General features: G+C 42.7%; 3 protein-coding genes across 3 annotated transcripts; 1 reads left to right on the forward strand and 2 right to left on the reverse strand.

The window, feature by feature from the left end:
- Positions 1–1,476: 1,476 nt before the first annotated feature.
- On the reverse strand, positions 1,477–2,346 carry LOC150025445 (uncharacterized). The gene is made up of 4 exons (XM_090294031.1): positions 2,228–2,346; positions 1,908–2,143; positions 1,664–1,831; positions 1,477–1,585 (listed from the first exon to the last, which is right to left on the reverse strand). Exons 1-4 carry the CDS (start codon positions 2,240–2,242, stop codon positions 1,477–1,479), a joined length of 528 nt encoding a protein of 175 aa, XP_090150157.1. The 5' UTR covers positions 2,243–2,346.
- Positions 2,347–31,328: 28,982 nt separating this feature from the next.
- LOC137817528 (uncharacterized) lies at positions 31,329–32,015 on the reverse strand. Its single transcript, XM_068620813.1, has one exon. It carries the CDS (start codon positions 32,013–32,015, stop codon positions 31,329–31,331), a length of 687 nt encoding a protein of 228 aa, XP_068476914.1.
- A 2,673-nt stretch (positions 32,016–34,688) lies between these two features.
- LOC137817530 (uncharacterized) lies at positions 34,689–36,239 on the forward strand. The gene is made up of 4 exons (XM_068620814.2): positions 34,689–35,195; positions 35,406–35,443; positions 35,912–36,080; positions 36,174–36,239. Exons 1-4 carry the CDS (start codon positions 34,689–34,691, stop codon positions 36,237–36,239), a joined length of 780 nt encoding a protein of 259 aa, XP_068476915.1.
- Positions 36,240–72,089: the final 35,850 nt, after the last annotated feature.

Here is a 72,089-nt window from a genome sequence, read left to right on the forward strand (position 1 = left end):
AGTTACAAGTTGAAGAAAGGCAAGACAAAAAGAGCCTACATAGCTTGGGATGAAAATGAGGTGTCATCATCAAGTGAAGATGAAAAAGCAAACATATGTTTGGTAGCTGAAAATGATGATGAATCTTGCAGCTCAAGTAAGGTATGTTCATGTGCTTCCTTAAATGAACAAAATTATAGTGAATTACTTGAAGCTTTTCAAGAAACACATGATGAAGCTAATAGATTGGTTCTTTCAAACAACCGATTGAAAGATCTTAATAGTTGGCTTGAAAAGAAAGTTAAATCACTTGGAGAGGATCTGAAAAAAGCAAAAAGTGATTTTGAAAAATTGGAAAATCATTTCAAAAATGCCTCTTGCAAGTGTGATACTCTCATTTGCACAAATTGTGAAAATCTTGAGAAAAAGGTTCACTAGTGCAGATATGTAAAACAAATGCGGCTATTTTCAATTTACAAATGCGGTCATAGAACCGCATTTGATCAGCACGCATTCGTAAATCTGGAATTTACAAATGCGGTCCTATGACCGCATTCATAAATCACATTTACAAATGCGGTCATTTTAGGTAACCGCATTTGTATATTATTCTGAATTAGGGAGTGGGTTTGGGGTTTAGGATTTATGAATGCGGTCTTGGTAAATGACCGCATTCATAAATCACTATTTACAAATGCGGTCATTTACCAAGACCACATTTGTAAATGCGAATTCACTATTTACAAATGCGGTCATTTACCAAGACCGCATTTGTAAATGCGAATTCACTATTTACAAATGCGGTCTTGGTAAATGACCGCATTTGTAAATAGTGATTTTTTTTTTAAAATACACTTTGTTTTGTGCAGAAACCATATATTTAAATAACCTGCATAATGATCAAACCCAGCCAGACAAATACAGAAATGTAGTGATCAATTGAAATCATCAAAATGTACATTTACAAGTGATCAAATTACATATAATAAAACCACTATTGTTTACCTATGCTAGAGTTATAAAAATTAATGAAATATGTGGACCAAGAATCTCTAACATATGAAATGCCTTCCTCACTCAATGGTGTTTCTTCTGTGAATAACTGCATTGCAAAGTTGACATAAATTAGTTTCTAGATATATATATATATATATGTTCAAGAATTATAAAAATGATTTAACATATACCTCTTTCCAACCAGTTTTAACACCTAGTCTTATAATGGTAATCATCCATTGCATAATGTAATAGCCACACTCATAGCTTCCTGGTTGTTTATTACACTATAATTCAGTAAAAAGTAATATGTTAGTATATTGATAAACAATGATAATAGAGAAAGAAAAAAATTACAAACCTTTACTCTTATGTAGTTCAAATTATTTGAACTGGATCGACCTTTTAGGATGTTATATCCACGCCATGAACTGGTTAATACAAAAAACCTCGTTAGTAGATGGTTAATTAGTAACATACAAAGTTAAGTTTATACTATACTTACGTATCAATGATATCCTTAAATTTTGTGGGCATCTTCTTGTGTAGGGAACAGAACCACACAGCAGTCTTATCAACCATTGATAAGACAAGTAACTGCCAATGATGCCTATATGATCATTGAAAAGAGTTAGTAAATATTTAAAACATTAAATAATAATAATTGATGACATATAATTAAACTTACTCATTAATATAAGGGCATAAATAAATTTGTTTTCCCTCTTTTTCCAGGATGTTAGTGATGTATGCTTGAGTCTCAGTTGAGTTTGGTCCAACGGGATTAGTATATGCAGGATCTACGAATCCATACATATTTTCTTTCCCCTCAGTGATACAGACTCTATGCAAAAACCTACAAGTTTTTAGTTAAAGCATAATCAATAATGATTTAACATAAAGTAAATTGAATAATAGGTAAAGATACTTACATCATAAAAAATTGAATTATACTTATATTGAGCTCCTGTTTCCCAGATATAAATTCTGATAAATCTGTGTTGTAAATCATCAGTGGCAGTTCAGTGTTGATTTGAAAAAATGTATTATCCCACGGAACTGGAAAAGGATCATTGCCAATCTGACTAGCAATGAGACGTAGGGAAGCCATAGGATCGTCAACTGGAACCTCACGCTTCTTTTTCGGACTTGGTGGCTGAAAAGGTTTCTACAAGATAAACAACATTTGTATTAAATTATATGTAATATAAAAATATAAATAAAAAATAATATAATGAAACGAAATTATTACATGAGGTTCGGGCATAGATCGAATGAGCTCTCTGGGCCAGGCAACGAATGTCTGAAATGCATCGGCCACAGTGGTTACCTCATCTGAAGGTAGTGGAACACGAGCATAAGGAAATCGTACTTTTTCAACTGTTACCTTCGCCACATCAGGGGAGAGAGGAACGTTATGTAAGGTGGTGGCGTTTGTATAGACTTTTCCAAGTGCCACCACCCGAGGAAGTTTGCCGCCCACTACCAGTAGCTCACAATCCTCTGTCTGCCCATTGATATCATCCCCTGATGTTGGAGGAGCCGCACAACTCCCCTTTGTGCTCTTGGGAGTGGGACTAACAAGGGGTTCAATCGGCTCAACACAAACTTGTTGCGATAGAAACTCTTGTCGCATTCGATCATTCTCCTTTTTCATCTCCAGCCACATCAAATCAGTCTCCTTTCTCATCTCCTCCATTATTTCTTCACGTAACTTACTCTTCATTTGAGTTTCCTTCTTGGAGGAGGAGGATGGCTGTCGTTCTGAAACTCCAAAATAAAGTTTAATTTCGACCCCTTGTCTAGCGGCACGAACACGACCAGAGTGTTCAAGTCGTCCAATTGCTTCAACCAGGATATCGTGACGACCTTCAGCAACAAATTTACCGTCGGATTCCAAGGAATCCTGCAAGAGTACACAAAAACCATATTTTCAATCATTAATATAATTAATGCTTTAAAAAAATTGAAAATAACAAAAATAACTTACAATTTTTTCGATTATAACCCCGGATTGCTCAGAACTTGGTGCACCCGACTTCTTAATTCGGGCCCTCTTCCATTTTACATGGCGAAAAAGGTGGTGATGGAGGAGAAGTGACCCCTGTTTCCACATTCTCAGACAACGTTCCCTGTTGAGATTTCTCCTTTTCCACCATCAGTGTTTGCTCAAGTTTTTTATACCCCGAACGAGACATAACGTGCGGGGTAAGATTCTTCAAAGCTATCTCTTGAGCTTTCTTCCGACGATCCTGTCATAATTGAAATAAACAAACTGAAGTAAATAAGATAAACTTATTAATGTTATATAATCAAAAAAGTTACTTCACTTACCATCCAAGACTCATTTTCACGGCTTTCTCTAAAAAGACGCCATGTCTCTTCATCAATATGTTGGTACTTTAAACATGGATTTTCGTCTTTAAGGTCGCAAAAAATGTATCTCGAAGTCAGTCTTGACTTAAAGGTACGAAATTTAAGTGCGATATTGGATAATATCTTTGATCGAAGCGGTTCCACATCAGGAATGTCAAAGTTTGCCTGGAAAATAACATCATCAAATTAAAATTAATTAATCAATATTAAAAAGCATTATATGATAACAATAATAATGTAAAGCTTACCAGAACATCCTCCCATAGCATGTTCCGATCAACCTCTGAAACCTCATCCCATGAATTAATCAAAATGGAGAGCCTCTCACGAGAAACAACTCCAAGATAGCTCATAAACTCATCTGCCTTAGGACCAAAAGCCACTCCAGTGTTGACGTCAATGTCAACATGTGTCTTCTCACCAGCAGCACGTCTCAATGCAAGACGCTTCAATCTAGTAGGTCCTCTATTGCCTCGTCCAGATCGAGGTCTGTTTGGAGTCTGGTCGTCATCCATGTCTCTGTTAAAAAAATTAGGTAACAAACATTAGTTAATGTGAATCGAATTAAAATCATATAAAAATAATACAAAAAATTCTAAATGTTTATTTACATGTTGCATGTGGGTTGAATGTTTATATGTAAATTCCTTCACTGTGGTCTTTACGGGTTGCATGTACATCATCAAGTACATCGTCATCTTTATTAGTTATCATTGGTGTGAATGAACGAGTTTCGCCATATTCAATATCATCTATGGCTTCCCCTTGTTTTTTCCCGTGTAAAACGACATACCAATGTTCTGACGTAGGATCTTTCACATAGAAAACCTGAGATGCTTGTTGAACCATTATAAATGGCTCATCTCGATACCCTATCTTTCGAAAGTCCACTAGTGTGAATCCTGATTCATCAATTTTAACCCCACTTTTATTGTCAACCCATTTACACTTGAAAACTGGAACGAAAAACTTAGTGTAGTCAATCTCCCATATCTCTTCTATAAACCCATAGTATGCCATTGATCCAAGTACTGGATTTGTATCTTTCGAAGTCGAAAACTGTATTGACTCGACTTTAAGAGTAACACCAGAATTTTGAACTGTACTCTTTTCATCCATGGACTTGGTGTAAAATATACAATTATTCACTTCGTACGCTGTACATGAGATGACATCAAACTTCAATCCAGCAGCCAACCAAGTCAAGGTCTCTGATGCCGTTGAATCCTTGAACACCTCATCTTTAAACCAAGGCATGAAAGTTCTATTATGTTCCATCAAGACCCATTTCTCTGCTTGTCTTGGGTTATTTGCCTTCACAATGGCTTTATGAGCTTCTATGTAAGGTACAACTTCATCTGTGTTATTCAATATGTACAAATGTGCTTGCAAGACTTCTGATCGAGATTTGCTTACAATATTCACACCACGTAAACATTTACTTGTAGAACGCCTGTGGTGCCATGAATTAGCTGGAACACCTATTGGATTTGCTTTTGTCATGTACTCTGAACAAAATTCAATACTTTCTTCAGCTATGTACCTTTCAATCATTGAAGCCTCTGGACGATAATGATTTTTCACATAACCTTTCAAAATTTTCATATACCGCTCAACAGGATACATCCATCTTAAGTACACTGGTCCACACAATCTAACCTCTCTTACCAGATGCACCACTAGATGAACCATGATGTCAAAAAAAGACGGAGGAAAAAACATTTCCAATTCACACAAGATAACAACAATTTCATTTTGAAGTTCATCTAGTTTTGAGGGACCAATGACTTTACAACAGATGGAAGAGAAGAATGAGCACAAACGGGTTATGGTGTGTCTAACATTTTTTGGTAAGATCCCACGGATAGCTACCGGCAACAACTGTTGCATCAAGATGTGACAATCATGAGACTTCAACCCAATTAACTTCAAATCTTGCATTGACACTAGGCTCTTCCCATTTGAGGAATGTCCTTGTGGCACTTTCACACCCTTTAGACATTGACAAAAATTAATTTTTTCATCTTTTGACATTGTGTAACAGGCTGGGGGCAAATATGTATGCTTACCCATTTCTATGGGTGCCAACTCGCCGCGTATGTTCATCTCAATCAAATCTAAACGAGCATTTAGACCATCCTTCGTCTTCCCGTTAATGTTAAGAAGTGTACCAATTAAGCTATCACACACATTCTTCTCAACATGCATTACATCTATACAATGTCTGACTTCTAACCTCGACCAGTACGGAAGATCAAAGAAGATTGATTTCTTCTTCCAAATATTTGTCACAGATGACTTTTTTTTGGACTTACCGAAGGTGTGGTCTATGTTATTTACCTTTTCGTAAACCTCAACACCGGTTAATGGAGTTGGTGGACAACTACCCTCTTGGTGTCCATTAAAGGCTTTTTTCAACCTCCGGTAAGGATGATGACTTTTAAGAAACCTCCGATGCCGAAGATATACTGTTTTCCTTCCATGTTTCAATTGTTGAGAAGCAGTGTCTTCTTCGCATATTGGACACGCTTTGTGACCCTTAACACTATAACCTGATAAGTTACCATATGCCGGAAAGTCATTGATGGTGCAAAATAACATGGCATGAAGCTTGAAAGTTTCATTAGCAAATCCGTCAAATACTTCGACACCCTGGTCCCACATTAACTTCAAATCTTCAATTAGGGGACTTAGATAAACATCAATATCATTCCCTGGTTGTTTCAGACCGGATATCATCATAGACAACATCATGTATTTTCGCTTCATGCACAATCCAGGAGGTAAGTTGTAAATAACTAGTAATACAGGCCATGAACTGTGATTTGTACTCATATTACCAAACGGATTCATTCCGTCTGTAGCTAAACCAAGTCGGATATTTCTTGATTCTTTACCAAATTATGGAAAGTCATCATCAAATTTCTTCCATTGAATAGAATCAACTGGATGTCGGTACATGCCATCGCATTTCCTCTCATCTGCATGCCATCTAAGATTCTTAGCATCGTCTGGGTTTGCAAACAAACGCTTCATCCTTGGAATGATGGGAAGATACCACATAACCTTCATTGGGGGTCCATGCTTTTCCATGTCATCAATAGAATCATCATCTTTTTGTTTCAACTTATAACGTGATAAACCACACCTCGGACAACTTTTCAACAATTCAAAATCTTTCCGGTATAATATACAATCATTAGGACATGCATGTATCTTTTTGGACTCCATACCCATTGGACAAAGAATCTTTTTGGCCTCGTAATTACGATTAGGTAGACTATTTCCCTCTGGAAGCATATCCTTCAACAGCTGGAGCAATTCCGTGAAGCTTTTATCAGTCCATCCGTTTATTGCCTTCAAATTCATCAATCTTAACACCGCCGACAACCGTGTGAAGTTAGTTGATCCAGGATACAAAGGAGTTTCTGCATCTTTTGACATACTTTCATATCCATGCGCTTTTGCAAAACACTCAGCTCCCACATCACGAATCATGTCCTCCAATCGATCATCATCTCCATCATCGTGTACTGCTTCATCCATGGTAGAACCCACATATTCCTCAGTTACGGAAACACGTGGTAAATTTAATAATTCACCATGCCATGTCCAAGTTGTATAAGATCGAAGAAACCCATCACACAGCAGGTGTTCCCTCATGATATTCACATCCAATATCCTTCCATTCAAACAGTTAACGCACGGACACCTGATCTTTGCTCCATCATGACCACTAATAATCGCGTTACGCTGCGCAAATTGTATAAATTCCTCTACTCCCCTTTCGTACTCATCACTTATACGAACAACATTAATCCAACTTCGATCCATTATATATTCTGGAATATAGTTAGGATTTTCTAATAATTAGTATTCTATTCAATCTCACACATTTGCCGAGGGTCGAACACCCCCGGACTCAATCCAAACACGATATTTCTATTCTAAAAGTAACAATAACTAACATAACATAAAACTTTTATTAAAATGTAATTAACAACTAACTAAATATATAATATAAATTTAAGAAAATAGAAATTATATAATACAAAAATTCAAAATACACACAAATATATAAATTATTAGTTATTAGTTATAAATTCCAAGTTGTATTAGTTATTAATTAAATATATATTATAATACAGAAAAATAACAATTCAAAATATTAAATATAAATTTAAAATATTAAATATAAATTCAAAATATTAAATATAAATTAAATACAACACCAACCTTTAGGTTGATGGTGATCGGAGTGGCGCAGGCGGTGATCGGAGAGGCACAAAACGAAGACGAGGACGAAGACGAAGACGAAGGCGCAGCGGTGGCAGAAGTTTTCGACTACAGTGGCAGTGGCGGAGCTGAAAAAACCGGCGAACCCAATAGAACAGTAACCACCTATATGACAAAAACGACTTAGGAAACGAAATGACAATGCCAAGGAAGTGAATAATGACAATGACAAAAACGAAAACGAAAACAAACGTTGAAGCGGAAGAGCGGAGAAGCTGAAACTTACAATGCAAAGGGAGAGCTGAAACAGAAGACGAAACGTTGAAACGAAGAGCGGAGAAGACGAAAGTGGAAGTGAAAACTAGTGGCGCGCTTCAATTTTTAGGGTAAAATTGATTTACAAATGCAGTTCTAGGGTAAGACCGCATTTGTAAATCAATTAAAATGATTTACAAATGCGGTCTTTACTATGACCGCATTTGTAAATCATTCTGAATTGATTTACAAATGCGGTCATACTAAAGACCGCATTTGTAATTCAATTCAGAATGATTTACAAATGCGGTCTTTACTATGACCGCATTTGTAAATTATTCGAATTGAATTACAAATGCGGTCTTACCATAGAACCGCATTTGTAAATCAATTTAATTACAAAAATGCCACCGCATTTTTTACAAATGCGTTTAAGCGCAAAGCCGCACTAAATAAGGGGTCGTTGTTTTCATATTTGGTACTAGTGGTTCACTATCTTGTTGAAATTGTGGACAAGCTTTCAAAGGGGAAATCAAACTTTAAGAATGTCTTAGCATCTCAAAGTTGTGTTTTTGGAAAGGCTGGTTTAGGCTTTAATCCACAGAACAAGCAAGATAGGTTTTCAAAAAGTTTTTCAAGATAATTAGAAAAACAACCGATTGTTAAGACGAAACAACCGGTTGTTACATGCTTTTACTGCATGAAGAAAGGACACTCTGTTAGGTTCTGTAAAATTAGAAAATATTCTGTTCCAAGAGGTTTTATGAAATGGATTCCTAAGGGATGTGATGTTTCTAACTGCAAAGAAAAGTCAAACGGACCCAAATTTGTAAAGGGACCAAATCTTGCTACTTGAAATTGTTTATGCAGGAAAAATAAAGAGAAAAAGAAGAACTGAGTCATTTGATCAAGCTGTTGAAGAAAAAGGCAGTCATTGAAGCTGAATCAATACTATGCAAAAGACCTCAACAGTGAAAAGAAGCTTCTTGATCAAAAAGCACATGGCTCATTGAAGAATCAACATAAGGATAAGACTTTCCTTTATTTGTTCTCAATTTCTGTTTCAAAGTTCTTTCTTATGGTTAAACAATTTTTTTTAATCAATGTCATCTGCTTTAAACTGCTTCTGCTCATGGTTAAAATTCAAAATCAAGTTTTTAACTACTGCAGAAAAACAACCGATTTTTTCTTCGAAACAACCGATTGTTTTGAGTCTGATAACACTATGAAGAAATTGCTTTAATTGCTATTTTGAATTTCTATCCGTTGCAGATCAATTTAAAAGAGAGAATCTTGGTCAAAGGATCTGTGTTGAAAGCTGATTATGTTCAGAAAGAAGTTACAACAGTTATAAAGGAATATATTCCAAAATCTTGGAAATTCAAGAGCCTTAATGACTAGTCAAACATCACATGTGAAGACCATGTGATTTTCAGCTTTTTCTGACATTTTCTGTGCAGAGCAGAGTCAAGTCCTCTCTCTCTGAAAACCAGGTACCCTTTAATGAAATTAAATTCATATTGATTCTCTTACTGCTATAAAATCTGCTGCAGATTTCTTCCACAAGAACAACCAATTGCAACATCTCTTGCAAAAATCTGTGAAGTGTGCTCTCCTCTGTTTTCGTCTCTGCTGTTGATCCTGCCTGTTGACCGGAGCGCTGGAGAATGCCTCGTCAAAGGATCGACGTGCGCGCCGCTTCTCACTTCCGTTCCTCCTCTGGATCTATCTCAAGAACCTGCAAAGAAACGATACGGCGCCGCTGCGGCCGATCGCACTCCGACGCTCAAGTCAGTGACGGTATCACCAAATACTAAGAACTGGAACCGTGCAAATCTCTCTCACAAACAGCTCTGTCACTCGCAAGCGTAAAGTGTATGAACTGAACGTGCGTACCTTAGAAAATCTGTTAGGAACTCTTATATACCTGGTGGTTTTCTCTCTCCTGGCAGTTACAGGCTTGGACACGTGGCCTGCATCCAACCGTACACGTGCCATCATCTGGAAGCTCACTGACTTGGCGCTGCTTCTACTCTCATTTTGGCTAAGTTACCTATGCATGGTACTGCCCAGTGCATAGCTAACTCAGGAGTGCGATCTCTACTGAAACTGGCGAGGTAGGGCCTTCATACACCTTCCCTGTGGTCTCGCCGGCCGCCTTCATAATCTGCTTCTCCTTTAACTTCGGCGATGTGCTTGTTCTGGCGATCTCCGACTGCCTGGTCGCCTGAGTCTGCATCTGGCGACTTCGTCCTCAACCTGGCGATCGCCTATCCTGGTAAGCTAGAGATCGGAACACGCCAACTTAACTATCGGCGACTACACGTGCCTCCCGACTTCCTTCCCAACTGTCAACCTGGCGCCTTGTCAACACGCCTACACTGTAACAGGATGCCACGTCATCGCATCCGACCACCAGGGCGGTACACAAGCCCCCCAGTCTTAAGCGAAGACTTGTCTAGCGAAAAGACTGAAAAAAGCCTTCGTTAACACCGGTCTACGTGGCATGGGCGCAGAATTCCAAGCGGTAATACTTTCTGCTGCTCTGACGCTCCACCAAACTCTTCGCGCATCCTTCGACACGTGGCTCTCATCAACGGCCATCTTCATCTGCCGTTAGCGCTTCCCAAAACCGTTCGAAAACCCTTAAACCCCTTACGCTCCTACTGTTCCATCACTTTCTTCACACTTGCATACACTCTCCCTCTCTTCTGCGAAAGCTCTCGACGTTCCTCGACGCTCTAGATCACCAACTCCCCTTAATATTCTCCCGATCATCGAAAGGTAACTACTTTCCTTTATCTGCTGGGTTTTCTTGCATTTTCACCGATTTGCATCATCCTATAACTGTCTGGTGCATACGTTGTGGGCTGTTTTTCCATTTCTCCTTCTGCGTGACTTAGGGCTTTGCCGATTGTCGCAACGAACTCACATTCGTTCGTCTTTCACCTTCCATTCATGATTGACTCAGCCTTCGTAACCCTCCTGATCATTTTTCCTTCCTCCTTCGTTTGCAGTTGCTACCATGACTCGCACGAAGATCACCCCGAACCCCCCTCCGTCAGCGCGAAACCCCCCTTCACAAGCACACGACTTTTCGCAAGTTCGTGGTGCTCCCTCATCGCAGGCTGTGAGGCCCGCGTCTTCTCAAACCACTCTGGCCCAGGCGACTCCACCAAACGCTGGAGGAGCCCCCACCCCACTGCCAGACTTCAAGACGTTATACCCATGGGCTAACTCGACCCTCTTAAAGGAAACGTCGTCGGTGAACACCGCGGGAGCGGTCCTGCGATTGACCAATGGGGACGAGGCCTACCAATCATTCCACAAGGAGCACGATGAGAGAATGATGGTGCTGCCTTGCCCAGCCACCCTGCCAGTGTGTGTAGATGACAAAGTGAGTGCCGACGGGCCCTTCTGCTTCGTCTACACCACTCTTTTCAAGAAAGTTAAACTCAGGTTCCCTCTCACTCGATTTGAGAGGGAACTCTTAACCGAGCTCAATATTGCTGCCGCCCAGCTTCACCCCAACAGCTGGGCGTTCGTCCGAGCTTTTGAGGTAACATGCGCCCACCTGGGGTTGCCTGCGTCAGTGGACGTATTTTTATTTCTGTTTGAGGCCAAACACCCAGGCGATCGCCTGTGGGTCAGTCTGAACGCCATTGCTGGGAGATCCATCTTCACCATCTTCCAGCAATCGTACAAGGACTGGAAGGGGAAGTTCATCCAGGTCCGTGCAAACGACAAAGACCCTTCCCTTCTCGACGGTTTCCCCTTGTACTGGGTGGACAAGGGGAAGAAAGAGTCCAAGAGCTGCTTCAGGAGGCCCAGAAGTCCTGATAGCATGGGAGCTTTGGACAGAGACCTTTGTCTCTTCTGGAAGAGGGTGGCGGATGCCCACATAACATTCTTGACCCCCACCCTGATTTCCTTCGAGTTCTTTGAGGACCAGTTGGAATTCCAAATAGGTTAGGACGCTACACCCTTGTCTTCACATTGCTTCTGATATTGTTTCTGGGCGTCTTGTGCAATACACACAAGACTTTGGTTTTATCTTTTCTGCATATACCTGCTTTGCTGTCTTATTATCTTGTGTACTTACCCCTTTCTCCTTTGAGCTAACATATGCACTTTCATTTCATGCAGACACCATGTTGGGTAAGAACATGCTCGCCGATTTAAAGGCGCTCGCCCGCAGTCATGGGTTGGCGACCGGCTCCCAGACGGTTCCCAACTCAGCGGTCGAGAAGGCCATCATCCAGGGGCGATCACCGCCTAAGGCGCCCGCCCAACGAAAGAAACTGGTCCTTAAGAGGCCAAAGCGGAAGGCCCCCCAAGTTGTCCAAGAGGATGAGGAAGAGGACGACGAGGTCATGGAGGACGGCCTTGTCACAAAAAGGAAGAGGGTGGCACCACCTTCTCCACCTGCCCCACCCCCTCTTCCAGCTTCAACACCACCGTCAACACCTGCCCCTCCTCCCTCATCGCCAACGCCAAGAGCCCCTTCACCACCAGTCCAAGCGGTTCCATTGGCCACTGCGCCACCTGCAACTGAGGCCCAAGAGCCAAACTTCTTAGAGGACCCCCCGAGCGCTTCTACTCCACATATATCAGCAGGAGGGGGCCCTCCTTCCAACACCTCAGCTGCAGGAGTCATTCCAATCGGGGATGAGGTCGCTCACACCTCTCCAATCCTAATCACCGAGTCCCCGATTGCGTCGCCGCGCCAAGAAGCAAACACCGAAAATATTGCTAAGGAAGGCGGCGACGAGAACCCTCAACAAGCCCCCCTGGCGCCTCTCCAAGCTGCAAATCTTTCCCTCGAGGTGACGAGGATGTGGGAACCTCTGACTGCGAAACTCAAAACTATTGCAGAGGATATCCCATCAATCATAACGAGAGCTGTGGAGAGCTCCACCAGGCGGCTACAGGATGACATCTACAACCTCAAGACCGAGAACAGCACAATGAAGGTCGAGGTGGAAAAGGTGTCATTCAGCCTGACGCTCGCGGAAATGGAACATTCTCGAGTAGAGGATGCCCTAAACACCGAGCTCAGGCTTGCGCGCAAGGAAGCTGTCGACCTGCGCCGCAAAGTCCACGAACTTGCCCAAGAAAAGGTCGAACTTGAAAGCAGAATCGTGCCTCTGCATACCAAGGCGAGCAACCTGGAGGCTCAAATTCAAGCCAATGCCGACAAGGTACAGAAGCTGGAGCAGAGGTCGATCGACCGCGAGAAGCTACTTGGGCAAGTAGAGAAAGCAAGAGACGACGCCATGGCCGATCTCTCCGAGGCAAACAAAGAGAAGGTGAAGATGGTTGCCGAGTTGGCCCAGGCTCAAACAGAATCTAAGAAGGTGGCTGACGACCTTCTTCAAGCTCAAGAGACCAACAAACAACTCCAAAAACAGGTCGAAGAGCTGGAGCAGCAGAACATGGAGCTTAAGCAGCAGGTTGAAGGATTTCAAAAGCAAATCGAAGAACTTAAGCTAAGCTCTGCTCAGATTCTGGTTGCTGGGTTTGATGCCGCTCGAGAACAGTTTGCATGCCTCTTCCCTGATCTTGACCTTAGCATGGTGTCCTTAGACAACGAAGTGGTAGATGGGAAAGTCGTTCCCGCCGAAGGCTCAACCAACTCTACCCCATCTGCCTCTTTATGAATTCGCTTGTATTTATCTTGTAAAAACTCTTGCACATGTATTTTGAACAGCCATTTACTTCAATAGCAAAATTTGGATATGTCTTCTGAGTTCTCTTGAGCGCTTTACTTTCTTTGTATGTTAACTCTGCTGCGTTTAACTTAGCGATTTTGCAAACATGACCTTTGGCGTAACTGCTTCGAGCCAATTCAAACTTAAGTAATAATCGCTTTAAACAACTTGTACCCCTGAGGCACTAACCTGATCGTAAGAAAAGTTCCAAGCAATGAACTGTAACTCAATCATTGGTTCAAGCAACGTCCCGCTCGTCCTGCTTTATCAAACAAGTCTTTCAATCTTTTCCCGATCGCCAAGACCTCTTGGCAACACCAACTTTCCTTAGCCTCAGGCTTTGGCAGTCATCTCTTTATCCGAGGCAGAAATGCCCCTTGGGATCTTCCTTTACCTCCCCTGAACCTCAGAGCTAAAGACTGGCTGGCTAGGCGTTCTCTTCGAACCTACCTTAGCCACCTTTCAAGCTTCTTCCACCCTCTTCGCCATACCTGAACTCGTTCAAGACGAGAAGGATTTTATCTTGCCTATACTCGCGCACAGGCGAGAAGGACTTTAAACGGCCTTAACTCGCTCAACGGCGAGAAGGACTTTATCAGGTGCCTCAACTTGCCCAGGGTGTACATCTCCTCCCCCCCTGGATGCACTGAGGACCTTTTCTTTCTCACGCCTGCACTCGCTCGACGGCGAGGAGGTCTTTGATGGGCCTTAGTTCGCACAACGGCGATAAGGACTTTATCCGGTGCCTCAACTTGCCCAGGGCGTACATCTCCTCCCCCCTGGATGCACTGAGGACCTTTCTCGCCTGCGCCCGCTCAACGGCGAGGAGGTCTTTAACTTGCCTCTGCGTTGCCCCGGGAGTTACATCTTCTCGCTCCCGGAAACACGGAGGACTTTTTCTCTTTCTCGCCTGCACTCGCTTAACGGCGAGGAGGTCTTTAACTTGCCTCAAAACGCGCGAGGGCGTTGAGGTCTTCCATCTGGTGCCTCCGATCGCCGAAAAACGATGAGGACTTTAAAACCTTAACTGGCGCCTCAAATCGCCGAAAAACGATGAGGACTTTAAAACCTTAACTGGCGCCTCAAATCGCCGAAAAACGACGAGGACTTTAAAACTTTAGAAAACATGCGACATATCTTTTCGTGCCTTAAATCATGTACGAATGACAAGGTCTTTCTTCGAAACTTTTGGAAATAACACATATGCAATCTGAAAACACCGTATACTTCGAAAACTCTTCTTTCATTGGGTGGCCTCATTAAAAACCCTCCTTAGGGAAAAAAGAGTGCCCCCTTAAAACTGTTTTTACATAGACATTGCAATGTAATATTTGTGTTTGTCTTTACTTACAAAGCTCTTAGCTATAGTACAACTTCAGGTGTGTGGCGTTCCAGGTACGAGGAATCGCCCCCCCCTCCAACGTCTCCAAGCGATAGGCTCCGTTCCCGAGTGCCTCGGTGATTCTGAACGGTCCAGTCCACTTGGGTGATAGCTTGTTCTCCATCTCGTACTGGTGGGCCTTTCTCATCACCAGATTGCCTTCTCTAAACTGCCTTGGCATCACCTTTGAGTTGTACCTTCGCTCGACCCTTCTCTTCACCGCCTCAGCCTTCAGCCTTGCCTCCTCCCTGACTTCATCCAGCAGATCCAGGTTCAGTCTTCGCTCTTCATTCGAGTCTTCCTCCACAAAGTTCTGGAATCTCGGCGAGCTCTCCTGAATCTCGACTGGGATCATGGCATCACACCCATAGACCAAGCTAAACGGGGTCTCATGGGTTCCTGACTGCTCGGTGGTGTGGTATGCCCAAACTATTCGGGGTACCTCCTCAGCCCAACTTCCCTTGGCTTTCTCGAGCCTTCTCTTCAAACCTCTCAGCAATACCCGGTTAGCCGATTCCACCTGGCCATTAGTCTGAGGGTGCTCGACGGATGCAAACACTTGCTGAATTCCGACCCCTTCGCAAAGCTTCTTCAACAGGTGGCTCGCAAACTGAGTCCCATTATCTGATACCAGGCGCTTAGGCACTCCAAACCGGCACACAATATTCTTCCATACGAAGCCTTCGATCTTGTGCGCGGTGATCTGGGCCACTGGTTCTGCTTCAATCCACTTGGTGAAATACTCAATCGCCACCACCAAGTACTTCATCTGCCTGATCGCCAGGGGAAAAGGCCCCAGGATGTCGATTCCCCAAGTATGAAACGGCCAAGGGTTGTAGATCGACTTCAAGTCCTCGGGAGGTGCCTTGTGCCAATCGGCGTGCTGCTGGCATTGTTTGCAGCACTGGGCATACTTCTTGCAATCTTCTCTCATGGATGGCCAGTAGTAGCCTGCACGGAGAGTCCTGGCGGCCAGAGCTCGACCCCCGACATGACTTCCACATATTCCTTCGTGGAGCTCTGCCATAACTCTTGTGCACTTCTCGCCGTGTATACATTCCAGGAGTGGGTGAGTGAATCCAAACCTGTACAGATCGCCATCAATCAATGTATACTTGCTGGAATTTTTCTTTACCTTCCTAGCTTCTGTTGGGTCTAGCGGGAGGAGGCCATCCGCCAGGCACCGCTTGTACTGTGTTATCCACGTGTCTGGCTCATGGGTGGCGCAGACCTGCATCACGTCCACCCTCTCTCCTCGACAAGCTCTAATTCTTGGCGATCTCAGGGTTTCTTGAGTCAAAGACTTATGGCTTCTCGCTGCTCTCTCCGTCGACCTGCTTATCTGAAGGACCAGGTGATCTGCTACAAATGCCCTCGGCGTCTTCAAAGTTTCTTGAATCACTGTCCTCTGCCTACCCCCCTTGCCCGAACTGGCGAACTTAGCAAGCAAGTCAGCTCGGGCATTCTGTTCTCGGGGCACATGCACCACTTCAAAAGAGGCAAAGGAACTCTTCAATTCCTGCACATACGCCAAGTAAGCCGCCATTTGTGGATCTTTGGCCTGGAACTCACCTGTTACTTGCCCTGTGACTAGCAGCGAGTCACTCTTAGCCATCAGCACTCTGGCTCCCATCTCTTTAGCCAGCAGAATCCCGGCGATCAGCGCCTCATACTCTGCTTGATTGTTGCTGGCTTTGAAGGCGAATCTCAACGATTGTTCGATCAGCACGCCGTTGGGTCCTTCCAATATGACTCCAGCACCGCTACCCTGCTGGTTTGACGATCCATCAACCGAGAGTACCCAACGGAAATCATCTCCTTCAACCCGCGTCGCCTCTGAAGAGAGCTCGACTACAAAATCTGCAAAGATTTGCCCTTTGATCGGTCCTCGAGGCTCATATTTAATGTCAAACTCTGACAACTCGACTGCCCACTTCACCATTCTTCCTGCAACGTCAGGTTTCTTCAAGACCTTCTGGATGGGGTCAGTCATCACCAGTATTGTGAAACTGTGGAAATAGTGGCGCAACCTCCTCGCCGAAAACACCACCGCCAAAGCAGCCTTCTCCAGGGCCTGATATCTCGTTTCTGGGCCCTGCAACACTTTGCTCACGAAATAAATAGGCTTCTGAGCCTGATCCTGGTCTTGGGCGAGCACTGCACTCACCGCCCTCTCAGTCACAGCGAAATACAACCTGAGAGGGATTCCCGCCAGTGGCTTGCACAAAACCGGCGTGCTCGCCAAATATTCCTTCAGCTTGACGAAAGCTTCCTCGCACTCTTTCGTCCAAGCGAACTTGTTATTGCGCCGCAGACACTGGAAATAGGGATGTCCCTTCTCTCCGCTCGCTGACACGAAGCGGGATAGGGCCGCCATCCGACCCGTCAGCTGCTGGACTTCTTTCACTGTAGTCGGGCTCCTAATTGCCAAGATGGCGGCACACTTGTCCGGGTTGGCCTCTATCCCCCTTTCAGTCAATAGAAAACCCAAAAATTTTCCAGCCTCCACGCCGAAAATGCATTTCTCCGGGTTGAGCTTCAACTTGAACTTGGCGATCGTCGTGAACAATTCTTCCAAGTCGGCAACGTGCATGCTTTTCTCCTGCGAGGTCACGACCATGTCATCGACGTAAGCTTGCACGTTCCTTCCCAGCATCGGTGCAAGTACTCGATCCATCAGCCTCTGGTACGTGGCCCCCGCGTTCTTCAGCCCGAACGGCATCACCTTATAGCAGTAGCACGACCTCTCCGTCATGAAGGCTGTTTTTTCTTCATCCATGGGATGCATCTTGATCTGATTATAGCCCGAGAAGGCGTCCAGGAAACTCAGCAGCTTGCACCCTGCGGCACTATCAACCAGGGCATCAATGCTTGGTAAAGGATACGAATCCTTTGGGCAAGCCTTATTCAGGTCGGTGAAATCGACGCACATGCGCCATTTCCCGTTGCTCTTCTTCACCAGCACGACATTTGTCAGCCACTCAGGGTACTGGACTTCCCTGATGTGGCCTGCAGCGAGGAGTTTCTGGGTCTCATCCTTGATCGCCTGCCTCCTTTCTTCGTTAAACTTCCTCCTTCTTTGTCGCACCGGTCTCACCATGCTGTCCATCGCCAGATGATGGCACAAGAAGTCGGGATCGATCCCGGGCATGTCCGAAGCAGACCAGGCAAACGCGTCCAGATGCCGTTCAATCACCTTGGCGATCTGGTCCTGGAGATCGACCTCCAGAGATCTTCCGAGCTTGAAAACCTTTCCCCCGATCTCCTTCTCGAGCCACTGCTCGACGGGTTTGGGCCTGGACTCTCTGGCGATCACCGCCTTGGTGATTCCGAGTTCCCTTGCTTCCTCCGGGCGATTCCGCGCCTCTTCCTCCTCCAGGGCAGCATTCCTCTCCCCCAGCTCAACATCTACCATCTCTACGTCCCTTCCAGCGGCCTCCTCCATTATCAGCGGTCTGGGCTTCACACCGGGCGGTGGGGTGGTTGTGACATAGCTCACTGATCTTTTATTTTTCAGGCTATTTTCATAGCACTTTTTCGCTTCCTTCTGATCAGACTTTATCGTGATTACCACCCCTTCCATGGACGGCAGCTTCACCTTCATGTGCCGAGTCGATGGAATTGCGCCTATCCTGTTGAGAGTGGGCCTTCCCAGCAGGATGTTGTATGCTGAAGGGGCGTTTACGATGAGGTACTTGATTTTCTCCGTCCTCGACCCGGCCTCATCGGTAAACGTGGTTCTCAGCTCGATGTACCCCCTGACCTCCACCTGGTCGCCAGCGAACCCATACAAGCACCCTCCATAGGGCCTTAGCTGGTCAAGGGGCAACTCCAACTGCGTGAAAGTCGGCCAGAACATCACGTCTGCCGAACTTCCTTGGTCCACCAGAACTCGGTGGACCTTCCTCCCCGCCGTGATCAACGAAATAACAATGGGATCGTTGTCATGAGGCACAACGTCCCGAAGATCCTGCTTGGTGAACGTAATGTCCACTTCAGGCGAGTGATCTTCAAACATGTCTAATGACATCACCGATCGCGCGTACTTTTTCCTCTGCGACGCGGTGCATCCACCACCTGAGAAACCCCCTGCAATGGTGTGGATCTCCCCATGGATGGGCATCTCGTGTTGCTGGGCTTCTCCCCCTGCCGGCTGGGAACTCGACGCTCCTCCGGTCCTTCTGTCCAGCAGATAGTCGTTTAGGAACCCGCTCTTAACCAGATCGTCGAGCTGGTACCCTAAAGACAAACACGAGTCCAGGTTGTGGCCAAAGCACTGGTGGAACTCGCACCAGACATCCGGCTTCGACCCTAACACCTTGTCACCCACCTTCTCGGGCGCCTTCAACCTAGCAGATATGTTAGGGATAGCGATCAGGTCCGCTAGTCCCATGACAAATTTGTGCTTAGGCGGGCGATTGTATTCCCGGCGTGCTGGTTGTTGGCGTGCTGGCGGTTGGCGCGCTTGGCTTCTTCCCTTGTTTCTCCTATCGTAAGGATAACGAGTCCTTTGATCCTTTCTGGCCGCCGCTGCCGTTTCCAGCACCCTCTGTGGCTGGATCCTGGTCTGGGCGCGTGGCCTGACGGGAGCCACACTACCTCTCTTCTCGGCGACCTCACTCTCGTCAGCGATGTGAGCCACCGCAAGTCGCCTGACTTCAGCAAACGTCGCTGGATGAGCCCTGATCAAGGCTTCGCAGAATGGCCCTGGCTGCACGCCCTTCTTGAAGGCATAAACCAGCATTTCTTCATCCTTGGCCGGCGACCTGACCATCTGCGCTCCGAAGCGATTGAGGTAGTCTCTGAGGGACTCCCCGTGGTACTGCCTTATATCAAACAGGTCATAGGACACCCTGGGCGGTGCCTTGTTCACAATATACTGCTCGACAAAGATTTTCGAGAATTGCTGAAAATTAGTTATGTGGCCATTAGGCAGGCTCACAAACCACTCCATCGCCGTTCCCTGGAGCGTGCTCACGAACATCTTACAATAGACAGCATCCGACCCCCCTGACAGCATCATCTGTGTGTGGAACGTGGTCAGATGAGCCTCTGGATCTTCCACGCCAGTAAAAACAGCTTTAACCGGGACCACGCTCGTGGGAATTGGCGTATCGGTAATCGCCTGAATGAAAGGCATTGGGAAAACACGAGGCGGCGTCGACGGTGCCACCTCTTCAGCGGAAGAACGAACCTGCTGCTCCTGAAGAGCTCAACGTAGCTCTTCAGCTAATTTGCTGAGCTCCTCGTTCCTGGCGCGAGAGGCGACCAGGTCTTCATGTATCCTCGCCTGCTCGACGCGCGAGGCTTCTACAGTGGCCTGCAATGAGCGCATCATTTCTGCCATCTGCGCCATGGTCATGGCGGCGTCGCTTTCAGCTGCGACGGGAGCCATAGGACTGGAACGATTGCTCCTCATCTTTCTCATCAACTTCAGCGAACCACAGAAATACAGCAAATAACACTTCAACCACGAACGAACCAGCGACCGATCGGAGAAGATTCAAGAAACTGCGCAAGAACTTCAAGAACACCGCGAACCTTCGAAGAAAATCGCAGCTTCACCAAAAACCACCGTTTCCCCGCGAACCAAACAACCACTCGAAAGCACTCGAATCCACCGATCGAAAAGCCGAACGAACGGTTTAAAACACAAACTTCACCGAACAAAACTCAGAGAAACCAAGAACGACGGTTGCACCAGCACACAACCCGCGCAGAAAACCTCAAAACCTCCACGAACTCACGCTTTGGATGGGAGCACGTTTTACACGGCCCCACGGTGGGCGCCTGATGATCCTGCCTGTTGACCGGAGCGCTGGAGAATGCCTCGTCAAAGGATCGACGTGCGCGCCGCTTCTCACTTCCGTTCCTCCTCTGGATCTATCTCAAGAACCTGCAAAGAAACGATACGGCGCCGCTGCGGCCGATCGCACTCCGACGCTCAAGTCAGTGACGGTATCACCAAATACTAAGAACTGGAACCGTGCAAATCTCTCTCACAAACAGCTCTGTCACTCGCAAGCGTAAAGTGTATGAACTGAACGTGCGTACCTTAGAAAATCTGTTAGGAACTCTTATATACCTGGTGGTTTTCTCTCTCCTGGCAGTTACAGGCTTGGACACGTGGCCTGCATCCAACCGTAAACGTGCCATCATCTGGAAGCTCACTGACTTGGCGCTGCTTCTACTCTCATTTTGGCTAAGTTACCTATGCATGGTACTGCCCAGTGCATAGCTAACTCAGGAGTGCGATCTCTACTGAAACTGGCGAGGTAGGGCCTTCATACACCTTCCCTGTGGTCTCGCCGGCCGCCTTCATAATCTGCTTCTCCTTTAACTTCGGCGATGTGCTTGTTCTGGCGATCTCCGACTGCCTGGTCGCCTGAGTCTGCATCTGGCGACTTCGTCCTCAACCTGGCGATCGCCTATCCTGGTAAGCTAGAGATCGGAACACGCCAACTTAACTATCGGCGACTACACGTGCCTCCCGACTTCCTTCCCAACTGTCAACCTGGCGCCTTGTCAACACGCCTACACTGTAACAGGATGCCACGTCATCGCATCCGACCACCAGGGCGGTACAGCTGTCATGGAATCAACTCCTTCCACCTCAAAGAGAGTCAAAACCAGGGCTGTAAGGTCTGGAGGAAGGCTAGAAGGCTGGTTTTCTGGAGACAATGATCTCATTGAGAAGTATAGGTATGAAACAAGTATCAAGAAGATAAACAACCCCAAGGTTGTATGCTTTGATTGGCTGAAAAGTCAAAAGCTTGATAATGTGAGAAGGCTGCTCAAGGATCAATCTCTCAAAAAGTTCCTGGAGATGAAGGGAAACATTTATCCAGATTTGGTGAGGGTGTTCTACACAAACTTGAAGTTTGAGGGAAACAATCTAGTTTCTCATGTGAAAGGTGTAGAAATGGAGATAACTCATGAAGTATGGACTGCTGTTGCTGGACTTAAGTTCTCTGGTCTGAGAATCAACAAGGGAAACCTTGGTGTGGTGGAGGTTTTTAACAAAATCCAATTCTACAAAAGTTGCTTGAAGAATAATCATGCTCAAGTTAGTACATGCTCGGTTGGAGGTTTGAAACTTGATGAGAGATTGCTTGGTCTCATTGTAACTTGGATTCTAACTCCAAGGGGGAGTAATCATTATGTGCTAACTGAAGAAGATCCGGTTTATATCTTCTGCATCACCAAGAAAATCAAGATCAATTGGATTCATATAATCAAAGAACACGTGCAAAAAGTCATGAGGTTAGGTGATTATCATTATCCATATGCTGTTTTGATATCTAAATTTCTACTCTATTTTGAAGTTAATCTTGAAGATGAAACTTCTAAGCTGGTCAAGTCAACTCAAGAGTTGAACAATAGATCACTCAGCAAGATGGGTTTTACAAAAGTAGGTGGAAAATGGATAAGCAAGGATGGTGATCATGGTGCCTCATCTAGTGGTGTTGCTAATCTTGAACAAGATGAACCTGCTGATATGGATGTTCAACATGAAGATCCACCTGAAGATTTTCAAGATGATGGACCAAGTGCTGATGATGGACATCAAGGAGAAAGGATGCAAACCATGTCGCCTTTTAAAAGACTCATGGTGAATAGGCTTGATAGCTTTGCTGAAAATCAAAGGAGCCTCCATGATCTCTGTGTTAGTAATTTCCAAAGGATTGACACCAGGTTTGACAACATGGATGCAAGGTTTATGACTCTGGATGAACAGATTGAAGTTGTTCAGAATCAAATCTTTGATCTTCAGTTTGCTGATGAAGAAGAATGAATGAAGAATAACCGATTGTTTCGATAACCAATCGATTGTTTTTGGCTGATATTTCTGGTTTTTTAAAAATTTCCTTCCTTCTTTTGTTGTTGCTTTAATTCTGATGTAATAAAAACAATATCTTGTTTTATCTCTTATCTTTGTCTATTTGTGAAGACAAATAGGGGGAGATATATGCTGTGTTTTGAGTTTCTGGTTTCAGTGATAAAACAGTTTAGGTTATGTAATATGTTTATGATATTAGGTGTTTTGAACTTTAACTGTTTATCTGTATGCTAACAAAATATCAGAAGTTTAATGTTTTGCTCAAAGTTCTATTGCAGGAACTGCTTCAGATTTAATCAGGTACAACACAAACATCAGGGATTTGTCTTCAACAAATAGGGGGAGATTGTTGAACCAAGTGGTGTTCATGTTTTGAAGAATCCAAATACTTTGAAGGATGTTGAAGCCTCTGCTATGCTTGATGTTGCTGTGCTGGTTTAAGCTTTGTTCTGGGGTAGTTTATATGTTGTAATCCATCCTGTGATTAAATCTAAAGCATTAGCATTCTCAATCTTTGTGAAAGTAAAATGTTTTCAAACTAAGTTAAAACAACCGATTGTTTTGTCGAAACAACCGATTGTTTATACTTAGGTGTTTTGAGAAAAAGATTGAAAACTATTTTGAATGGTTGAACTGTTAAAGTACCAAATCAACTGATTGATTCGAGGAAACAACCGATTGTTTGTTTTGGGACCATAACAGAAAAACTATTTTCTTGTTGACTGAGCTTTAAATGTTTTAACTGCTTACGCTCCAGTCATTAAATGTTTTGACCAATCTTTTAATGCAATTTAAGAGTTAGTTAAGATTTGATAACAAACAACATCTTTGAATAAATTCAGAAAAACAGATTTGACAATTAAGAATCTTTGAAAAAGTTTTTTCAAAGAGTTTTTTCAAAGTGCTGAGATTGCTAAGAGTTTGTGATTGATCAAAGTGTTGGAATTTGATTATGCTTGTATTGATTTCAGATTATCTTCTGTAACAAGTGTAATCCTTGTACTCTGTTGAACAATTCGTTTTCTGTGTTTGCTGAGATTGGCTGTGAGTTCTTGAGGTGTTCAAGATCAGCAATCTTAGTTTGAAGTAGTGTTGTTGGTCAGATGACATGTATATAATGGGTTTGTTTAAACTATGTATTTTATAAAAGCCATCAATCTGCATTGGAAGTTAGGAGGCATTAGAAATACCATTTTTAGAATGTAATATGTGAACAAAGAATATAACTTTTATTTCACGGCTACTTTTGATATGAGAATACACTCTTTCTAAATAGTCTTACAATAGACTTTTCAAATTCTACCTTCTCTCTCATAAAACCTATACTATAAATGACATTTAAAATCATAGTATAAATGACATTCAAAACTAGAATTAAAGGCAATAATTATTGGCTATTCAAATATCAAAATAAAACTGAAGAGGGCTTTGAGTTTAATGCTAACAAATTCCCCCCTTAAACTCAAACCTTTAATATTCTTCATTCACCATACTCTTCTGGATTAGAAGCAACTTCAGTTTTCTTCACTGCACCAATCCATGCAAAATTTTGAATTGAATTACTTTTAATTTTCCAAACAAAATCTTCTTCACTTTCACCTTTTGAATTAAAAGGATTTAGGAAAGACTCTGGCTTCAATGAGCTTGGAACATAATGATTAGACCATATATCCTTGGTAGGTAATGCCTCAACACCATTCCATACCACTATTTTCAAGTAAAATTGAAAACTTATAAGGGGCTTCTAATTTGGACAAGAATTCATTCACCTTTTCTTTTTGTGCCAAAAGCAACAAATGGAGTTCTTCTACTTGATTAACTCTACTTTATTTTTCTTTCTCCACTTCTTCAAATTTTGTAAACCCTCTTTCTAGGTTACCAAATTTTGCTTCAACACTCTCCAATTGAGATACCAGGACACTCCTTTCATTCAGACGATTATGCTTTTCATTAGTTAATAAATTGCACAATTCTTCCAAGCTACTTGATTTTGCCCTTGAAACTTCAAATTCACTTTTTTTCATCACAAAGGACTTCATGGACAATGTACTCTTTAAGTTGAGTTTGAACATTCGATTCTTTGTCATCTCCACATTTGCAAGAACATGTCCATTTTTTGTCCTTCAAGTGCAAAATTTGGTCTTTCATGAAAATCGAATAACCTTTCTCCAATAAATGTCCCATACTGAGAATATTATTCTTCAAATCGGGTACATAATAAACGTCCTTCATTATACCTTCTTTTCCGTCCTTTTGGGAAAAACATATTTTCCCCAGCCTTTGATTAGAACTTTTGTTGAGTCTCCAAAGGATTTCGGCGGGTCGAGTCGGCTGTCACGGTCGTTCGAGGGAACCTGACCAGGCATGACTCTTCGTCCATCTCGGTCTCCCACGGAGGGAGTCTGTCTCTCGCCCCTTCGGCGTCCCTGGGTTAGGGGGAGAGGTGTAGGAGCTGCTGACAACGTTGGTCGGCACAGTAAAAGGTCCTACCTCCCCCAGCTTCTTTTTCATCTCTTCGTTCTCCATGTGGAGAACCTGCAACTCCTGCTCGTTCTTCTGAGAAGTCTCCTCGGTCTTTCTCTTCATCTCGACCATCTCTCTACAGAGATAACAACATCGTCTGGTCGGCTTCAATCATTCTCTCCATACTTCTGGTTGAGACCATCTACTTTTTTTCTTTAGCTAGTTTCTCTCGGCCCCACGGTGGGCGCCAATTGTTCCTATTAGGTAGATGGGACCTAGAGAACTATTGAAGTCTTTGTCTTCCTCCTTCGGTCGGGCAGGTTGTTGAGTGCTTGACTGGGATCCTTCTCATCTTCGCGCTTCTCCTTCGACTCTCAGTCTTGGGTGAACACCAAATGGGGGGGGATACCTCCGGAAGGCACTCCGACGCTCAAGTCAGTAAAGCGGGTGATCAGTATTCGGGTAGGTGCACAGTAATAAATGACGTACCTTCGTCATTGGGATGTGTGTTATTTATATTATTTTAATGGGCTTACCTTACTAGGCCTGATTAGCTTACCTTAATGACATATTAGCTTCACTGACCTGGTTGGAGCATTAATGGATGTATGGGTTGGCCGACCAGGCCGACCATGGCGATTTCCCTCGTCTCGGCAAAAATTTTGTGGTCTCGGCCAGGTTTCCCCGATTTCGGTCAGTAAGCCCGAGTCTCGGTCAAGGTGACCGGACCTTTGGTCTCGCCCATACCAGTACACTTGCCCCTTAGGCTCGAGGACGGTTATGTCCAATGAGTCTTTAATGGTAGGGTGTCGGTCATCTTGGGCAGGGAGACCGAGACACGTTATGGTGTCGATCGTTAATGGTAGGGTATCGGTTGGCCTCCCCTGGGCGCATGACTATTGGGCTTCCCGAGGTGTGATGTGACCTTTGGCGGTGTGATGTGACATGACGTGCATTTATGAGGGGTTTTTCGGGGGGAAGCGTTGTGGATCGTTGGATCCAAGAGATCTAACGGTTGAGATTGATCCAATGATTCGAATTCTGAGGCCCTTGGGCCCTATAAATAGAGGTCCCAACAGTGTCGAGACGTTGTGCTTTTAATTTGTGAGTTTGTCTGATAGCCGAGCATTTTCTCGCTCATTGCTCTGAGAACCGAGTGATCTCCCGCCCTCAATCTCGCCTCTCTCTCTTTTTTGTAAGGTTAGTTATGTCGACTCTGTCTCGGCCTACGTCTTCTTCTTCCGGTCACCCCTCTTCTCCCCTTGGTCGCCCCTTTCCTCCCCTTTAACAATCTTCCTCCTCCTCTTCTTCTTCTTCTTCATCATCTACCACCGACTCCTTATCGGTCGGGGTGGCCGAGGCGCCACACAAGGTAGAGGTCGTAATGGGGGACGATCCGGCCAATGCCATTTACCGGTCGGACTCTCCCCCGACGGCCATTCCTCTGGTGGACCTTAGCTGGGTAGACCCTAAGGTAGTTGAGATATCGTCCAACTATAACACCGAGGTTGCTATGATCGAATTCTTGGCCAAGCACCCGGTTTAAAGGCAGGTGGGCATTCTCGCTACTTTAGCGTTTTGCCCTGTGAGCCCACCAAGAGGGTGTGCTTGGGGCGATCGGGCACTGGTCCCCCTTTCTTTTATATGTATACGTGCCTTTTCTCATACCTCCATGTGTCTCTTCCCTTTGATGAGTTCACGATTGGCGTCCTTCGGGTGCTCAATGTGGCTCCCACCCAGATTCATCAAAAAACCTAGGCGTCCCTTCAGGCCTTTCCCTTGTTGTGTGATGTAATGTGCCTGTCGTGTGATGTAACGCCTCTCACTTCGTCCAAAAGGCCTATTGGCACTCGTTCGTCGAGGGGGAGTGTGTTATTTGACTCTTTCGCCGTCTCTTATAAGAGGTTTAAAGAGAGGTTTGTGAGGGTCATTGTTCGGTCGGAGGCGACGACCCTTTTTCTTTTATGAGGCCGGTCGGTCGAGGTTTCTCCTCTACTGGACTCGTAAGCCTTGTGACTTCAAGGTCTGGCTGAGGTCGACAGAGGGCGCCAATGAGCTGGAGGTCCTCTCGCTCTTTGATGCCCTCCCGAGGAAGCTTCCATGCCAGAGGCTGATCCCAAGTCGGCGTGATGGGCGGTCGTAAGGGGTATGGGTCTTTGTTTATACTTTTTCGGTCGGTCGTTTCGTTGTTTCGGTCGGTCTTATAGCGCTTCTAACACTTGTTTATTTTTTGTTTTGTTTTGCAGATATCATGGTGCAAGAACGACCGGCTGCTGTGAGTGCTCTTGACAAGCACAGACAGCGGGCGGCCGAGCAAAAGAGTAGTCGTAGCATCGAAGAGATGCCTGCGCATAAGGGCTCGGCGTCCCGACCCTTCCCAGAAATCTAAAAAAGGCCCAAGAGATGGTGGGAACGTTGCCACCACCACCCGTTCCCCTGGGTCCATGCCGACACCTCCCCCGGCTCGCCCTCGCCCAGGTGGGTGGAGAACGTGGTGGGGCCCCTTGAGGCTGGTGCTAGAGCTTCACCATCGCCCCTTGATCTTCTAGGGGGTGGCCTCCAATTTACGCGAAGAGTTTGTGTGGCCCTCCTTGAGGAGACTCGGGAGTCGATCCGAGGCGTCTCCCCCTCGGACTTGTTGAGGAGCGGTTTGGAGCTGATGTGTCGCTCGATCGTCCTCGTCGAGCACGAGATTCAAGGCCGAGATTTTCGTGCCGAGGATGTGTTTCGATTGGAGCATCAACTGGTCGAGGCCTCTAAGGACCTAAAGCAGTCTTTGGCTACAAACAGTGAGCTCTCGGCCAATATTGCTCAGGAGGGGGCTGAGAGGGAGCTCGCCCAACAACACGCTGCTGAGGCGAGACAGCATTTGGCGGAGGAGAAGGCCGAAGCGCTGAGATCGTCGAGCTGAAGAAGATGGTTGAGGAGAGAGATGAGAAACTCTTGTCTTTGGCCACTGAAATGGTCGACCTTCGAGCTGCAAAGGACGAGGCTGAGGCTGAGCTCGACCAGAACTACGAAGACTCGAAGGAGCTATTGAAGCAATGATTTGACCGAGCCATGTGCCAAACCCACGTGCTTTTTGGGGGGCTGCCGGCCACTAGTGGCTTTGACCTCGATTATTAGGTTTACAAGGGTCGGTCGGTGGTGAGTTCTGAGGTGGCTGCTTTGGCTGCACAAGAGGTTGGGTCGGCCGAGGTTGAGGAGGGAGAATGCATTGAAGTTAATCCAGAATAGGTTAGCCCTTGGCCGGGGTGTGGCCTTCTCTTGTTTTCATATTTTCTCTCTACTCCAAGGCTAGGGTGTGGCCTCCCCTTTTGCAGTTATCAATGTATCGCCCTTGCTTTTTGTATCTAAGATGAATTTTCACAAGTTAAAATGTTGGTCTTTAATTATTTGGGCGGTCGGCCATTAACTATGAATGCTTAATCGAACAGGTAAAATGGGTGGTCGGCCATTAGTTGTGATTGCGTTAATCAAACAAGTTGAATGGTCGGTCGACCATTAATTGTGATTAACGTTAATCAAACAAGTTGGGCGGTCGGCCATTAACTATGATTGTTTAATAGAACAAGTTGAAATGGGCGATCGGCCATTAACTGTGATTGTGTTATTCGAACAAGTTAATATGGGCGGTCGACCATTAACTATGATTGCGTTATTCGAACAAGTTAATATGGGCGGTCAGCCATTAACTGTGATTTTGTTTGTGCCAAGTTACAATGTTAACTAAGGTGTGTATCGATCGGTCTCGGCAGGGTTGTGCCGGTTAGGGCTTCATCCAGACCGAGCCGAGTGTAAGGTGTTCGCAGGGTATGCCAGTTAAGGCTTCCTGTAGACCTAACCTAGTTGATCGGTCTCGGCAAGGTATGCCGGTTAAGGCTTCATCAAGACCAAATCTAGTTGATCGGTCTCGGCAGGGTATGCCGGTTAAGGCTTCACCCAGACCAAACCTAGTTGATCGGTCTCGACAGGGTATGCCGGTTAGGGCTATATCCAGACCAAGCCGAGAGAGGTGTTTGCAGGGTATGCCAGTTAAGGCTTCATCCAGACCAAACCTGGTTGATCGATCTCGGCAGGGTATGCCGGTTAGGGCTTCATCCTGACCGAGCCGAGGGGTTGCGGGAAAACGCCTCATCAAAACTCCCTGGTAGGGTGAGGAAAGAGTGCGTGACTTTATTAAATTCATATGAAATAAAACTTGAGGTGCGTGGCATTCCACGTCCTCGGTACAATTTTGCCCGAAAGCCACTCTAAGTGATAATCTCCCCCCTTTGCGACTTCTCAGACTCGAAAAGGTCCCTCCTAGTTGGACGAGAACTTCCCTTCATTTTTTCTCGCGTTGCTGCGCATTCTCCAAACAAGGTCTCCCTTCTGGAAGCTCTTCGGCCAGACTTTTGTCTTGTATCTCCTTGACACCCGGATCTTACAGGCGACCTCCTGAATCCTGCTTTTGTCACGAAACTTACGTACCAAATCAAGGTTGACCGCTAGGCTTTCCTCGTTTAGGGTGAGGTCGAACATCTGCCTTCGTATGGTGGGTTCGGCCACCTCGACTGGGATCATGGCCTCGACCCCATATGTCAGGTTGTAGGGTGTCTCCTGCGTGGTAGTCTGGGGGGTGCATTTGTACGCCCAGAGTACTTCTATCAGCTCCTCGGTCCATCAGCCTTTTGCCTTGCCTAGGCTTTTTTCAGCTCATTGAGTATGACCTTGTTCGCAGCCTCGGCCTGCCCGTTGGTTTGCGGGTGTTCGACCGAGGCCGTAGCAGACTTGATGCCCAGGTCGTCATAGAAGGATTGCAGGCCTCGATCAATAAACTATCGACCATTATTAGTGATTATTGTGTGGGGGACGCCGAATTGGCAAACAATGCTTCTCCATACGAAATTTTGGACGTTTTTGGCCGAGATGGATGTAAGGGGTACGGCCTCGATCCATTTCGAAAATAGTAAACTCCCACGAGGAGGAACTTGGTCTGCCCTTTTCCTAGCACAAAGGGACCGATGATACTGTGCAGCTCTTCCGGCCTTATGTGATGGATGGTCGGCCGCCCCATCCACTAGGCGATCGATATTTGGGAGGGGATAGGTATCCTTTGGGCATGCGCTGTTGAGGTTTCTATAGTCAACGCACATCCTCCAGCTGTTGTTTGGTTTGGTGACCATGACGACATTGGCCAATCAAATCGTGTATCGGGCCTCCCGTATGAATCCGGCCGATAGAAGCTTCTCGGATTCTCCCTTCGCTGCTAGGTGTTTTTCATCGCCCAGATCCCTCTTCTTCTGGGAGATTGGTCAGGCTTCTTTGAATATCGACAGTGGATGGGTGATGACGTCAGGGCTCACCCCCGCATGTCGATCGGTGTCCATGAGAACATGTCCATATTCTTCTTCGGCCCGGTGTCCATGATCTCGGTTTCGGCAGCGGCCATGGTCGTCCCTACAGCAGTGTTGTGTTATTTGTCTAGGAGGGGTACTCTCCTAAGCTCTTCTCTTGCCTCCAATCTATCCTCGGTCGCCTGGGGATCGAGGTTTACCAACGCGACTGTTGGCTCAACTGACATTGGTCGAGCCCCCCCTGGGTGAGCGGTCCTTTCGGGAGGACTTTCTCTTGGGAGAGGTGTCGTACCTTAAGGGTTCCACCCGGAGGCTTTCGGCGTAGCACTCTCATGCCTCCTTCTGGTCCACATGGATCGTAAGAATGTCCCCCGTCTTCGAAGGGAACTTCATTGCCAGGTGAGGGGTCGATACTATGGCCATCAGCCTGTTGACCGAGGAGGATGTTGTAGGAGGTATTGGCATCGATGACCAGATACCGGATCTTTATAGTCTTGGTGTTCTTCCCCTCGCTGAAGGTGGTGTAGAGCTCAATGTTTCTTCCGGGCGTTGTTGGTGCTCCCTCTCTCGGCGAAGCCGCCAGCTATGGTTTTGATAACTTCTCGGTTACCTCTTTTGTCGGTCCTAGGCTGTCGGTCGTCTCTGTGATCTTGGTCATTTCGACCGTGCTATGCTGACCTTGTTCGCCTAGGGGGTTCCGCTCGGCGGGGTGGGTCTCGGCCGTTCCTGACGAATCGGCGGAGGTGCCCAACCTAGATAAGTTCCTCGATCTTATCCTTCAGAGCCTCACACTCCTCCGTCGAGTGCCCGCTATTTTGATGGTAGCGACACTGCTTCCTTCGGTCGACATTATTTGGGCTGACCACTTTTCTTGGAGGAGGGATCAACTTGGCGTTGAGAGCCTCGTCCAGAATTCTTCCCCTCTCGGCCGTCACGAGTGTGTATCTAGAGAACCGGATTGGTCGGTCCCGGTTGTATCTGCGTCGGTCGTTCCTTTGACTCGGCCGGCCTTGGAGGTCTTTCTCCTCCTTGTTCTTATCTCCACTAGCCTCGGCACGGGCTTGGTTACGGAACTCTCTGATTTCTTCCAGCTGCATGTACTTAGCAACTCTCTTTCTCAGCTCGTCCAGGCTATCGGCCGGTTGCATGCACAGGTTGTCAGCAAAGGGCCCTGGACGTAGGGTTGTCAGCATGTGATGCATGGCAACGTCCGAGCTCAGATTCTGGATGCTCATTGCCACCTTGCTGAACCTGTCAACAAAGGTTCTCAAGGACTCTCCCTTCTCCTGGCGGATGCCCACCAGGGCGATGGATGTCAGGTGGCGCAGCCGGCTGGTGGAGTTGGGTGAGAGCTTGGTGAACCAACTAAGGGTTGCTCCGTACAAAGACGTAGGAAACACTCGGCATAACACTGCGTCATCCGAGGTGTAGAGACACATGTGGGTAGTGAATGCATCAATATGCTCGTCTGGGTCGGTAGACACATCTCACATGAAATATTGAGTGATCACGTTTTTTAACACAGATAAAAGAGTTTTCATTGAGGGACAAAAGCTTTGAATGTTTTCTTGAAAGGTTCTCTCAAAGAATTCAAGTGTGCTTGTTCATTGTGTGCCTTGGTCAAGGGTTGAGGTTCTGTCATTGCTAAACTGCCGAAAAGTGTTGTTGTTTTAGGTTTCTTGCATCTTCTTTTCAAGTGCTTTCTTTCCTTATTGTTTCTTGTGTAAAGGTGGTTGTTGTTCCTGCCGGTCGACTAGATCACCTTCGTACATGTCTACGAGTTGCGTTTCAAGGACTCATTTGCCTTCGTTCCAATCATCACCCTTCGCCGCCTTGAATACCGAAAACAGAGAGACAAATGGGAGCCCTCGCGACCGTTTGCACTCTGACGCTCAAGTCAGTAATGGCAGAAAACATCGTTGCACCTCCGTAACAGAACACCACAAACACTGTACTCAAGGAAGCGCGTAACTGAATTCTCTCTCGTTCTCAGATTACTTGTGTGTAAAGTGTGAAAAAGTACCTTAGTCTATTATCAGCGAGAGCTTATATACCTTTGACTTAAGTGCTTTTGCCACGTGGTTGTCTCTAACTCAAGCATCGCTGCAGGCAGGCCCTCATGTCATCGTAACTTAAGCTAAGGTTGACTCCAGTGAGTGAGGCTGCCCTTTCGAAGTGCAACTGGCGCGGGATGACCACTCAGGCGTCAACTCATACGCCCAACATCAGAGGGATCATCCATACTGAGCGTTCACTGCCCCCTGACGTCCAATGCATGGCAATCGCTGCTGGAACTAGACTCTAACGAGTCGTATTTGTTCCAGTGGTTCTCTAGCGGTGGGGCGTACTGCCGCTTCCCTACACCTTTATGCATGGTCTTGGTGGGTTGGGCTTCTCCATACTGGTAGCTGGGATGTGCTCTTCAAACCACTATTATGACTCAGGTGCCGAGGGCCGAGGACTCCTCGCCTCTCCCCAAGCCGACACCTCCTCGGTCCTCTTACACGTGAGCCTGACGAGGCTCGTTCCAAACCAACTGAACACTCCTCGTGGGCCCCATCTTCGGGGGTCCCATGTTTACTTTCTGGGCTTATTCATTATGTTCTTCAAAGATCCTGAATAAGTTCTTTGTTGTTTGCAAATATCTAAATCTGTGTGTTGGCTGTTTAAAGAGAATAATAAATCTTTAAACTAACTCTTTTCAAGATTCATATTCTCTTCAAGATCACTTGTTAAAGATTCAGAGTTGAAATTTTGGCTCTCGAGCTCGGGTGAACACCGAATGGGGGGGGGGGGGGGGGTACTTGTGGAAGGCACTTCAACGCTCAAGTCAGTAAAGCGGGTGATCAGTATTCGGGTCGGTGCACAGTAATAAATTACGTACCTTTCTCCTTGGGATGTGTGCTATTTATATTATTTTAATGGACTTACCTTATTGGTCCTGATTAGTGGAATGGATCTCACTTATGAGTGTATTACCTAATCCTTAATGACGGATTAACTTCACTGACCTTGGTTTGAGCGTTAATGGCGATTTCCCTTGTCTCGGCAAAGCTTTTGTGGTCTCGGCCAGGTTTCCGCGATCTCGGTTAGCAAGCTTGAGTCTTAGTCAGGGTGATCAGATCTTCGGTGTAGCCCATACCAGTACAGTGGTAGCTAATGAATGTGCACCATTTTGAAGAAGATTTTTCTTATTTTTCAAGATTCACCCTACAATATGGTGCAAAAAGAGCCAAAATAAACTATTTTAATCCCTACAATATGACACAAATATTTTATAAAAAAAACTATATAAAAAATGCAAAATCCAATTTAATTTATTGTAATTGATTGTTAATTTTTTTTTATTCAACTCTTAATAAAAAAAGTATACGACTTTTAAATGTATAATTTTTAAGTATATAAATTACGCCCCTAATAATTTTACTAGAAAAGAAATTACATTTAATAAGTTAAAAAAATATTATAGTTTAATTTTTTTTAATATATTTAAACCTATTATTGTTGTAATTTTAATAAATATAATATAGTTTACAAAATTTAAACATTTTAAACTTACAACAATATTTACAACAACAACATTTTGTTTTCATTTATCTACTTCTAGTTCTAATGTAATAACAATTACAATAATGGTATATACTAAAGATCTTCATTTAATCATTTTGTTTTTCATAAATTAAGTGGCACTATTAGAAATAATTAAATGAAAACTAATTTTATAAAAAATAATTAGTTGTTTTTACAACTGCTCAGGTGTATTTCTTTGGGCTCTAAATATGGAGGAAGATGACTTTTGTGTATGGGATGAAAGTAAAGCTAATTACAATTTTGATGGCTTCCTCAAACAATTGTGGCAGGTTAAAGAATTTACCAATGCTTTGACAACTGCGTGGAGAGTCCTTTTGTATTTTTTTCATCCAGTTCAATATTACCTCATAACTATTAATATGCTCTTTATCATTCTTATGAGTATGATCTTAGTCCCTTTATTGGAACATGATGCATGGTAGAGTCCACCATGTTCCTTTCTCTATCTACAAATATATTCAGACACTTCATAACTACTCAAAAACAACAACTGCTCAGGTGTATTTCTTTGGGCTCTAAATATGGAGGAAGATTACTTTTGTGTATGGGATGAAAGTAAAGCTAATTACAATTTTGATGGCTTCCTCAAACAGTTGTGGCAGGTTAAAGCATTTACCAATGCTTTGACTACTGCATGGAGAGTCCTTTTGGATAAAATGCCAACTCGTATCAGCTTAAGTAGAAGAGGAGTGGTAGGTTTCTTCTCTGAATGTGGGTTATGCCAAACTTCAGAAGAGACTTATCAACACCTATTCCTGGAATTCTTCGTGGCACAGGTGTGGTCTTTATGTCTTAGATGGATGGGAATTTTGAATGCCCAACATAAGGATTTGAAGTCTCACTTTGTTAACTTTCACCTGGTGCATTTCAGAACCAAGCAAATTCTTGTATGGAAAGGTTTGTGGTTGGGAATAGCGAGGGACGTGTGGGAACAAAGAAATATTGTTATCTTTAAGCAAGGGAAACCTAATGCGCAAGAAATCTTCCATCAGGCACAACCCAGATCCAGACTGTGGATGACAAACATGGTATGTGCTTTCAACTTTTCCTTCTTAGATTGGCTCTTAAATCTTGAACTTTGTCGAAAAAGTTACAGGTGATGAACGGAAGTTCTGTCACCTGTTAAGATTCTGTTCAACACAAGGGGAGTGGAGTTTTGTTCTGCCTTTACAATTTAGACTGTGAATAATCTCAATACTAAGGGTTAAGGGTGTATGGTAGTTTTTGTTGCTTTGTAGAGGTTGTATGGTAGCTTTGTTGATGATGTTGTTAGTTGGTAAGTTGGGACTGTTAGGATGGGATGTGGATGGAGAGGTTTTATCCTTGAATCCTCTGGTCTGTGTCTTTGCTTTCTTTACTTCCTTAAACCTACTCCAGAAAATAAAGGGTGCGGTCTTAAGTAAACAACAAAGAGCATCTGTTGGTAGCGTTTCTCTAAGGGGCCTAGTAAATCTTTGTTTCAGTCTTGTGTGGAGCAGACAACATAAACTATGATGGTTTCTATTGTGGGGACCCTGGAGGCGTGCCGATGTTTTTGAGGGGCATTGGTTATTTGGGATGCGTGTCCTACGGATCAATTACTAGGAAGCTAGTGTTATAACTAGTTTTGGAGGAGGTGCTTTTTGGTTTTAGTTGCCTTTTTTAAGCATTGTACTTCTTTGTTCACAAAGTTCTCCCCTTGGTGGATGATCAATCATTAGTGGTCATCTCCTTCTAAGTTGGATCAAATGTTGTTTGTCTATAGGCGTTGGATATTTGGTTTTCTTCATATTATGACTGGAGGGGAGCTCCTAATCTTTGGAAAAGATGTTATCAGTTATAGTGGTTTTGTTGTTTATACAAGGGAGCCAATTTTGGTTGGTGAAGGTGTTGCTCATCCTGTTGCTAAGGCAGACTTTCTTTACGAATTAGAGGTGAATCAAAGTATGTGCAGATTCATCCTCAAGTTCCTTATGCTTTGTCTGCTGGAAGATTCTTATTCTTTGGTTTTGGTAGTCTTCGTGCAGATGAAGGATTTGATGACGAATATATCTAACCAAGGGTACCGTAAAATGTATAGATTAGGATCTTAGAAGCCGTGAGCTTTGTCCAAAACGCCAACTCTTAAGTGTTGGTCTCCCTGTTGGATGTTGCAGATCCAACCTAAGTGTAACCAGGGTAATATTGCTAAGCACACGGTTTTGTGCAGCTTTTTATGCTTGCTGTCAAAAATGCTTTTTGTACAACATTTTTGCATAATTTGGCAGCAACATTGGCAACTTTGTTTCTCTTTCTGCCAGTGTTTTGTAGTTTTTCCTGCCTCTGACTTTTTTTGCGAATGTTGGTTCTTGTATAAGGGTTGAGACATTCCTAAAGTGTCCCTCTTAATTTATTTTATTCTTTGTCGATAAAAAATATATTTGGACACTTCATTTGATGAGTTTAATTAATTTTAAATTATGCTATAACGATTTTTTTTCCTATCCAAATGTTTATATATTTTTAATCACTATCCAGATGTTTTCTTGGTCTTATATTTTTAGCATCTGCAATAGTTTAGTTGATTCGAGTCATGCAGATTATCGCAAACCATGATAAGAAAATGAAGTTATTTTTAAAAATAAACATAATTTATTTTCTTTTATGATTGTTATTGTAGTTTGTAGGTTATATAAATTAAATGACTTTAGGAAATCGTTTTTAGGTTTTATAAGGGTTAGACCACTATGGAAGTGGCCCATATTTATTTATTTTTTCTTGTCGATAAAAAACAACTTTGTTAATAAAGCCAGTTTTCTATGTAAGTAACGCAAGTCCCTCTAGCTGTACATATCACAATGCTTCTTATATTCCTCAAAAGAAATTAAATAAAAATAATGAAAGATAACTTTTTTTTATCAGTACGAAGTAATAAAATTAAATAGACTCACTTTAGTGGTGGTTCAACCCTTATATAGAGTAGTGAGTTCAAAGAGTATCTTTCTATATACATATCAAACCACAATATAACTGGAGGGGAGCTCCTAATCTTTGGCAAAGATGTTATCTTTTGTGGTTTATACTCTAAAAGGGAGCCAATTTTGGTTGGTGTATGTGTTGGTCACCCCGTCCCTAAGGCAAACTTTCTTAACGAATTAGAGGTGAATCGAATTATGTGCAGATTCATCCTCAAGTTCCTTATGCTTTGTCTGTTGGAAGATGCTTATCCATTAGTTTTGGTAGTTTTAGTGCAGATGAAGGATTTGATGACAAATATATTTATCCAAGGGTACCTTAAAATGTATAGATTGGAACCTTGGAAGCAGTGAGCATTATCCAAAACGCCAACTCTTGCCTGTAAGTAGAAGTGTTGGCCTCCATTTTGGATGTTACAGACCCAACCTAAGTGCAACCAGGGTTATATTTCTAAGCACACGGGTTTGTGCAGGTTTTTATCCCTGCTGTCAAAAATATTTTTTGTACATTTTTGTTTTAATAATTTGGCAGCAACATTGGCAACTTTGTTTTTCTTTCTGCCTGTGTTTTGTATTTTTGGCTGCCTCTGGCTTTTTTTTGTGAAAGGTGGTTCTTGTATAAGGGTCGAAACACTCTTAAAGTGTCACTCTTAATTTATTTTATTCTTTATCGATAAAAAAAATATTTGGACACTTCATTTGATGAGTTTTATTAATTTTAAATTATGTTATAAACATTATTTTCCTATCGAGATGTTTATATATTTTTAATCACTATCCAGATGTTTTCTTGGTCTTATATTTTTAGCATCTGCAATAGTTTAGTTGATTCGAGTCATGCAGATTATCGCAAACCATGATAAAAAAATGAAGTTATTTTTTAAAATAAAAATAATTTATTTTCTTTTACGATTGTTATTGTAGTTTGTAGGTTATATAAATTAAATGACTTTAGGAAATCGTTTTTAGGTTTTATAAGGGTTAGACCACTCTGGAAGTGACCCATATTTATTTATTTTTTCTTGTCGATAAAAAAAACTTATGTTAATAAAGCTAGTTTTTTTTTTTTGCAGGTAACACATGTCCCTTTAGCGATATATATCGCAATGCTTCTTTTATTCCTAAAAAGCAATTAAATAAAAAAATATAGAGAGTAGAGAGTAGAGACCTCAAAGACTATCTTTCTATATACATATCAAACCACAATATAACTTGTGTACCGTCCTGTACCCGGGCGTTGACTAAGTCAAGGTCGAAGTCAACTCCAGAGGTCAAAGTCAACGCCAGGGGTCAAAGTCAATACCAGGCGTCGCCTAGGTGAAGAGACGCTAAGTGCCAGCGTCACCAAGAAGAGGCGTCGCCAAGGCAAGGCGTCGCCTAGGTGAAGGCGCCGCCCAACCAGGGCGTCGCCAGATCAAACAGTACTAAAGCAAGGCAATCACAGTGTGGTTCCCCGATACCCACAGGTAGGAAAGACTGTGGAGGGAGATAATACCGCCAAACGCCAGCGAATCGTTGGCAGGGTGTTCCCCGATACCTATAGGAAGGAAAAACCATGGAGGGAGTGACCCCCCCCAGAGCACTCGGCGTTTAGACACCCGGGGACGATACGGCGCTGCTGTAGCAGGCCTCTCCTTAGGCGTAGGCGCCTGGCGTTAAGGATCAAGGAAAGGACCGTTTCGGTGTTAGAGACACCCCGTGGACGATACGGCTTCACTAGGTGAGCCTCTCCATGGGCGTGGGCATTGGCACGTGACCTTTCCCAGGCCTACAAGGCCGCCCAACGAAGTGAAAGAAGCAAGTATAATGCAAGCAAAACAACCAAGGCACAAGAAGGCCAAGGATGAGAATAAAATCGCACAGGCAGAATTCTATGTCGCAAGGACACGAAAGTAATCATAACAAAATTCCAAAGTTGTAGCAAGAGTGCAGATGATTCAAAGAATTACAAATTTGTCAGAGAGGTTAAAACAAGTATAAAGGAATGGGCTGATGATCGAGGGTGGCGGCTCAGTCGTCTATCTCCAAGGGCACGACCTTTCCATCAATAATGTGGTGAGTGGAATCGCAGCTGGAAATGTCAATCCCCGGATTCGTGCAGACTGCTTGAGCCAAAGCTTCTTGGAATCCCTCCTCGAAAGTACCCGCCATCTCCTGGATGAGGGCCTTTTTGTCCTTCTCTAGCTCCTCAATAGCGGCGTCCCCGGAGGCTACCTGCTTCTCCAAAGCCTCCTTTTCCACGCGAAGCCGACTGACCTCGACCTGTAGTTTGTCGTAGTCAGCCTGGAGAAGGCCCATAGCCTTGGCCTGGGTGGCCATTTCCCCCTCCATCCGCTCCATCTCGTCAGCCTGCTCACAGCAACGGTCCTTCAGGTCCTTTTAAACTTCTGCGTCAGCTTCGACCAATTGCTGAAGGCCCGTTAACTGAACTTGGAGGGCGACTTCCCGAGTATAAAAGTCGGCCTGGAGCTCCAATGCCTCTGCCAGTTGTCTCTCCGCTTCTGCTTTGGACTCTTGCGCCTGCTTCAGGGAGGTTTGGTAAGTTTCGTTCTGGCATCCCAGGGTTTTCTTCTCCTCCTCCAGAGCAGTTGCCTTTGTTTCCAAGGCCTGGAGAGTTTGAGTTTGCAGGACAGCATTCCTGGCCTGGGCACGCCATTCAAGGGCCACCGCCAAGAAGGCCCCCAAGTAGAAAGGCATGCCTTCCTTCCTGTCGGTGCCCTCTGGCATAGTCCCGCCACTGAAGCCCCTCATCAGATGCATGATTGGAGGAGGCATGGCGATGAGATCGGGGGCGGCAGCGGCAGCGACGGGAGCAGGGGAAGCAGAGACTTCTACCGGTGGCGGGGCGGAGCAGATTCGGCACCTTCACCCCCTTCCTCTTGGACTGTTGTAGGTGGAAGTGAGGTCGCGCTTGGAGGGTCATCCATGAAGGGATTCCCTTCCTGGGGCGACGCCTCTAGCAGAAGAGGAACCCGCGCAGATTTTCTCCTCTTGAAGGGTGCCACACCTTCAGAGTCCTCATCATCCGATAAAATTTCCAAGACCCGTTTCCCTTTGTCAAGGGGTGTTGGAGCCGGAGATGAGGTTGCGGCTAGGGGAACGGCGGCGATGGGTGGAGGAGAGCTGGGAGCCTGAAGTGCTTCGGGGCTATGTGGAGATGACGGAGATGAGCTTAAGGGAGCTTCGGCAGTGACCGGAGGTGACGGTGACAGAGTTGGTAGGGGGATCGGAGCAGCAGCAGGGACGGAGGAGGCGCTCGCCTTGGCGGCACGAGCCTCCTTCATTGCTTTCGCCAGCATCATTCTTTTAGAGGCGTCCATCACCGATCCTACACCAAAACAGACCAAACAGCAGAAATCAGGGCCGAAGCAACTATGCAAAATTACAAAACGCATAGAGGCGTGAGATGCAAGTAACATGGCACCATGAGAAACAAGGGAGGAAGCAATGGGAACAAACACTCGGTAGCAGGGTGTTCACAGCAAAGGGGACGAGGGAAAAGTCTCCTTACCAAAGTATGTTGTCAGGGCGTGAGCATTGTACTCGCTAGCAACAAGCTTCAAAGTATCAAAAACGATCCCCAGCCCAGCCAAGGCCTTGCTTACTTCCCTGTCGGCAGGAGATAGCTCTTCCAAGGCTTTGGCCCTAAGCAGCTTAGGGCGCTCCGTCCAATAGAGGGGAAAGCCGTCCAAGGCTGTGGGGTCGTGCTTGGCACTGCACACTCTAAAGAATTTCCCCTTCCAGTTTTTGTAAGAGTTTTGGAAGAGGGAGAGGAGGATTCTGCCCGCGATCCCGGAAAAGCTCACCCAGAAGCTTTTCCCCTGCTTTTTCACCTCAAAGAAATGCAGGAAAACGTCTACGGAAGGGAGGATGCCCAGGTGTCTGCAAAGAATTTGAAAACCCCTTACGAATGCCCAGCTGTTGGGGTGGAGCTGGGCGGGGGCAGTATTAATTTCAGTGAGGAGTTCTCTTTCAAAGGGGGTGAGGGGAAGACGCACTCCTACGCGTTTGAACACGGTCTGGTACATGAAGAAGAAGGGTTTCCCCTTTCTAGGTCGGTCGTCCAAACAAACAGGTTCCCCGGGCCTGCCGGGACGGACGGATATGTGGGCATCGTGAGTGCGGCAGAAAGCGTTAAAGTTATACAAATGGGGGTCCCCACGGTGAGCTTCCAGGTCCTAGAAGCTAGTGAGGCTGGTACACTCGTTCAAGAGCTCGTCGGGGGCCCATGGGTAGTAGGCTTTGTAGTAGGACTTGGGGGTCTTTGGGGAGGAATCAGGCTCCGCGTTCGTGCGCGCCATGGTGTAAATAAATAGCTGGAGAAAGAAGAGAGGAAAAAGGTTTTAACAAGTGTAGCCATGACAGGAAGGGGGGTGAACCCCAGGAAACATCACCCACGCGAGAGAACCCAGAAAGAAGGAGAAGGGAATAGTGAAGGAAGGAGAAGCGGAAGAACGCAGTAATGCATGAATGTCAACAGTCCCAGGCAATTCAATAAATCATACAATGCGACGAAAGAGAAGAGTCGTGAGTATTCGAAAATCATACCTTTGCTATCAAAGTGAAGGCGGAAAAAGAGCACAGGAAAGAGAGAACCGCAGTTGCAGAGAAAAGGGGTTTGAAGACGACGAACAGTGCACAGACGCGGAGGGAATGAATGTAACAGTGAGGTGAGCACGGGGTTTTGGGGTAACTTAAACGTTACATTTCGCAACCCAAGAGGCGCTAATTAAGAGCCGTGAGATCGTACCACGTGTCAAAGGATCAATCGCCCCAGGGAAACGCAAGGGTCTCTAGAGGCTGGCCGTGCGATGGGCTACGTGGCGCGCGATTAAGGGTAGCCCCAAAAGGTGTTATTATCACCGTTTCAGAGGATGTCCAATCAGCCATTAAGAGCGCTCCTATGGTTCAGAGAGCGTCACGTCAATAATTCGAGAATTCTTGAGTTAGCAAGGAGCGACACGTCATCAGGGTGGCACGTGGACGGCGTGGGCGAGGCCTTAGTCTTTACGCTGAAGACAAGTCTTCGGCTTAAGACTGGGGGGCTTGTGTACCGTCCCGTACCCGGGCGTTGACTAAGTCAAGGTCGAAGTCAACACCAGAGGTCAAAGTCAACGCCAGGGGTCAAAGTCAACACCAGGCGTCGCCTAGGTGAAGAGACGCTAAGTGCCAGCGTCACCAAGAAGAGGCGTCGCCAAGGCAAGGCGTCGCCTAGGTGAAGGCGCCGCCCAACCAGGGCGTCGCCAGATCAAACAGTACTAAAGCAAGGCAATCACAGTGTGGTTCCCCGATACCCATGGGTAGGAAAGACCATGGAGGGAGCGACGTCGTGGGAAGGCCTCAGGTCCCGATAACCCGGGGCAACGATAAAGAGAAGGAAAAGGTGGCTTCAAGGCCATAGTGATGGCACCAGTGTAGGGCAGCCTGACTCGTGAAGTACCCCTGCCGCCCCAGAGACACCTTTGGGACAGATACGACTCAAGAGGTAGGTCACGCCCAGGGTAGCCGGGTGCAGGGTACGAGAGGAAGGCAGATACGCTCTCAAAAGTAAGTGACTAGATAATTGGGGGCATGAGTTGGCACCCAAAAAGTCACCCCTAGCGCAGTAGCACTCCCAAGCAGGAGGACTCACACGTAGAAACGTCCCCAGATGGGGTCACGGCGTCGTGAGGCCCTCCACGTGTACGACAGCCATGTCAGAATAGAAACACCCTCTAGTCAGGTGCCAGGTAATTAAAGTCATTCAATACAGTTTCCGTTTCGAACATTCAGGTACTATAATGGCTCCCAAGCGTTTCAACGTCTTAAATGCGCTACGTTTTCTAATTAGATACGCTGATTGAGTGCGTTACATTTGCAATTAAAGGCACGTTAAGGCGCTTTAAATGCTTGGGTAGTTTAAATAGCGTTGGGAATGTTGGAAACAGGGTTCGAACTTTTGGCAAATTTACCAGAACTCTCTAGTTGCTTGCTCGTGCTTTGAGATTACGTACAAGGGACTGGGGAAAGATCTTTGCCTGAGGGAGAAAACATACACACAAATACACAGTTCTTTTTACCACCTTCAAAGTGCCATACGCGGTGCTCAGAGACGGAGGTGCACAATTTTGGTGTTTCTTGCTGGCTGACTTGAGCGTCGGAGTGCAAACGGCCGCTAGGGCGCCCTTTTGTCCTCTTTTTGCAGGAATCCACAGGTAACCAGTGGGAAGGAGTCCCTAGCTGACGGTTGAGGTCGCGCACGAAGACGTCCCAGTCAACCGGACGGAACAACTTGTTACTGTCTACACAACACTACCAACTAAATTAGAAATAGAAATATCAAGGTTCAACCACAACTCTTCTACCCTTGTTGTCATTCTTCTCATCATTTTATTCTCTAGTAAACTCAATTTTCAAGATTCAAGGAATACATTACGATTTAACCAATACATTGATGAATGGAAATCAAAATTTTATTCAAATAAAAACTTATTACTCTATTTTATTTTCAAAATATTTTTAAAAAGATAAATCTGAGAAATTAAAACATTTATTAAATTAATGTGATTTTTTAAATATTAATAGGTGAAATATTTAATTTTGAAAAAAAAAATTATTGATGAATCATGGTATAAAATTATATTGGTTGATTGAAAAATAATAATTATGATTATAATAATATTAAATTGATTGAAAATAGATTCTTTCTTATTGTGATTTTAAAATATAAAAATGTGATGCGAATATGGTTATAAACAGTTTGTATTACTATTTTTGATTTAATTTGTTTCTAAAATAAAGGGTAATTGATACGAGTACATTGAAGATTGTATTAATATGGTTATCAACAACAATAATTTTCCATTATATATATGAATAGTTTTTAGAAGAATTTTAATACACAGAAAATAATTGCTCTTTTTTTCTTCTCTTATTGTTTGAGTTTGATATTGGGTGAGATATAGTGATAGAATAAAATAAAGATGGCAATAGCATCAAAAACATGTTTACCACTCCTTGCTTGCATTCTGGTCATCGTTTTATTCTTAGGTAAATTGAGTTTCATTATCGAAGAAACTAAGAAAGTTTGGTTATACTTTTTGTTGTTATAAGTTGCATGCATTAACCATTTTAGATTCAGTTAAAAGTATATGTGTTGTTGCATGCATGTATTAATGATGAATGTATGTGATTATGGTAGATATTGTGTTAGAATAATGTATAATTGGTGTGTGAAGATATAGGTGGAGCAGAATCAATGATGAAGGAGACTGATGTGAAGGATTTAGGTGAATGGATGAGCAGAAAAGATATAGAAGAAAAGGATGTGCATTGTTGTTCTGACAACCGTGTAAGAAGTTGCAACCCAGGAACACAGGACGACAAACATTGTAATTCTCTTTGTCTAAACCATCCATGCGGAAAAGGTGGTCGTTGCAAAGTCTTTGGCCATAAAAATCCAAGACACTTTTGCCATTGTTTCTGCTAAATCCATGCAACATATCAGATCAGATAATGATGAAGATTCTAAATCTCGATATTATATATATATATATCACTTTATTTTCATTTATATAAATCAGTCACAAAATGTATAATTTTCATTAATGTATAATTTATATGAAATGAATTTTCTATATTTAATTATAATTTTACACTCTGAAATTTTTTAAAGGGAATTTTGTGAGAGTGGTAGCTAATGAACGTTCACTATTTTGAAGAAGATCTTTCCTATTTTTCAAGATTCACCCTACAATATGGTGCAAAAAGAACCAAAATAAACTATTTTAGTCCCCATAATATTAGACAAATATTTTATAAAAAAAACTATATAAAAAAGTCAAAATCCGATTTAATTTATTGTAATTGTTTGTTAATTTTTTTTATTCAACTCTTAATATAAAAAAGTATACGACTTTTAAATGCTTAAGTTTTAAGTATATAAATTATGCTCCCAATAATTTTACTAGAAAAAAATCACATTTAATAAGTTAAAAAATTATTATAGTTTATTTTTTTAATATATTTATATCTATTATTGTTTCAATTTTAATAAATATAATATAGTTTACAAAATTTAAACATTTTAAGCTTACAACAACAACATTTACAACAACATTTTGTTTTCATTTATTTACGTCTAGTACTAATGTAATAACACTTATTATAATGGTATACACCAAATTCTAAAATAAAATAAAATAATTTATCCATTTAACGTAATATGAAATTAAATTACATACATCTAATACTCCACTTTTAATTTTATTTATTTTTTATTGATAAAAAATATTCATACCATTGTATTTTTTTCATTCATTTCAATATTACTTCATAACTATTAATATGCTCTTTATCTTTCTTATGAGTATGATCTTATTCCATTTATGGGAACAGGATGCATGATTGAGTCCACCATGTTCCTTTCTCTATGTGCAATCATATTTGATGGAGATCAAGCTCAAGTGGACATGGAGGCCAATCAACAAGATCAAGAAGAGGTAGAGGCGCAAATGGAGGATGCCCATGGAGGTCAAAGCCCACCTCAAAGGCTTACAAGAAGCATGTTCAAAGCTTTAGGAGCTATTTTCTCTTTTTGTAATTTCTTTGGTTGAAGGTGCTTAGAGGGAAACATTAGAAACCTCTATTGTTATATCATCTTTTAGTCTTTAGTTAGGAGCTTTAGGAGGGGGGGTGTGTTAGTAGATAGGTGTAGAAGTAAATAAGGAGGTGCCAAAGTGAGAGAAGGGATCACATCTTCCTCATGTCTTGTTTAGGCGTCCGTTATAGCTTCTTTTAGGAGGGAATTTTGAATTCTCTTAGTTTGATTTTCAGCACCTTTAGGCTATAAATATAGGTGCTCTCCTTGTACATTTCAGATTTGAATTTTAATTAGAGAAACTATACTCAAATTTTGAGAGAGCATTGGAGAGCTTTTGAGCCTTCTTCTCTAGTCTTATCTTGAAGGATCCATGGTTTCCTCAAGTGGCGGCTTGCACACTCATCTAGGAGCATCCATCCTTCTAGTGGCGTGATCATCCAACCATACATCCATCTTCATGAGCTTTCTCCTCTCCTTCCTTTCTTCTCTTTTATTGTTCATGTTTTGAGTTTGTGTTCTTGAGTTTTTGGTTCGGCTTTTCGCTTTTCCAGCAACTTTTCTTCTTCTTCTTTTTGTTTGGTTCGGTACATTTTATTTTCCAGCAATCCTTTTCAGTTCTCTTGCCTTTTATTTCATTTTGTTCGGTTCATTTTGGTTCTTATTCAATTCTATTCGGTGCTTTTGATTTTTACCTCTTTTTGTTGGTTCAATTTGACAATATTAGGAACTTCCATATGAGTTTGGATTTGGTGCTAGTTTTGGTGAGTTCTTGACTTAGAACATTGATCCAATTCTAAGAAAAAGTGCCTAACAATTGTCCAACTCAAGTTGATTCGTAAGAATGTCAAGAATCATTCCAATGTGATTATGGTAGATATTGTGTTGGAATAATGTATAATTGGTGTGTGAAGATATAGGTGGAGCAGAATCAACGATGAAGGAGACTGATGTGAAGGATTTAGGGGAATGGATGAGCATAAAAGATATAGAAGAAAATAATATGTATTGTTGTTCTGACAACCGTGTACGAAGTTGCAACCCAGGAACACAGGACGACAAACATTGTAATTCTCTTTGTCTAAACTATCCCTGTGGAAAAGGTGGTCGTTGCAAAGTCTTTGGCCATAAAAATCGAAGACACTTTTGCCATTGTTTTTGCTAAATCCATCCAACATATCAGATCAGATGATGATGAAGATTCTAAATCTCGATATATATATATATATATATTCACTTTATTTTCACTTATATAAATCAGCCACAAAATATATAATTTTCATTAATGTATAATTTATATGAAATGAATTTTTTATATCAAATTATAATTTTACTCTCTGAAATTTTTGAAAGTGAATTTTGTGAGAGTGCTAATAAACGTTCACTATTTTCAAGAAGATCTTTCCTATTTTTAAAGATTCACCCTACAATATGGTGCAAAAAGAACCAAAATAAACTATTTTAGTCCCCATAATATGAGACAAATATTTAAAAAAAAAACTATATAAAAAAAGTCAAAATCCGATTTAATTTATTGTAATTGATTGTTAAAATTTTTTTATTCAACTCTTAAAAACACAGTATACGACTTTTAAATGTATAAGTTTTAAGTATATAAATAATTCTCCCAATAATTTTATTAGAAAAAGAAATCACATTTAAAAAGTAAAATATTAATAGAGTTTAATTTTTTAATATATTTATACCTATTATTGTTGCAATTTTAATAAATATAATATATTTTATAAAACTTAAACATTTTAAACTTACAACAACAACATTTTGTTTTCATTTATTTACGTCTAGTACTAATGTAATAACACTTATTATAATGGTATACACTAAAGATTTTCGTCTATTGATTTTGATTTTCATAAAACAAGTGGCACTGTTAGAAATAATAAAATAGAAATTAATTTATCGAAAAATAATTAATTGTTATATTGACTAAATTATATATTATTTTAGAAACTAAAAAAAGTTATTGATATCTAAATTTGTATCTAATTATCTACCAGTTATTTAGATTATGAGGTTGGTAGCTAAAACTTTGATAGTTAATTAAATATCAATTTAAAATTTATTTATCAGTAATAGAAACTAATTAAGTCTCTAAAATAGTATCTAATATTGGACATATAACAACTAACTATTTTTTATCTCTAAAATTGATTTTTATTTAATAATTTTCATATAGTGTGTGTCAAATTTATTATACACACATTTATATTTTTTCTACTAATTAAAATCGTATGGACCAAATAAACTTTCTTCACAAATGTAATATGCACAGAATTTAGTCAGAATTTGTATATGTCATATACTATTTTTTGAAATTTTCAAAAATCATGAATATGATTAAAGATTTCTTTAAAAAATTTTGAACTCTCCATGTAAACCAAATTCTAAAATAAAAAAATAATTTATCCATTTAAAGTAATATGAAATTAAATTACATACTTCTAATACTCCACTTTTAATTTTATTTTTTTTTTATTGATAAAAAATATTCATACTTTTGTATTTTTTTCATTCAATTGAATATTACCTTATAACTATTAATATGCTCTTTATCTTTCTTATGAGTATGATCTTAGTCCATTTATGGGAACAGGATGCATGACTGAGTCCACCATGTTCCTTTCTCTATGTGCAATCATATTTGTGTTGAAAATGGATGAAGCTTCTTCTCAGCAAGTCTTAGTGTGTGTGTTTGATGTAGAAAATTGTATTATTTGATATGAAATTAGCGGTGATGTTATTAGTGGTCAGAATAGGTTAGAGTGAGATTAAGGTGACCTTTTGCTTCGTGACCTACTTCATATCCTTAACCAAGGTGGTAAGATCAAACACAAAAAGATTTTCAAAACTCTTTTATCAACTACCTTAAGTTTTCTCAAAATCAGGTTACTGCACAAAATTAGATTTGTTGATTTGTAAAACAATAGATTTATTTCTGAACTGGTTAATGGTTTTCAAAATTCTGTTAGGGCACCAAAGAGTTTGTTGCAGCCCGTTATTTCTGTTAAGATGAGTTGGAAGTGGTTTTAAAATCATCTTGTGTATTTCATAAAATCAATCCATTTATTTTAATTTCAACTTGTTCTTTTTATAACAGCTTTCAACTATTTTTTGAAAAATTGTTATGAATTGGTTTCTATTTAAAGAGAGACACATGTCACATGAAAAAATGAGTGATCACGTTTTTGAACACAGATAAAAGAGTTTTCATAGAGAGACAAAAGCTTTGAATGTTTTCTTGAAAGGTTCTCTCAAAGAATTCAAGTGTGCTTGTTCATTGTGTGCCTTGGTCAAGGGTTGAGGTTCTGTCATTGCTAAACTGCAGAAAAGTATTGTTGTTTTAGGTTTCTTGCATCTTCTTTTCAAGTGCTTTCTTTCCTTATTCTTTCTTGTGTAAAGGTGGTTGTTGTTCCTGCCGGTTGACTAGATCACCTTCGTACGTGTCTACGAGTTGCGTTTCAAGGACTCCTTTGCCTTCGTTCCAATCATCACCCTTCGTCGCCTTGAATACCTAAAACAGAGAGACAAATGGGAGCCCTCGCGATTGTTTGCACTCTGACGCTCAAGTCAGTAATGGCAGAAAACACTGTTGCACCTCCGTAACAGAACACCATAAACACTGTGCTCAAGGAAGCGCGTAACTGAATTCTCTCTCGTTCTCAGATTACTTGTGTGTAAAGTGTGAAAAAGTACCTTAGTCTGTTAGCAGCGAGAGCTTATATGCCTTTGACTTAAGCGCTTTTGCCACGTGGCTGTCTCTAACTCAAGCATCGCTGCAGGCAGGCCCTCATGTCATCGTAACCTGAGCTAAGGTTGACTCCAGTGAGTGAGGCTGCCCTTTCGAAGTGCAACTGGCGTGGGATGACCACTCAGGCGTCAACTCATACGCCCAACATCAGAGGGATCATCCATACTGAGCGTTCACTGCCCCCTCACGTCCCATGCATGGCGATCGCTGCTGGAACGAGACTCTAGCGAGTCGTATCGGTTCCAGTGGTTCTCTAGCCGTGGGGCGTACTGCCGCTTCTCAACACCTTTATGCATGGTCTTGGTGGGCTGGGCTTCTCTATACTGGTAGCTGGGATGTGCTCTTCAAACCACCTTTATGACTCGTCTTTCTCTTCGGGTGCCGAGGGCCGAGGACTCCTCGCCTCTCCCCAAGCCGACACCTTCTCGGTCCTTTTACACGTGAGCCTGATGAGGCTCCTTCCTAACCAACTGAACCCTCCTCGTGGGACCCTCCTTCGGGGGCCCCTTGTTTACTTTCTAGGCTTGTTCATTATGTTCTTCAAAGATCCTGAATAAGTTCTTTGTCGTTTGCAAATATCTAAATCTGTGTGTTGGCTGTTTAAAGAGAGGAATAAATCTTTAAACTAACTCTTTTCAAGATTCATATTCTCTTCAAGATCACTTGTTAAAGATTCAGAGTTGAAATTCTGGCTCTCGATCTCGGGTGAACACCGAATGGGGGGGTACTCGTGGAAGGCACTTCGACGCTCAAGTCAGTAAAGTGGGTGATCGGTATTCGGGTAGGTGCACAGAAATAAATTACTTACCTTTGTCCTTGGGATGTGTGCTATTTATATTATTTTAATGGGCTTACCTTATTGGTCCTGATTAGTGGAATGGATCTCACTTATGAGTGTATTACCTAATCCTTAATGACGGATTAGCTTCACTGACCTTGGTTTGAGCGTTAATGGCGATTTCCCTTGTCTCGGTCAAGCTTTTGTGGTCTCGGCTAGGTTTCCCCGATCTCGGTCAGGGTGATCAAATCTTCGGTGTAGCCCATACCAGTACAGTGGTAGCTAATGAACGTGCACCATTTTGAAGAAGATCTTTCTTATTTTTCAAGATTCACCCTACAATATGGTTCAAAAAGAGCCAAAATAAACTATTTTAATCCCAACAATATGACACAAATATTTTATAACAAAAACTACATAAAAAATGCAAAATCCGATTTAATTTATTGTAATTGATTGTTAATTTTTTTTATTCAACTCTTAATAAAAAAAGTATACGACTTTTAAATGTATAATTTTTAAGTATATAAATTACGCTCCTAATAATTATACTAGAAAAAAAATTACATTTAATAAGTTAAAAAATTATTATAGTTTAATTTTTTTAATATATTTAAACCTATTATTGTTGTAATTTTAATAAATATAATATAGTTTAAAAAATTTAAACATTTTAAACTTACAACAACATTTACAACAACAACATTTTGCTTTCATTTATCTACTTCTAGTTCTAATGTAATAACAATTACTTTAATGGTATATACTACAGATCTTCATTTAATGATTTTGTTTTTCATAAATTAAATGGCACTATTAGAAATAATTAAATAAAAATTAATTTTATAAAAAATAATTAGTTGTTATATTGACTAAATTATATATTATTTTTTAAACTACAACAAATTTTGATATCTAAATTTGTGTCTAATTAGCTACCATTTATTTAGATTTTAAAGTTGGTAGCTAAAACTTTGATAGTTAGTTAAATACCAATTTAAAAATTATTTATCAGTAATAGAAACTAATTAAATCTCTAAAATAGTATCTAATATGGTATATATAACAACTAATTATTTTTTGTCTCTAAAATTTATTTTTATTTAATAACTTTCATATAGTGTGTGTCAAATTTATTATATTTTAATGGCCACAATTAAATAAAGAATTTTTTTTTAGTCTTATTTATGTTTTTTATTTTATACATTTTAATTTTAATAATACAAAAGTAATATTATAATCACAAAAAAGTATAAAATAATTATTTAAATAATACATTAATAAAGTAATGATTCAATACTATATATAATAGGTAATATTATGTTAATACAATAAAATTACAATTATTAATAATAAAATCAAAGTAAGAAAGTGTTAAGATATAAAAAAATATAGAATCATAAAAAAAAGATTATTAAATAGAAACTAATTTTAGAGACAAAAAATAATTAGTTGTTATATTGACTAAATTAGATACTACTTTAGATACTACAAAATTATTGGTATCTAAATTTGTTTTTTATTGATTAATAGTTTCTAAATTTGCATCTAATTAGCTACTAAAGTTTTAGCTGCAATTATTTAGATTTTAAATTTAGTATCTAAAATCTTGGTAGCTAATTCGAATCATTAAACTGAAATTGTATAAGATAAGTACAAGTTCGGTACAATTTGGTATAGCTGAAATTTTACATAGCAAGTAAGAATTCAATTATATAGCATTATACAAATCATTTTGCACATGCACAATTTGAACATAATTATAGTTTTTCTACTAATTAAAATCGTACGCACCAAATACACTTTCTTCACAAATGTCATTTGCACATAATTTACTCATAATTTCTTTAAAATTTTTGAACTCTCCGTGTACACCCAATTATAAAATATAAAAAAAATTATTCATTTATAGTAATATGAAATTAAATTAAATCCTTCTAATAATTCACTTTTAATTTTATTTATTTTTTATTGATAAAAAATATTCATAGTTTTGTATTTTTTTCATCCAATTCAATATTACCTCATAACTATTAATATGCTCTTTATCATTCTTATGAGTATGATCTTAGTCCCTTTAAGGGAACAGGATGTATGGTTGAGTCCACCATGTTCCTTTCTCTATCTACAATGATATTCAAACACTTCATAACTACTAAAAAACAACAACTGCTCAGGTGTATTTCTTTGGGCTCTAAATATGGAGGAAGATGACTTTTGTGTATGGGAAGAAAGTAAAGCTAATTACAATTTTGATGGCTTCCTCAAACAATTGTGGCAGGTTAAAGAATTTACCAATTCTTTGACAACTGCGTGGAGAGTCCTTTTGTATTTTTTTCATCCAGTTCAATATTACCTCATAACTATTAATATGCTCTTTATCATTCTTATGAGTATGATCTTAGTCCCTTTATTAGAACATGATGCATGGTAGAGTCCACCATGTTCCTTTCTCTATCTATAATCATATTCAGACACTTCATAACTACTCAAAAACAACAACTGCTCAGGTGTATTTCTTTGGGCTCTAAATATGGATGAAGATGACTTTTGTGTATGGGATGAAAGTAAAGCTAATTACAATTTTGATGGCTTCCTCAAACAGTTGTGGCAGGTTAAAGCATTTACCAATGCTTTGACTACTGCATGGAGAGTCCTTTTCGATAAAATGCCAACTTGTATCAGCTTAAGTAGAAGAGGAGTGGTAGGTTGCTTCTCTGAATGTGGGTTATGCCAAACTTCAGAAGAGACTTATCAACACCTATTCTTGGAATTCTTCGTGGCACAGGTGTGGTCTTTATGTCTTAGATGGATGGGAATTTTGAATGCCCAACATAAGGATTTGAAGTCTCACTTTGTTAACTTTCACCTGGTGCATTTCAGAACCAAGCAAATTCTGGTATGGAAAGGTTTGTGGTTGGGAATAGCGAGGGACGTGTGGGAACAAAGAAATATTGTTATCTTTAAGCAAGGGAAACCTAATGCGCAAGAAATCTTCCATCAGGCACAACCCAGATCCAGACTGTGGATGACAAACATGGTATGTGCTTTCAACTTTTCCTTCTTAGATTGGCTCTTAAATCTTGAACTTTGTCGAAAAAGTTACAGGTCATGAGCGGAAGTTCTATCACCTGTTAAGATTCTGTTCAACACAAGGGGAGTGGAGTTTTGTTCTGCCTTTACAATTTAGACTGTGAATAATCTCAATACTAAGGGTTAAGGGTGTATGGTAGTTTTTGTTGCTTTGTAGAGGTTGTATGGTAGCTTTGTTGATGATGTTGTTAGTTGGTAAGTTGGGACTGTTAGGATGGGATGTGGATGGAGAGGTTTTATCCTTGAATCCTCTGGTCTGTGTCTTTGCTTTCTTTACTTCCTTAAACCTACACTAGAAAACAAAGGGTGCGGTCTTAAGTAAATGGCAAAGAGCATCTGTTGGTAGGGTTTTCTCTATGGGGCCTAGTAAATCTTTGTTCCGGTCTTGCGTGGAGCAGACAACATAAACTATGATGGTTTCTATTGTGGGGACCCTGGAGGCGTGCCGATGTTTTTGAGGAGGGGCATTGGTTATTTGGGATGCGTGTCCTACGGATCAATTACTAGGAAGCTAGTGTTATAACTAGTTTTGGAGGAGGTGCTTTCTGGTTTTAGTTGCCTTTTTTAAGCATTGTACTTCTTTGTTCACAAAGTTCTCCCCTTGGTGGATGATCAATCATTAGTGGTCATCTCCTTCTAAGTTGGATCAAATGTTGTTTGTCTATAGGCGTTGGATATTTGGTTTTCTTCATATTATGACTAGACGGGAGCTCCTAATCTTTGGAAAATATGTTATCAGTTTTAGTGGTTTTTTTGTTTATACTATACAAGGGAGCCAATTTTGGTTGGTGAAGGTGTTGCTCATCCTGTTGCTAAGGCAGACTTTCTTTACGAATTAGAGGTGAATCAAAGTATGTGCAGATTCATCCTCAAGTTCCTTATGCTTTGTCTGCTGAAAGATTCTTATTCTTTGGTTTTGGTAGTCTTCGTGCAGATGAAGGATTTGATGACGAATATATCTAACCAAGGGTACCGTAAAATGTATAGATTAGGATCTTAGAAGCCGTGAGCTTTGTCCAAAACGCCAACTCTTGCCTGTAAGCATAAGTGTTGGTCTCCCTATTGGATGTTGCAGATCCAACCTAAGTGTAACCAGGGTAATATTGCTAAGCACAGGTTTTGTGCAGCTTTTTATGCTTGCTGTCAAAAATGTTTTTTGTACAACATTTTTGCATAATTTGGCAGCAACATTGGCAACTTTGTTTCTCTTTCTGCCAGTGTTTTGTAGTTTTTTCTGCCTCTGACTTTTTTTGCGAATGTTGGTTCTTGTATAAGGGTTGAGACACTCCTAAAGTGTCCCTCTTAATTTATTTTATTCTTTGTCGATAAAAAAAATATTTGGACACTTCATTTGATGAGTTTAATTAATTTTAAATTATGCTATAACGATTTTGTTTCCTATCCAAATGTTTATATATTTTTAATCACTATCCAGATGTTTTCTTGGTCTTATATTTTTAGCATCTGCAATAGTTTAGTTGATTCGAGTCATGCAGATTATCGCAAACCATGATAAGAAAATGAAGTTATTTTTTAAAATAAACATAATTTATTTTCTTTTATGATTGCTATTGTAGTTTGTAGGTTATATAAATTAAATGACTTTAGGAAATCGTTTTTAGGTTTTATAAGGGTTAGACCACTATGGAAGTGGCCCATATTTATTTATTTTTTCTTGTCGATAAAAAACAACTTTGTTAATAAAGCCAGTTTTCTATGTAAGTAACGCAAGTCCCTCTAGCTGTACATATCACAATGCTTCTTATATTCCTAAAAAGAAATTAAATAAAAATAATGAAAGATAACTTTTTTTTATCAGTACGAAGTAATAAAATTAAATAGACTCACTTTAGTGGTGGTTCAACCCTTATATAGAGTAGTGAGTTCAAAGAGTATCTTTCTATATACATATCAAACCACAATATAACTTGAGGGGAGCTCCTAATCTTTGGCAAAGATGTTATCTTTTGTGGTTTATACTCTAAAAGGGAGCCAATTTTGGTTGGTGTATGTGTTGGTCACCCCGTCCCTAAGGCAAACTTTCTTAACGAATTAGAGGTGAATCAAATTATGTGCAGATTCATCCTCAAGTTCCTTATGCTTTGTCTGTTGGAAGATGCTTATTCATTAGTTTTGGTAGTTTTAGTGCAGATGAAGGATTTGATGACAAATATATTTATCCAAGGGTACCTTAAAATGTATAGATTGGAACCTCGGAAGCAGTGAGTATTATCCAAAACGCCAACTCTTGCCTGTAAGTAGAAGTGTTGGCCTCCATTTTGGATGTTGCAGACCCAACCTAAGTGCAATCAGGGTTATATTGCTAAGCACACGGGTTTGTGCAGGTTTTTATCCCTGCTGTCAAAAATGTTTTTTGTACATTTTTTTTTTAATAATTTGGCAGCAACATTGGCAACTTTGTTTTTCTTTCTGCCTGTGTTTTGTATTTTTGACTGCCTCTGGCTTTTTTTTGTGAAAGGTGGTTCTTGTATAAGGGTTGAGACACTCTTAAAGTGTCACTCTTAATTTATTTTATTCTTTGTTGATAAAAAAAATATTTGGACACTTCATTTGATGAGTTTTATTAATTTTAAATTATGTTATAAACATTTTTTTCCTATCGAGATGTTTAATTATTTTTAATCACTATCCAGATGTTTTCATGGTCTTATATTTTTTAGCATGTGTAATAATTTAGTTAATTCGATTCATACATATTATCTTAAACCATGATAGGAAAATCAAGTTTTTTTTTAAAAAATAATTATAATTTATTTTCTTTCATGATTGTTATTGTAGTTTGTAAGTTATATAGATTAAATGACTTTAGTAACTCGTTTTTAAGATTTATATAAATAATTAACGTTTGAAATTGATCATTTTTGTTAGGTTGAATTAATTGTTAGGCGTTCAGGATGGTGTATAAAGGTTGGACCACTCTGGAAGTGACCCATATTTATTTATTTTTTCTTGTCGATAAAAAAAACTTATGTTAATAAAGCTAGTTTTTTTTGCAGGTAACACATGTCCCTTTAGCGATATATATCGCAATGCTTCTTTTAATTCCTAAAAAGCAATTAAATAAAAAAATATAGAAATATGACTTTTTTTATCAGTAAGAAGTAATAAAATTAAATAGACCCACTTCAGGGGTGGTTCAACCCTTATAGAGAGTAGAGACTTCAAAGACTATCTTTCTATATACATATCAAACCACAATATAACTTGTTACTGTCTACACAACACTACCAACTAAATTAGAAATAGAAATATCAAGGTTCAACCACAACTCTTCTACCCTTGTTGTCATTCTTCTCATCATTTTATTCTCTAATAAACTCAATTTTCAAGATTCAAGGAATACATTATGATTTAACCAATACATTGATGAATGGAAATCAAAATTTTATTCAAATAAAAAATTATTACTCTATTTTATTTTCAAAATATTTTTAAAAAGATAAATCTGAGAAATTAAAACATTTATTAAATTAATGTGATTTTTTAAATATTAATAAGTGAAATATTTAATTTTGAAAAAAAAATTATTGATGAATCATGGTATAAAATTATATTGGTTGATTGAAAAATAATAATTATGATTATAATAATATTAAATTTATTAAAAATAGATTCTTTCTTATTGTGATTTTAAAATATAAAAATGTGATGCGAATATGGTTATAAACAGTTTGTATTACTATTTTTGATTTAATTTGTTTCTAAAATAAAGGGTAATTGATATGAGTACATTGAAGATTGTATTAATATGGTTATCAACAACAATAATTTTCCATTATATATATGAATAGTTTTTAGAAGAATTTTAATACACAGAAAATAATTGCTCTTTTTTTCTTCTCTTATTGTTTGAGTTTGGTATTGGGTGAGATATAGTGATAGAATAAAATAAAGATGGCAATAGCATCAAAAACATGTTTACCACTCCTTGCTTGCATTCTGGTCATCGTTTTATTCTTAGGTAAATTGAGTTTCATTATCGGAGAAACTAAGAAAGTTTGGTTATACTTTTTGTTGTTATAAGTTGCATGCATTAACCATTTTAGATTTAGTTAAAAGTATATGTGTTGTTGCATGCATGTATTAATGATGAATGTATGTGATTATGGTAGATATTGTGTTAGAATAATGTATAATTGGTGTGTGAAGATATAGGTGGAGCAGAATCAACGATGAAGGAGACTGATGTGAAGGATTTAGGTGAATGGATGAGCAGAAAAGATATAAAAGAAAAGGATGTGTATTGTTGTTTTGACAACCGTGTAAGAAGTTGCAACCCAGGAACACAGGATGACAAACATTGTAATTCTCTTTGTCTAAACCATCCACTCAGAAAAGGTGGTCGTTGCAAAGTCTTTGGCCATAAAAATCCAAGACACTTTTGCCATTGTTTCTGTTAAATCCATGCAACATATCAGATCAGATAATGATGAAGATTCTAAATCTCCATATATTATATATATATATATATATATATATATCTCACTTTATTTTCATTTATATAAATCAGTCACAAAATGTATAATTTTCATTAATGTATAATTTATTTGAAATGAATTTTCTATATTAAATTATAATTTTACACTCTGAATTTTTTTAAAGGGAATTTTGTGAGAGTGGTAGCTAATGAACGTTCACTATTTTGAAGAAGATCTTTCCTATTTTTAAAGATTCACCCTACAATATGGTGCAAAAAGAACCAAAATAAACTATTTTAGCCCCCATAATATTAGACAAATATTTTATAAAAAAAAACTATATAAAAAAGTCAAAATCCGATTTAATTTATTGTAATTGATTGTTAATTTTTTTTATTCAACTCTTAATAAAAAAAGTATACGACTTTTAAATGTATAAGTTTTAAGTATATAAATTATGCTCCCAATAATTTTACTAGAAAAAAATCACATTTAATAAGTTAAAAAATTATTATAGTTTATTTTTTTAATATATTTATATCTATTATTGTTTCAATTTTAATAAATATAATATAGTTTACAAAATTTAAACATTTTAAACTTACAACAACAACATTTACAACAACATTTTGTTTTCATTTATTTACATCTAGTTCTAATGTAATAACACTTATTATAATGGTATATACTAAAGATCTTCATCTAATGATTTTGTTTTTCATAAAACAAGTGGCACGGTTAGAAATAATTAAATAGAAATTAATTTATCGAAAAAATAATTAGTTGTTATATTGTCTAAATTATATATTATTTTAGAAACTAAAAAAGTTATTAATATTTAAATTTGTATCTAATTAGCTACCAGTTATTTAGATTATGAGGTTGGTAGTTAAAACTTTTATAGTTACTTAAATATCAATTTAAAAATTATTTATCAGTAATAGAAACTAATTAAATCTCTAAAATAGTATCTAATATGGTACATATAACAACTAACTACTTTTTATCCCTAAAATTTATTTTTATTTAATAATTTTCATATAGTGTATGTCAAATTTATTATACACACAGTTATATTTTTTCTACTTATTAAAATCGTAAGGACCAAATAAACTTTCTTCACAAATGTCATATGCACAAAATTTAGTTAGAATTTGTATCTGTCATATACTATTTTTTGAAATTTTCAAAAATCATGAATATGATTAAAGATTTGTTTAAAAAAATTTGAACTCTCCATGTACACCAAATTCTAAAATAAAATAAAATAATTTATCCATTTAACGTAATATGAAATTAAATTACATACATCTAATACTCCACTTTTAATTTTATTTATTTTTTATTGATAAAAGATATTCATACCTTTGTATTTTTTTCATTCATTTCAATATTACTTCATAACTATTAATATGCTCTTTATCTTTCTTATGAGTATGATCTTAGTCCATTTATGGGAACAGGATGCATTATTGAGTCCACCATGTTCCTTTCTCTATGTGCAATCATATTTGATAGAGATCAAGCTCAAGTGGACATGGAGGCCAATCAACAAGATCAAGAAGAGGTAGAGGCGCAAATGGAGGACGCCCATGGAGGTCAAAGCCCACCTCAAAGGCTTACAAGAAGCATGTTCAAAGCTTTAGGAGCTATTTTCTCTTTTAGTAATTTTTTTGGTTGAAGGTGCTTAGAGGGAAACATTAGAAACCTCTATTGTTATAGCATCTTTTAGTCTTTAGTTAGGAGCTTTAGGAGGGGGAGGGGTGTTAGTAGATAGGTGTAGAAGTAAATTAGGAGGTGCCAAAGTGAGAGAAGGGATCACACCTTCCTCATGTCTTGTTTAGGCGCCGATTATAGCTTCTTTTAGGAGGGAATTTTGAATTCTCTTAGTTTGATTTTCAGCACCTTTAGGCTATAAATATAGGTGCTCTCCTTGTACATTTCAGATTTGAATTTTAATTAGAGAAACTATACTCAAAATTTGAGAGAGCATTGGAGAGCTTTTGAGCCTTCTTCTCTAGTGTTATCTTGAAGGATCCATGGTGATGAGAGTCAAGTAAAGGAGGTTTTTATTAATGAAGGAAGAGGCAATTCACCATCACGCTTGAAGTTCTTCCTTCTAGTCTTCTCAAAATTAAAAGAAGACATAAAATAAAAGAGAGGCCCAAGCCCAAAGCCCAAGCCCAAACCCAAGTCCATCCTATGAAGGGCAAGGCCAAGTATTAAATAATAAAGAATATTGTTGAAGGTGCTTAGAGGGAAACATTAGAAACCTCTATTGTTAAAGTATCTTTTAGTCTTTAGTTAGGAGTCTTAGGGGGTGTGTGTTAGTAGATAGGTGTAGGAGTAGAAAAGGAGGTGCCAAAGTGAAGGAAGAGGTCACACCTTCCTCATGCATTGTTTTAGGCGCCAATTCTAGAAGCTTTTAGGAGGGAGTTTTTGAATTTGTGTAGCTTGCATTTCAGCACCTTAGGCTATAAATAGAGGTGCTCCCTTTGTAAAATTCAGATTGGAATTTATCTAAAGAAACTATACTCAAAATTGAAGTGAGCATTGGAGAGCTTTTGAGCCTTCTTCTCTAGTCTTATCTTGAAGGATCCATGGTGTCCTCAAGTGGCGGCAGCACACTCATCTAGGAGCAACCACACTTCTAGTGGCGTGATCATTCATCATTCATCCATCTTCATGAGCAATTCTCTTTTCCTTCCTTTCTTCTTTGTTAATTCCATGTCTTAGCTTGTTCCTTGTTGTTTTTGGTTCGGCATTTTCAGATTTAATTTGTGTAGCTTCGGTTCTTTTATGTTCCTCGCTGTTTTTCATCTTTTTCTCTTCTTTTTCCAGCTTTTGTTCGGTTCAATTTACTTTCCAGCTTTCAAATTCAGTTTGCTTAGCTTTTGTGCCTTTTTGTTCGGTTCAATTTGACAATAATTGGATCTTCTATATGAGTTTGTGATTTGGCACTAGATTTGGTGAGTTCTTGTTCATAGAACCTTGATCCATTTCTATGATAAAGTGCCTAGCTCTTAACCAACTCAAGATGATTCCTGTACCGCCCTGGTAGTTGGGAGTGATGACGTGGCATCCTGCTACAGTATAGGCGTGTTGACAAGGCGCCAGGTTGGCAGAAGGGAAGGAAGTCGGGGGGCTCGCGTAGTCGCCAGTTGTCAAGTTGGCGTGTTCCGATCTCCAGCTTACTAGAATCGGCGATCACCGGGTTAAAGATGAAGTCGCCAGATGTAGATTCAGGCGACCTAGTCATTGGAGATCGCCAGAGCAAGCACATCGCCGAAGATGAAGGAGAAGCAGATTACGAAGGCGGCCGGCAAGACCACAGGGAAGGTGTATGAAGGCCCCTAACTCGCCAGTTCCAGTAGAGATCGCACTCCCAAGTTAGCTATGCACTGGGCAGTACCATGCATAAGTAACTTAGCCAAAATGAGAGTAGAAGCAGCGCCAAGTCAAGGAGCCTCCAGATGATGGCACGTGTACAGTTGGATGCGAGCCACGTGTCCAAGTCTGTAACTGCCAGGAGAGAGAAAGTTACCAGGTATATAAGAGTTCTTAACGAACTTTCTGAGGTACGCACATTCAGTTTATACTCTTTACGCTTGCGAGTTGTAGAGCAGACTGTGAGAGAGGATTTGCACGGTTCTTGTTCTCTTCATATTTGGCGATACCGTCACTGACTTGAGCGTTGGAGTGCGATCGGCCGCAGCGGCGCCGCTCTGTTTCTTTGCAGGTTCTTGAGGTGGATCTCGAAGAGGAACGGAGGTTCGAAGCGATGCGCACGTCGATCCTTTGACGAGGCAGTTTCCAGCGTTCCGGTCAACAGGCGGGATCATCAGGCGCCCACCGTGAGGCCGTGTAAAACGTGCTCCCATCCACAGCGTGAGTTGTTGGAAGTTTTCGAAGTTTTCTGCGTGGTTGTGTGCTGGTGCAACCATCGTTCGCTGTTTGCTTGAGTTTCGTTCGGTGAATTTGCGTTTTGTACCGTTCGTTTGGCTTTTCGATCGGCGGAAGTGAGGTTTCCTGCTGTTTACACGTAATCTGTTTGGTGGAAGTTCGAGTTCTTTCGCTCGTTTGGTTGTCCGCGGGGAAGCGGTGGTTTCTGGTGAAGTTGTGGTTTTCTTTGAAGGCTTACGGTGTTCTTGAGTTTTCTTGCGCAGTTTCACACTGTTTTCTCCGGTTGATCGCTGATTCGATCGTGGTTGAAGTGTTGTTCGCTGCATTCCTGTGATTCGCTGAAGTTCATGAGAAAAATGAGAAGCAATCGTTCAAGCCCCGTGGCGCCTGTCGCTGCTGAAGGCGACGCCGCCATGACCATGGCGCAGATGGCAGAGATGATGCGCTCGTTGCAGGCAACTGTGGAAGCCTCACGCGTAGAGCAGGCGAGAATACATGAGGACCTGGTCGCCTCTCGCGCCAGGAACGAGGAGCTTAGCAAGGTGACTGAGGAGTTGCGTCAAGCTCTTCGGGAGCAGCAAGGACGTTCTTCTGCTGAAGAGGTGGCGCCGTCGACGCCACCTCATGTTTTTCCTATGCCTTTTGTTCAGGCGATTACCGACACGCCCATTCCTGCGAGCGTGGTTCCGGTTAAGGCTGTTTTCACCGGCGTGGAGGATCCTGAGGCTCATCTCACCACGTTCCATACGCAGATGATGCTGTCGGGAGGGTCCGACGCCGTCTACTGCAAGATGTTCGTGAGTACGCTCCAGGGGACGGCGATGGAGTGGTTTGTGAGCCTGCCTAGCGGCCACATAACCAATTTTCATCAGTTCTCGAAGATCTTTGTTGAGCAGTACATCGTGAATAAGGCACCGCCCAGGGTGTCTTATGATCTGTTTGACATAAGGCAGTACCAGGGAGAGTCCCTCAGAGAATACCTGAATCGCTTTGGAGCGCAGATGGTCAGATCGCCGGCCAAGGATGAAGAAATGCTGGTCTATGCCTTCAAGAAGGGCGTGCAGCCAGGACCATTCTGCGAAGCCTTGATCAGGGCTCACCCCGCGACGTTTGCTGAAGTCAGGCGACTTGCGGTGGCTCACATCGCCGACGAGAATGAAGTCGCCGAGAAGAGAGGAAGCGTGGCTCCCGCCAGGCCACGCGCCCAGACTAGGATCCAGCCGCAGAGGGTGCTGGAAACAGCGGCGGCGGCCAGGAAGGACCAGAGGACTCGCCATCCTTACGATAGGAGGAACAAGGGAAGGAGCCAAGCACGCCAGCAACCAGCACGCCGGGAATACAATCGCCCGCCTAAGCACAAGTTTGTCATGGGACTGGCGGATCTGATCGCCATTCCTAACATATCTGCTAGGTTGAAAGCGCCTGAGAAGGTGGGCGACAAGGTGCTGGGGTCAAAGCCGGATGCCTGGTGTGAGTTCCACCAATGTTTTGGCCACACTTTGGACTCGTGTCTGTCCTTGGGATACCAGCTCGACGATCTGGTCAAGAGCGGGTTCCTAAATGACTATCTGCTGGACAGGAGGACGGGAGGAGCGTCGAGTTCCCAGCCGGCAGGTGGAGAAGCCCAGCAACACGAGATGCCTATCCACGGGGAGATCCACACCATTGCAGGGGGCTTCTCGGGTGGTGGATGCACCGTATCGCAGAGGAAGAAGTACGCGCGATCGGTGATGACAGTGGATATGTTTGAAGATCACTCGCCGGAAGTGGACATTACGTTCACCAAGCAGGATCTTCGGGACGTTGTGCCCCATGACAACGATCCCATAGTTATTTCGTTGGTTACAGCAGGAAGGAAGGTCCACAGAGTTCTGGTGGACCAAGGAAGCTCGGCAGACGTGATGTTCTGGCCGACTTTCACGCAGCTGGAGTTGCCCCTTGACCAGCTAAGGCCCTATGGAGGGTGCCTATATGGGTTCGCTGGTGACCAGGTGGAGGTCAGAGGGTACATTGAGCTGAGAACCACGTTTACAGATGAGGCTGGGTCGAGGACGGAGAAAATCAAGTACCTCATCGTAAACGCCCCTTCAGCATATAACATCCTGTTGGGAAGGCCCACGCTTAACAGGATAGGCGCCATTCCGTCGACTCGGCACATGAAGGTAAAGTTGCCGTCCATGGAAGGGGTGGTGATCACGATCAAGTCTGATCAGAAAGAAGCGAAAAGGTGCTATGAGAATAGCCTGAAAAACAAAAGATCAGTGAGTTATGTAACAACCACCCCACCTCCCGGTGTGAAGCCCAGATCGACGGTAGCAGAGGAGGCCGCCGGAAGAGATGTGGAGATGGTAGATGCTGAGTTGGGGGAGAAGAATGCTGGTCTGGAGGAGGGAGAGGCGCGGAATCGCCCTGAGGAAGCGAGGGAGCAGGGAATCGCCAGGGCGGTGATCGCCAGAGAATCCAGGCCTAAACCTGTCGAGCAGTGGCTCCAAAAGGAGATCGGAGGAAAAATCTTCAAGCTGGGAAGATCTCTGGAGGTCGAGCTCCAGGACCAGATCGCCAAGGTGATTGAGCGGCATCTGGACGCGTTTGCATGGTCCGCTTCGGACATGCCCGGGATTGACCCCGACTTCTTGTGCCATCATCTGGCGATGGACAACTTGGTGAGATCGGTGCGACAAAGAAGAAGAAAGTTCAATGAGGAGAGGAGGCAGGCGATCAGGGACGAAACACAGAAACTCCTCGCTGCAGGCCACATCAGGGAAGTCCAGTACCCTGAATGGCTGGCAAATGTCGTGCTGGTGAAGAAGAGTAACGGGAAATGGCGCATGTGCGTCGACTTCACCGACCTGAACAAAGCTTGCCCAAAGGATTCGTATCCTTTACCAAGCATAGATGCCCTGGTCGATAGTGCTGCAGGGTGTAAGTTGCTGAGTTTCCTGGATGCCTTCTCAGGATATAATCAGATCAAGATGCATCCCATGGATGAAGAGAAGACAGCCTTCATGACGGAGAGATCGTGCTATTGCTATAAGGTGATGCCGTTTGGGCTGAAGAACGCGGGGGCCACGTACCAGAGGCTGATGGATCGAGTACTTGCACCAATGCTGGGAAGGAACGTGCAAGCTTACGTCGATGACATGGTCGTGACCTCGCACGAAAAAAGCAAGCACGTTGCAGACTTGGAAGAATTGTTCACGACGATCGCCAAGTTCAAGTTAAAGCTCAATCTGGAGAAATGCATTTTCGGCGTGGAGGCTGGAAAGTTTTTGGGCTTCCTCCTGACTGAAAGAGGAATAGAAGCCAACCCAGACAAGTGTGCCGCCATCTTGGCGATGAGGAGCCCAGCAACGGTGAAAGAAGTCCAGCAGCTAACAGGTCGGATGGCAGCCCTATCTCGCTTCGTGTCAGCTAGCGGAGAGAAGGGCCATCCCTATTTTCAGTGCCTACGGCGCAATAATAAGTTCGTTTGGACGAAAGAGTGTGAGGAAGCTTTCGTCAAACTGAAGGAATATCTGGCGAGCCCGCCGGTTCTGTGCAAACCGCTGGTGGGAATCCCTCTCAGGTTGTATTTCGCTGTAACTGAGAGGGCGGTGAGTGCGGTGCTCGCCCAGGATCAAGATCAGGCTCAGAAGCCTGTTTATTTTGTGAGTAAGGTGTTGCAGGGCCCCGAGACGAGATACCAGGCCCTGGAGAAAGCTGCGTTGGCAGTAGTGTTCTCGGCGAGGAGATTGCGCCACTACTTCCATAGCTTCACAATACTGGTGATGACTGACCTGCCCATCCAGAAGGTCTTGAAGAAGCCTGACGTTGCGGGAAGGATGGTGAAGTGGGCCGTAGAGTTGTCAGAGTTTGATATTAAATATGAGCCCCGAGGCCCGATCAAGGGGCAAATCTTTGCAGATTTCGTGGTTGAGCTCTCATCAGAGGCGACGCGGGTTGAAGGAGACGACTTCCGTTGGGTACTTTCTGTGGATGGATCATCGAACCAGCAGGGCAGCGGTGCTGGAGTCATATTGGAAGGACCCAACGGCGTGCTGATCGAACAATCTCTGAGGTTCGCCTTCAAAGCCAGCAACAATCAAGCAGAGTATGAGGCGCTGATTGCCGGGATTCTGCTGGCCAAGGAGATGGGAGCTAGGGTGCTGATGGCTAAGAGTGACTCGCTGCTAGTCACGGGGCAAGTAACAAGCGAGTTCCAAGCTAAAGATCCACAAATGGCGGCTTACTTGGCGTATGTGCAGGAATTGAAGAGTTCCTTTGCCTCCTTTGAAGTAGTACATGTGCCCAGAGAGCAGAATGCCCGAGCTGACTTGCTTGCTAAGCTCGCCAGCTCAGGCAAGGGGGGTAGGCAGAGGACGGTGATTCAAGAAACTCTGAAGACGCCAAGAGCATTTGTGGCAGATCACCTGGTTCTTCAGATAAGCAAGTCGACGGAAAAGGTAGCGAGAAGCCATAAGTCCTTGACGCAAGAAACTCTCAGATCGCCGAGAATTAGAGCATGTCGAGGAGAGAAGGTGAGCATGACGCAGGTATGTGCCATCCATGAGCCAGATACTTGGATAACACAGTACAAGCGGTGCCTGGCAGATGGCCTCCTCCCACTGGATCTGACAGAAGCTAGGAAGGTAAAGAAAAATTCCAGCAAGTACACATTGATTGATGGCGATCTGTACAGGTTTGGGTTCACTCACCCACTCCTGGAATGCGTACACGGCGAGAAGTGCACGAGGATCATGGCAGAGCTCCACGAGGGTATATGCGGAAGCCACGTTGGGGGTCGAGCTCTGGCCGCGAGGACTCTCCGTGCAGGCTACTACTGGCCATCGATGAGAGAAGATTGCAAGAAGTATGCCCAATGTTGTAAACAAAGCCAGCAGCACGCCGATTGGCATAAGGCACCTCCCGAGGAGTTGAAGTCGATTTATAGCCCTTGGCCATTTCATACCTGGGGAATCGACATCCTGGGACCTTTCCCGCTGGCGATCAGGCAGATGAAGTACTTGGTGGTGGCGATTGAGTATTTCACCAAGTGGATTGAAGCAGAACCAGTGGCCCAGATCACCGCACACAAGATCGAAGGTTTCGTGTGGAAGAACATCGTGTGCCGGTTTGGAGTGCCTAAACGCCTGGTGTCGGATAATGGGACGCAGTTTGCAAGCCACCTGTTGAAGAAGCTTTGCGAAGGGGTGGGAATTCAACAAGTGTTTGCATCCGTCGAGCACCCTCAGACAAATGGCCAGGTGGAGTCAGCTAATCGGGTGTTGTTGAGAGGTTTGAAGAGAAGGCTTGAGAAAGCCAAGGGAAGTTGGGCTGAGGAGGTGCCCCGTATAGTCTGGGCGTACCACACCACTGAGCAGTCAGGAACCCATGAGACCCCGTTCAGTTTGGTCTATGGGTGTGATGCCATGATTCCGGTGGAGATCCAGGAGAGCTCGCCGAGATTCCAGAACTTCGTAGAGGAAGACTCGAATGAAGAGAGAAGGCTGAACCTAGATCTACTGGATGAGGTCAGGGAATAGGCGAGGTTGAAGGCTGAAGCCGTGAAGAGAAGGGTTGAACGAAGATACAACTCGAAGGTGATGCCAAGGCAGTTTAGAGAGGGCGATCTGGTGATGAGAAAGGCCCACCAGTACGAGATGGAGAATAAACTGTCACCCAAGTGGACTGGACCGTTCAGAATAACCGAGGCGCTCGGGAACGGAGCCTACCGCTTAGAGACGCTGGAAGGAGGGACGATTCCTCGCACCTGGAACGCCACACACCTGAAGTTGTACTATAGTTAAGAGCTTTGTAAGTAAAGACAAACACAAAAGTCATATTACAATGTCTCTGATGAAACAGTTTGAAAGGGGGCACTCTTTTTTCCCTAAGGAGGGTTTTTAATGAGGCCACCCAATAAAAGAAGAGTTTTCGAAGTATAAGGTGTTTTCAGATTGCATGTTTGCTTTTTTCCAAGAGTTTTGAAGAAAGACCTTGTCGCTTGTATGTGATTTAAGGCAAGAAAAGATATATCGCATGCTTTCTAAAAGTTTTAAGTCCTCATCGTTTTTCGGCGATTGGAGGCACCAGTTAAAGATTTAAAGTCCTCATCGTCTTTCGGCGATCGGAGGCACCAGTGAAAGACCTCCTCGCCGTCGAGCGAGTGCAGGCGAGAAAGAGAAAAAAGTCCTCCGTGTTTCTGGGGGCGAGAAGATGTAACCCCTGGGGCAATGTAGAGGCAAGTGAAAGCCCTCATCGCCGTCGAGCGAGTGCAGGCGAGAAAGAGAAAAAGTCCTCCGTGTTTATGGGGGCGAGAAGATGTAACCCCTGGGGCAATGTAGAGGCAAGTGAAAGCCCTCCTCGCCGTCGAGCGAGTGCAGGCGAGAAAGAGAAAAAGTCCTCCGTGTTTCTGGGGGCGAGAAGATGTAACCCCTGGGGCAATGTAGAGGCAAGTGAAAGCCCTCCTCGCCGTCGAGCGAGTGCAGGCGAGAAAGAGAAAAAGTCCTCCGTTTTTCTGGGGGCGAGAAGATGTAACCCCTGGGGCAATGTAGAGGCAAGTTAAAGACCTCCTCGCCGTCGAGCGAGTGCAGGCGAGAAAGAGAAAAAGTCCTCCGTGTTTCTGGGGGCGAGAAGATGTAACCCCTGGGGCAATGTAGAGGCAAGTTAATGACCTCCTCGCCGTCGAGCGAGTGCAGGCGAGAAAGAGAAAAAGTCCTCCGTGTTTCTGGGGGCGAGAAGATGTAACCCCTGGGCAATGTAGAGGCACCAGTAAAAAGTCCTCCGTGTTTCTAGGGGCGAGAAGATGTAACCCCTGGGGCAATGTAGAGGCGAGTTTAAAGACCTTCTCGCCGATGAGCGAGTTCAGGCGAGTTAAAGACCTTCTCGCCGATGAGCGAGTTCAGGCGAGTTAAAGACCTTCTCGCCTACATGCGAGCTTAGGCAAGATAAAATCCTTCTCGTCTCGAACGAGTTCAGGTATAGTGCAGAGGGTGGAAGAAGTTTGGAAGGTGGCTAAGGTAGGTTCGAAGAGAACGCCTAGTCACCCGGTCTTTCGTTCTGAAGTTCAGGGAGGTAAAGAAGGATCCCAAAAGGCGTTTCTACCCCCAGATAAAGAAACAATGGCCAAAGCGGGAGGCTGGAAAGAAGCTGATATCACCAAGAGTCTCTGGCGACCAGGAAATGTTCGAACATCGGCGAGAACGTTAAAAGACCCGTTTCGATGGAGCAGATCGGGTGAAGCAGTGTTTAAGCCAGTAGCTGATTTAAAGTCTGTTGCTTAAAAACTGTTTCTTACGTTAAGGTTAGTTGCCTTAAGATTACAAGTTGATTAAAGTGATTATTGCTTAAGTTTGAAGTGGTTCAAAGCAGTTAAGTCAAAAGCCGTGTTTACAAAATCGTTAAGTTAGATCCGATAAAGTTAAGCAAGCAAGGAAAGTTGAAGCGCTTAAAGAAGCCAGGAGAGGGAATACCCAAGCTTTGTCATTAAGATAAATATCAGTTAAAGGCACATATACACGAGTTCATTACAAAATGATAGAAGGGAAAGCACGAAGGTAGTAGATGGAGAAGGGTTGATTAATCTTCAGCAGGAACGACCTTTCCATCCACCACTTCATTGTTCAGCGACACCATGCTGAGATCCAGGTCGGGGAATAGGCAAGCAAATTGTTCCCGCGCAGCTTCGAATCCAGCGGCCAGAATTTGAGCAGAGTTTAGCTTGAGTTCTTCAATTTGCTTCTGAAGTTCCTCAATCCGCTTCTTGAGGTCTTCAGTTTACTCTTTCAACTCTTTATTCTGTTGCTCCAGCTCTTCAACCTGTTTTTTGAGTTGTTCGTTGGTCTCTTGAGCCTGGAGAAGGTCTTCAGTAACCTTCTTGGTTTCCGCTTGCGCTTGGGCTAGTTCAGCGACTGCCTTTCCTTTCTCTTTGTTGGCCTCGGCAAGATCAGCTATGGCGTCGTCCCTCGCCTTTTCCACTTGCCCAAGTAATTTCTCTCGGTCGATCGACCTCTGCTCCAGTTTTTGCACCTTAGCGGCGTCAGCTTTCATGAGAGCCTCCAGGTCAACCGCCCTGGCGCGAAGGGGCACAATCTTGCTTTCCAGTTCGACCTTCTCTTGAGCAAGTTGATGCACCTTGTGGCGAAGGTCAGTGGCCTCCTTGCGTGCCAGTCTGAGCTCGGTGCTCATCGCGTCTTCTACTCGGGAGTGTTCAATCTCTGCGAGTGTCAGGTTGAAAGACAATTTCTCCACCTCGACCCTCATAGTGCTGTTTTCAGTTTTGAGGTTGAAGAGATCGTCTTGAAGCCTCCTGGTGGAGCTCTCCACAGCTCTGGTTATGATCGCCGGGATATCCTCTGCTATGGTCTTCAGCTTGGCAGTTAGAGGCTCCCACATCCTTGTGACCTCCAAAGGGAGGTTTGCTGCTTGGAGAGGCGCCAGGTGGGCCTGTTGTGGGTTCTCGTCGCCACCTTCCTTAGCAGGTTCTTCAGTAGTTGCTTCTTGGCGTGGCGACGGAATCGGGGATTCAGTGATCAGAATCGGAGAGGTATGAGCAACCTCATCCCCGATTGGAGCATCTTCTGCAGCTGAAGCGTTTGAAGGGGGCCCCCTCCAGCTGACACATATGGTGTAGAAGCGCTTGGGGGGTCCTCCAGGAAGTTTGGCTCTTGGGCCTCAGCTGCAGGTGGCGCAGTGGCCAGTGGGACCGCTTGGACTGGTGAGGCAGGAGCCTGTGGGGTTGGTGATGATGGAGGAGGGGCAGGCGTCGATGGAGGTGTTGAGGTTGGAAGAGGGGGTGGAGCAGGCGGTGAGGAAGGTGCCACCCTCTTCCTCTTTGTGACCAAACCGTCCTCGGTGGCCTCATCATCTTCTTCCTCTTCCTCATGGATCACTTGAGCGGCTTTCCTTTTAGGCCTTTTAAGAACCAGTTTTTTGCGTTGGGCGGGTTCCTTAGGTGGTGATCGCCCGTGGACGATAGCCTTCTCCACCACCGAGTTGGGCACTGTTTGCGAGCCCGTCGCCAATCCATGGTTTCGGGCGAGCGCCTTAAGTTCAGCGAGCATGCCTTGGCCCAACATGTCGTCTGCATGGAACGAAAATGCATGGGTTAACTCAGGGAAAAAAAAACAAATGCATAAGGTAGTACACAGCAAAGCAGATGATATGTGCAGGAAAGATAAAATCAAAGTCTTGCGCATAACGCGCAAGACGCCCAGAAACAGCTAAACAGAAGCAGTATTGAAACAACGGTTTTTAATGTTCTAACCTATTCGAATTTCTAGCTGGTCTTCGTAGAATTCGAAGCAGATCAAGGTGGTGGTAAGGAAAGTGATGTTGGCATCCGCCACCCTCTTCCAGAAGAGACAGAGATCTCTGTCCAACGCTCCCATGCTATCAGGACTTCTGGGTCTCCTGAAGCAGCTTTTGGATTCTTTCTTCCCCTTATCCACCCAGTATAAGGGGAAGCCGTCGAGTAGGGATTCGTCCTTGTCGTTGGCGCGCACTTGGACGAACTTCCCTTTCCAATCTTTATACGATTGCTGGAAGATAGCAAAGATGGACCTCCCAGCGATCGCGTTCAAGCTAACCCATAGGCGGTCTCCCGGGTGCTTGGCTTCAAAGAGGAATAAAAACACGTCCACCGATGCGGGCAACCCCAGATGGGCGCACATCACTTCGAACGCTCGCACAAACGCCCAGCTGTTGGGATGGAGCTGGGCGGCGGCAATGTTGAGCTCAGTTAGGAGCTCCCTTTCGAAACGGGTGAAAGGGAACTTGAGCTTCACCTTCTTGAATAAGGTTGTGTAGACAAAACAGAAGGGCCCGTCGGCACTCACCTTCTCATCAGCACAAACAGGCAGATCGGGGGGGCAAGGCAGCACCATCATCTTCTCGTCGTGCTCCTTGTGAAACGATTGATGAATCTCGTCCCCCTTAGTCAGCCGCAAAACTGCTCCCGCAGTGTTCACAGAGGATGTCTCCCTCAGAAGGGTCGAGTTGGCTCAGGGATACAAGGTTTTGAAGTCTGGCAGGGGAACGGGGGCTCCTCCGGCGATAGGTGGAGTCGCCTGGGCCAGAACAGGACGGGAAGGCGCAGGCCTCTCAGCCTGGGAAGATGAAGCGCCACGAACTCGTGGTGGATCGTGTGCTTGTGAAGGGGGGTTTCGTGATGAAGGAGGAGGATTCGGGGTGATCTTTGTGCGAGTCATGATACAAGCTGCAAAGGAAGAAGAAAGGAAAAATGATCAGGGGTTACAGAGGCTGACTCGATCATAGAAGGAAGGTGAAAAACGAACGAATGTAGGTTCGTTGCGACGATTGACGAAGCCCTAAGTTACGCAGAAGGAGAAATGGAAAAACAACCCACAGCGTATGCACCAGGCAGTTACAGGATGATGCGAATTGGTTAAAATGCAAGGAAAACCAGCAGAAGAAGGAAAGTAGGTACCTT

This window comes from Phaseolus vulgaris, chromosome 8 (assembly GCF_051622355.1).
Source record: "Phaseolus vulgaris cultivar YP4 chromosome 8, ASM5162235v1, whole genome shotgun sequence".
Lineage (NCBI taxonomy): Eukaryota > Viridiplantae > Streptophyta > Magnoliopsida > Fabales > Fabaceae > Phaseolus > Phaseolus vulgaris.

Excerpts from the sequence above, each read along its gene's own strand:
- LOC150025445 (XM_090294031.1), bottom strand. Across the intron at positions 1,832-1,907 it reads ATAATTCAATTTTTTATGAT|GTTTTTGCATAGAGTCTGTA; the intron begins GTAAGTATCTTT and ends AAAAACTTGTAG. Across the intron at positions 1,586-1,663 it reads TTATGCCCTTATATTAATGA|GCATCATTGGCAGTTACTTG; the intron begins GTAAGTTTAATT and ends ATGATCATATAG.
- LOC137817528 (XM_068620813.1), bottom strand. The coding sequence starts at position 32,015 with ATGTGTCTCTACACCTCGGATGACGCAGTGTTATGCCGAGTGTTTCCT.
- LOC137817530 (XM_068620814.2), top strand. The coding sequence starts at position 34,689 with ATGGAGGAAGATTACTTTTGTGTATGGGATGAAAGTAAAGCTAATTAC. Across the intron at positions 35,196-35,405 it reads GACTGTGGATGACAAACATG|AGGTTGTATGGTAGCTTTGT; the intron begins GTATGTGCTTTC and ends GTTGCTTTGTAG. Across the intron at positions 36,081-36,173 it reads ACTTTCTTTACGAATTAGAG|ATGAAGGATTTGATGACGAA; the intron begins GTGAATCAAAGT and ends GTCTTCGTGCAG.